Here is a 72089-nt window from a genome sequence, read left to right on the forward strand (position 1 = left end):
GATTTCAATATTGAGTTCATGGTGATCTTAGCGATAGCATGCTTTCGGAAAAAGCAACTCAGGATATACACAATCCCCCTTTAAACCAGTTTAAAATGATATTTGACATAGACAGACTAACCTTTAATCGTTTAGTTTATTCCTAGACAGACTTGTTTGTGCTCTATCCGTAGTTTTCTTCAGTTTTCGCAAGTCCTAATCGTACGAACGGAATTAAACTTGAGAGAGAAAAAACATGGGCTTGATGTAGAAATGTCGAGAATAAAGACAACATGTCGACTTTAATCTCGACATTTATTTTTATTTTTTTTTCCTCAGTGTCCATATTTTATTTTATTTTTTTAACCTGGCCCTAATACGCATCCGTAATAGAACAGTAACAGCTTAATGTAAGAGTCCTATTAAAAGAAGAATTAGGGGCGGATAAAAATCTGCAGCCACAGGGGCCGCCAGAGCGGGACCTGAAAACTGCCGGCCTGAAGAACGCGAGTCATCAGAGTCGTACAGCACAGCCACCGAGAGACAGCAGTAAAGACGCCGTAAATCAGATATTTAACACTCACAGCAGGAACACAAATGAATACTCATGCATTGCCAGGTTTTCTTGAAGGTGCTAAATCATATCGCAGAGAACTAAGACAAGAGATTTATGTCAATCACGATGGCTCCTCTAAAAACTGAATCCCAAAGATGAGCCATTGGGTCACTTTAAAAGGCTGTAGACTGCCAGGCCTGAGGCTTCACCTGCGCACCCCTGAGAACACTGGGGGTCTAAGGGCCTGAAACAGGGACAAAGAAATAGATAAATACTCTGAAAAGAAATACGTTTCTAAATAAGGAACTGCATTGTCTGTGGTAAAAATCTGAGTGATGACAACTAAGTTGAGGTGGCGATACACATTTTAAAAATCTGATGGAGTCCGGCTTTACTTAGTTCATTTCTTATACTGCAGTGCCATCTTCAGGGCGATGGAGGACAGTGCAACACTAACTCATTCTTAAAACGAGAGATCTGTTCCAGATACAGTATATATATATAATATATATAAAATGATTTGGATACAATGAGGAATTATGAAAAAATTTTATTGGCTAACTGAACAGATTACAATATTCAAGCTTTCAAGGCATCTCCTTCTGCAGAGTAACACTATAAAAATACGGAAAAGTACAATCTTTAAGTTGATGATTTGCATATATTTAAAGAAAATCACGAGCATATATGACAATAAGCATCATATTCTGGTGCACATTAAAATAGTGAGGGTTAAATCACAGAAAGGCCCGTGTCTGTATATTTTTAATTTTTTCTTAGCAAGCTGGAAACCACCAATACTTCATAAGTCAAGGTCAGGTATGCAGGGAGGGGGCTGACAGGCAACCCCCCCAAACCCCCCTTCTATTTGGTGAATATGAGCTGAGGACTGGAAATAATGATGTCAGGTACTGGATGGGTGTAAGGTGGGGAGAGGGCCTGTCAAGTGGCCATGATGGACAGAACAGAGTGCTGCATTCATTAGGCTGAGAAATATTGGTGGAGCCAATCAGAGGCAGGACAAGACAGTGGAATGCTGGGAGTCAGATGAGGGGGCGGGTTGACAAAAAGTCCTGGGCCAGCTGAGTGCAGAAGGCTGCAGAAGGGGGGTGTGGTGCTTGAGAGAAAGTGTGTCAGGGGAGGTGTGCTGAAACTTTATTGTGCTGAGACCCCTCTGTGCTGCGTCCATTGAAGTTCATCAGTGAAAGAATTGACTCCAAGTGTAAGACCTGCCATTACTGCCTCAGATTAAAGACAGGGCTTTGAAAGCACAGGCAAAATTCCTGTAGGACATCACTGTCATTGAATCATTAGTAGTGCAGTCTGGAGAGGGGGAATCGAGGAGGTGGTGTGAGTGAGCAGATACAGGGAACAATAGATTAGTGTACAGCTAACTACACACACACACACACACACACACACATATATATATATATATAATATATATATATACACATATACAGTGGTGTGAAAAACTATTTGCCCCCTTCCTGATTTCTTATTCTTTTGCATGTTTGTCACACAAAATGTTTCTGATCATCAAACACATTTAACCATTAGTCAAATATAACACAAGTAAACACAAAATGCAGTTTTTAAATGATGGTCTTTATTATTTAGGGAGAAAAAAAATCCAAACCTACATGGCCCTGTGTGAAAAAGTAATTGCCCCTTGTTCAAAAATCACCTAACTGTGGTGTATCACACCTGAGTTCAATTTCTGTAGCCACCCCCAGGCCTGATTACTGCCACACCTGTTTCAATCAAGAAATCACTTAAATAGGAGCTGCCTGACACAGAGAAGTAGCCCAAAAGCACCTCAAAAGCTAGACATCATGCCAAGATCCAAAGAAACTCAGGAACAAATGAGAACAGAAGTAATTGAGATCTATCAGTCTGGTAAAGGTTATAAAGCCATTTCTAAAGCTTTGGGACTCCAGCGAACCACAGTGAGAGTCATTATCCACAAATGGCAAAAACATGGAACAGTGGTGAATCTTCCCAGGAGTGGCCGGCCGACCAAAATTACCCCAAGAGCGCAGAGACGACTCATCCGAGAGGTCACAAAAGACCCCAGGACAACGTCTAAAGAACTGCAGGCCTCACTTGCCTCAATTAAGGTCAGTGTTCACGACTCCACCATAAGAAAGAGACTGGCCTGCAAAAACGGCCTGCATGGCAGATTTCCAAGACGCAAACCACTGTTAAGCCAAAAGAACATTAGGGCTTGTCTCAATTTTGCTAAGAAACATCTCAATGATTGCCAAGACATTTGGGAAAATACCTTGTGGACTGATAAGACAAAAGTTGAACTTTTTGGAAGGCAAATGTCCCGTTACATCTGGCGTAAAAGGAACACAGCATTTCAGAAAAAGAACATCATACCAACAGTAAAATATGGTGGTGGTAGTGTGATGGTCTGGGGTTGTTTTGCTGCTTCAGGACCTGGAAGGCTTGCTGTGATAGATGGAACCATGAATTCTACTGTCTACCAAAAAATCCTGAAGGAGAATGTCCGGCCATCTGTTCGTCAACTCAAGCTGAAGCGATCTTGGGTGCTGCAACAGAACAATGATTCAAAACACACCAGCAAATCCACCTCTGAATGGCTGAAGAAAAACAAAATGAAGACTTTGAAGTGGCCTAGTCAAAGTCCTGACCTGAATCCAATTGAGATGCTATGGCATGACCTTAAAAAGGCGGTTCATGCTAGAAAACCCTCAAATAAAGCTGAATTACAACAATTCTGCAAAGATGAGTGGGCCAAAATTCCTCCAGAGTGCTGTAAAAGACTCATTGCAAGTTATCATAACGCTTGATTGCAGTTATTGCTGCTAAGGGTGGCCCAACCAGTTATTAGGTTCAGGGGGCAATTACTTTTTCACACAGGGCCATGTAGGTTTGGATTTTTTCTCCTAAATAATAAAAACCATCATTTAAAAACTGCATTTTGTGTTTACTTGTGTTATATTTGACTAATGGTTAAATGTGTTTGATGATCAGAAACATTTTGTGTGACAAACATGCAAAAGAATAAGAAATCAGGAAGGGGCAAATAGTTTTTCACACCACTGTATATACAAAGAATTCCTCCTGGTCAGATAAAGAGCAGACTGAGAGAGGAGAAGAGATAAAGTACTGAACTCCTACACAATCTAAACACAAATGTAAAGTCACATAAAGCCTACAGTTCATATTCAAACACCATCAACGTGTCTACTCCACAGTCTACTGAACCAGCAGGGATGTCCTAGGAAAAGAAGGAGAGAAAATAAAAAGACACGTGAAAGTCAAACACTATGAGTGAATTACGAGTTTAACAGACTTTAACAGACATTTTATTTTACATTTTATTACTGTTTATATTGAATTAAATATTTATGGGGCCACCAAAATCTTTTAAGGGCTTAAATCCAGCAGCATCTCCATATTATTTTTTAATCCTTTCTTATGTGTAAATTTGCTTTGTTGTGTAATAAAAATTAGGAAAGTAATCTTCTTAATAAAGCCCTGAAGACACAGCCTATGATAAATCTCTGCAGAACAACAAAGTATTTCCATAATATTCTTATTATGGTCAACTAATGTGGAACTGAACTGACAATACAGCCCTGTCAGCCGTGGACCGGTATGCTCAGTTCAGATCTGGCCGTGTCGTAAAGTGGGGTTTATTTTATTTTCTTCATTAAGCACATGTGCAGTGCGTCACATCAGCTCAGATATGATATCACACACTCCATGAATTATTAACGCTTGTGTAAAACAGATTGGTCAGCACCGTAAACTGTGTAATGAAGTGGACTTTCAATACGCATGTGTGCAGATAAGACAGGCAGCGCAGATCGGGTAGTGACAATGGGTCCAGCTGAAGGGGTCTGCGATTGAGTAGTTCACTGGTCAGCCAAATGGATCGCAGTGTTTTGTCACCTGGTTTACTTGACTTGAGTCAGATAAATCCTCCCTCAACCCTGACCTTCACCATAATGTAACCGGGTGTCATCACTGATGTATAATATAAAGCAACACCCTCCTCAATGGAGTGGAGCTCTGGAGGTCCGCACTAAGAGTCTGTTGAAAAAGTTAAATGTAAGATTAGGATAAGAAGGGCTGGCATCAAGAAATGCATTCGGTGTTTTATCGATTCATCCTGCTTTATCAAACTGTACTGCTGTAGCACAAACTGACAGATCTGTAGTCTCCTACCACACACAGAGTAGGCAACTTTAACAACTGAAAGAAATCCCCACAAAATAAGGAAGAAACTAACTGTGTGCAAAGAAGAGACTTGTGTTATGATACACCACTAACGGCACGTGCAGTGAATACACTTGACTTGATTGTACTCCGTTGACCCTTCACCTTGACCTTCGTTGACCATATATGTGTACAAAATTGCAGGTGTGTAGGTCGAACGGTTTGGGAGCTGCAGGTGACTGTAAAGGCACATTTCACACAACCGTGATTTGACTTTATTTGGTTGACCTTTGACATTGGAGGTCAATCTCTCCAAAAGTGGACAGTAGAGGTCACATAATATAATATGTATACCAAATTTTAGTTAAATAGATCAAATGGTTTAGGAGCTACAGTGTTAAATGTAAACCCTCATGTGTCTTGGCGACAAACAACCTCGTGATAAGTGATGTTTCTAGTAAATACTCTCTCACTTCCCTCATTCAGCTTTCCCTGTGATGGTGAATTTAGGACTTTCACCTTTACATCTTGTGATCGTCATACTCTTGAAAAGGCAACAGGTCCAAAAATGGGTTCTGGTAAAAAAAAATTCCAACTCTATCGAGTGTCTGTCCCTGTGATTTGTTTATTTTCATAGCAAAAGCAAGTTTATAGGGAATTGTCTCAAGCTTCTCAGCTTAAATGGAAGATCGGTATCATTGCTAATCAAATCTCTCTTTGGTATAAGCACAACATCAGCTATACTTGAGCCAGTAATAATCTCCGCCTCAATTACATTGGGTTTTAGATCTCTAACAATAAGTCGTGTTCTAATGCACTAACCTCGTTTACTATTTGAATTCCACAGTAACATAATAATAGCTCCGATCTTTAATTTCAGGCTATTTGGAGCAAACCCAGACGGAGAAAGGGTATTCAAAAACTCATCAGGAAAGTTATCTCTTTCACCATCATCATCGGTTTGTATTGAGTCATCGCTCAATTACATTACAACTTTGCCTGACATTTTATTAAGAACATCCTCATTTAATTGATCAACATTGCAATTTTTAGGGCATAAAATTGCCTTTCCAGTCATATTCCTAACCATCTGTGGATTAATACTATCTCCAAAGATTTAATTGACTAACGAACCATGACATAAATACTCATTCGGTATTTCTATAATATCTTCACCTAAGTCACAATCATTGGTAAGATTTCCGTTTCCAAGCTTCATTAGCCATTCAGTAAACTGTGTATCAACTGATCTCATGTTATTTTTTAGAGTGAGCCTTTTGAAGTCTTTTTAAAACTTATTGTCATGCAGACTTGCTTGTAGGTTTGCTTATTTTGTTCCGTGTTTAACTATAGTGAGGCACTGGCGAAAATCGCCTCCCATCAACAAAACCTTTCCTCCAAATAGAATTTTATTTTTCATTACAGTTTCCTGTAACATTCTTTCAATCGCATTTAGAGCAAGTCCTGACATCATTGAGCATTCATCTACTGTTTAATCAAAAGCTTGGCCTGTCTAAATAAATTTGCAGCTACACTATTCTCGGTTATAGTTGTATTTTCATCAATATTCTGACCAAGTCCATACTGAGAATGGGAAGTTCTCCCTCCAATTAATAAATTAGCTGCAATTCCGGTTGAGGCAGCAGGAAGAACAATTTTGTGTCTTCCTCTAATGTAATGCATCAGCGTCTTATACAAATAAGTCTTTCCACATCCCCCAGGACCATCCAGATAATAGAAATTTGCATTGTTCTCGTCAGACATGGCTCTGACTATTTCGTCAAATGCTAATCTTTGCTCTTGATTTAAAGTTTGTATCATTTGCTCTGCTGTTGTTTGTTCAATTGCACCATTAAATACAACCCTAGTCAAGGCGGGAAGACTTATAGGAGGATCGGGCGAATTAAAATTCAAATTACTCTATTGGCCATGACTTCGAGAAATAGCATGCAGCTCCTTAAGGGCATACATTTCACACTTTAACGTCTAATAACAAGTAGTTCTCGTATATGTGAGTGTGCCATGATAGCTCCGTTTCAGGTTATTAATATTAATCACTGATAACATTGAAGGGAAATACGCTGCACTTTATTTGCTCTCGGACGCTTATTTCGATTTGTTTCAACTTTACAGATTTGTATATAAACGTAAGACATTTCACTTTCAGTAAACGAACCCCGTCCTGAGCCTCACGGAGTGGCCGCATTGGGAAATTGGAGTAGCAGTGCCATCTACTGGTCACCTTAACAAACAGCAGTTTAGGTTTAAAAAACTGAACATGTGGTGGTTGTGATTCGTCTGCCTGGGTAATCTATAACGGATCAGTGTTGCCATTTTGATCGTTTATGTTTTATGCGCAGCTCATTTGTGTTTATTAAACTTAAGTAGTTCTTTCCTTCTTTATTTGTTTCTGTTTAGATATCCCCCTAGACACACACATTTATCTATTATCTTTGCTGCAGAGTCCGTTTTGGTATTCAAACTACTCTCTGGTGTGGCTGCTGCTCTTTGTCTCTGAAGAGTTAGTCCAGCTGGGGTTCGATCAGCCCAGTAACGTCTAGCGGTCCCTCACAACGGGAGTGTATGAATATACCGAGGCATGTTTAGCATACAGCTGATGACGTGTTCATCTAATATAAATAAGGCCATATATGGACATCCTGTATTAAGTTAAACAGAGAGATACCTGATACTTCAAGTCCGGAGTGACCTTGAGGGGCTGCATACTTGAATGAACTCATCCTACTTACAGCAGTCAGACAAAAATAAAAAAAAAAAGGTTTTCTTCTACAGCCGCCACTACCTACTGTGAAAACTTTATTTCTATTCTTGCGAATACTTCCCCTCTTTGAAGGCAACTCAGCTTACACCCTATTTGTTTATAGTGGCCCAACATTATTTTTGTTTACATTCTTTCACTTCTTTTTTGTAAAAATATATGTATAAAAAAAGTAAAAAAAAAAAAAAAGTCACAGTCAGGAATTGACCTTTGCACACCTAAAGTATCAGGTCCATCTCCCATACCAGTGAGCCACCAAAGCCAAACTGACCAATCAGATTGCTCGGCGGGACAACAATCTCACAGACAGGCACACTCACAGACAATCAGACAGACAGTAGCTTTTTATTATTTTAGCTATTAGCTAAAGAAGTGACCTTGATGGATTTAATTTTCCGTTCTCGTCTGGTAAATGTCTTCTGTTCCTGTGACACAATCTGATGTTCCTCAGGTACCACACTCTGTGGTTTGCTGCCCTCCTGTTCATGTAGGGGTATCTCTGGGCACAAGACACTCTCGTTCACATCAGGCCCTGGTACCACAGCCTGTTTGTGGCCTTCTGCTTCATGCAGGGGGTGTCTGGACATCATACACTGTTATGTGTTTCACATCTGGTTCTGGTCTTATTGGAGACCATGAAGATGTTGATGGTGTACCATCCTCTGGATTATGGAGGAGCACAGCAGCCCACTCACCTTTCTGCAGTAAGAAACTGTCCTTCACGCTGTAGGGGCAGCCACTCCAAGTAATCATCCTTGTGAAGTTCACCACCCCTCTTCATAAAGTGGTGACATCAGAGGCCTGAGGTTCCCGCTTTCACACAGGAGCTTAGCATGTCACCCAGCTTCTTACCTTAGGGACGTGATGTCATCCTCTGCTCTGTGTGACCTGTGAAGTGTCATTTCTAGCTTTCCCTTCTTTGACTACCGGACCCCAGTTATCTCAGACTGCTTCATTTTAATGGAGTCACCGTTCTGTAACATAATGTCAGTCCTTTCCATCTCTTCACTGGTGTGTTTGAGGCAGGCAGGTCATTCTTTCAAACCTTAGGTCTGTCTCATTGTCACTGCAGTATCTTCATCAGCTCTTCTTCCTCAGTCCACATGTGAGCTGAGATCTCACAAAGCTGTCACACAGCCTGTCCATTAAGTGCCAGGACCAGATGGACTGCCGACTCTCCGAGGACCATTGCTTTAGTTGTGTCACCACCTTAAACGTCACCTGATGAACCTCCCATGCTGAACTACCGTTGTGCTGTGGAAGCTCAGTCTGCACCACAACATTAATAGAGAGGAAATGAAAACCTTCATTAGAAATTGGACAATTTATCTGTAATGGTGACAGAATGACATAAACGACAATGTGAAGGCTCACAGTGAAAGATACTTCAGGACATTTGAAAAATAAATTCAAACAAAACAGGAATAAGGGTGACAATTGGGAGACATTTTTATGTTTACAAGAAAAACTTAAAGAACCAAAAGTTACCTTGAAAGCCACAATTGTTCCTTACAGCTACTCACTTGAAGACTTGTGGCACAGTAAATGTGACGAGTTGATGTCCACCTCATTTATCACCTGAGTGCCCTGCGATTCTAAGCTGAGCAGTTGGTGGGCACATCACTAGCTTAACGTTAAGATTGGCACTACCACATTTGTCCAGATGATGAGGTGACAGGGGATGTGAGGGGGCTCAATGTAAGAGCAGACGGTGATGGACTCGGACACACACACACACACACACACACACACACACACACACAGAGCACTCCCACCTTCTCAACTCCCAGCTCCCCCTCGATCTGCTCAGGTGGTCCTTTTAAGCTCAGGAGGATGTGTAGAAGCTGTGGTGCCCTCTAGTGGCCTGACGTAGGCCTTCCTTCCTCAGTGAAGCACACAAATTCTCAGTATAACATGCTTGTCCTCATCCTGTGAGTATTTGGTACACTTTATTAATCTGTGAGCGGAAATTGTCTATTGGTGTGACCTTTGGAGTAACATGGCCTGTCTCAGCTCCCAGTAGACTTGGCTTACATGTTTCTAAACAGATACCACCCAGAATGCACCAGGGCCGAGAATAATGAAGTCAAAGAGCTGCTTTGCTGTGTCATGTCTCCTACTTGGACCTTAATGGAGGAAACTCTCCCCTGTTTACCCACCTTGCATTCACAGTAATCTATTATATAGCGCCTGTCTTATCGAGCTGTTGCTTATATAGCACCTTTCATGTCTGTCTCTTCTCAACACGTATGTCATAACTGTCATTATTACTGCTTGTGTACCCTGAGATTTTTCAGGTCAGGCAGTCAGACTTACTGATCAGAGTGCTGGAGAGTGGAGATCAGCACTGGCCAGAAGAAGGCCAACATAAGGGGACTACAAACATACAGAGAGATAAGAAAGACACGAGATAAAGTAAGAAAATATGAAAGGCAATATGGAGCAGGATAGATAGATGGATGAAGAGATGGCAAAGGTGCTATAGAACAGATATTAAAGGCGCTATATAAAAGTGAGAGGGGACAATGTCTACCCCTGTTATCTGATGGCTCTCCCATATAGCAACATTCACGTCTTTCTCTGGGTGACATGTTGTATGTTGATTGACATATGCAAATGCAAATTTCACTGCACATGTGACAGTAAAGGGCCAATCCAGCTATCGTGTAAGATTTATAGTCAAACAAAACTATTTCTCTGGAATTTAAAGAACAAAGGACTGTGTCTAGAGAGACACTGGGCATCGTGCACTGGTTTTAATGGTTTGTCTGTCTGTTTGTTAAATGTCTTGGCTATCAGCTGGTGTTTTATTTCAAGTCATCCAGTCCATCACACCACTTGGTCACACATTTGACGTTCCTGTGGTCCACAGAGTGAGGAAAAATGTTCTAAAATTTGTATGAAATCAGTCCTTAAGTTTCTGTCGGTGTCCCCAGCAGAAATTCCAATGTGCAACACGCTCAGGAAAAATCATCCATGATGAACAACCCCTCAGAGGTGACCCCCACAAGCTGATGATGAAATCTTAGGTCAGGTTTAAGACGCTGAGGTTGACATCACTTCACTTCACTAAATGAAAAAAGCGATAACTCAAGAGTGCAGGTGCAGGAGAAGGAGCATCTGCGCATGACATGCACATTACCGACCGGCATATAGTTAGCACTATAAATGGGCTGATTGCTTAGAATGTTTGTAAGTTTTAAGGCTGCTGATGAATCAAAGAAGCGTTTTATAAAAATATGCTTCTCGTGAATGTTTTCTATCATTATTACTATATTAACTAGTAAAAGAAAATGGTCTGATAGACCAATACCAATGACCTACTTTACATCAACTTTTAACAGGTATTAAAGAAAATTAAGCACCCGCAGGAAAGACGGTTCTTTGTGTGAGAGACAGAGCAGGGCTATCATCCAGCAATGGAAGTGACCGACCCTAAAATGAAGTCATTCCCCCAACCGCCGCCGCCCCCGCTGCCCCGTTTGAATGGTTTAGCTACCCTACACGTGTCCCGCCTGATGGTGCACGCGCCTCACTTTACATCTTGGATTGTCGGGCGCGCGTGCCCGCTCACATCCATTCGAGCCGCCAGCCTATGAGGGGCCAAACAGGCCATAAATCATATATTTCTGTATGTAATCTATTGGTTTACGTGTGAACTCTATTGGTTTATGAATATTTACTATCGGTTTGCGTGCGAACAATACTGGTTTCATTCATATGAACTATACTGGTTCGTGTCCGTATATTATTGGTATGTGCGTGAACTATTTCCGTTTGTACGTGCATATAACTGGTTTGCATATGAACTATATTGATTTGCGTGTGTATATCACTGGTTCCAGTACGATTTTTTATTGGTTTGTGAGTGAACTGCATTGGTTTACGCTTGCATGTTATTGGTTTGCGTATGAACTATATTGGCTTCTGTTCTGTGACGGTCTAACAAAGGATTTGCGTATGGACTATATTAGTTTCATGCACGTCTTATACTGGTTTCATGTGGGTAAACTGTCAATTTTGTGCTTGAACTCTATTGGTTGTATGTGTGCACAATGTCGGTTTCGCGTACAAAACATATTGGTCTTGCGTGCGCAACCTATAGCAACTCTGTGTATGAACTATATCGGTTCTGCGTGTGAACTATATTGGTTGTTCACGTGATCTTCAAAGGAAATGGGCGGCGCAAGAAACAGGAACTCAAGGGCCGGTAGAGTCATGGAGAGTAAAGAGAAGTGTCTAGGAGACGCATCTGCGTTTAAACGGCACTATATATTTTTTCCGCACAATACGTTTGCGAAAGGACTTGGTGGTAATTATTACTATTTAACAGAATCTACCCTTGAGTCTGTAATGAACACAAGGCTGAAGTTAGGTACGATTTGGGCCGTCTTATTTGTTTCCAGGATCATGTTTGCTCGCACCCAGCCACAGTACTTTTTCACACAACTTTTGAAACCAGTTATTCATTCTGAAGGCAAAATATTCTACATTTACTGATGCCTTTATCCAACATACAATATTTAGATTAAGGTGACCATCCGTCCCCGTTTTCCGGGGACAGTCCCCTTTTTCGGACAATTGTCCTCACTCAGAAACATGTCCCCGGTTTAAGATTTCGTCCCCGGTTTCAGTTGGTTCCATTTTTTGAATGTATCTCATCATCACGATAATTTGAACTCTGCGCGCGTGCGCGGTGTTTTGACGAAGGTCATGTTTTACCGCATCCTGCAACTTTGGCGAGAAATCACGTGATAAGCTTTCGCTTTGTACTCTGTAGTATTAAAAGTCCCTACTTGTGATCTGCAGATTCTACCCTCCTCTAGCAACCCCCATGTCCCCGGATTGGCCCAAAAAATTCTGGTCACCTTATTTAGATACTACTGGTTAGATTCGCCCAGTGCCCCCTGCGCCGCACAGACAGGTGAAGTGACTTGTTTCTGGTCACATAGTGTCATTATCAGGACTTGAACCCACGAACTCAGTTTAAAAGTGCAGTCTTAAACACTACGCCACAATGCTTGCACATCTACAACTTGTATATTAATTGGCATAATATAAACTTGTCCAGAACAGATTCCATTGTTAAAGTTGAGTTTAACATTTTCAACCCGTTCAAGTTTTGGTTGAAACTCTGGAATATTTATTTTTTCAAATAATGGATCAGTTTGCGGATTAATGTACACACTGTAGAATATTTTGCCTTGCTGTTAATATAGAAGAAGAAGAAGCTGGTTTGTGAATAAGTAGCTGACTGTAAGCTTATACTGGATGTAGCTAGAAGTGAATAAAAAGGCAGCTGAATGCGCACCTAACTTAAAAATAATTACCACCAAACCATTTCACAAACATACTGTAGAGTGAAAAAGTATTCAATCCCCTTGAAAGTTGTCATAATTTTATGCAAGACAAAATATTTGTACACATATTTATTCATTCAGGAATTTTTTCGTATGCTGTAACAAAACATTTCCAAAGTCAAACTATTTTATGTAGACATTTAATTGAAGAAGAAAATCTCCAAAGTTAGTGTTTACATAAGTGTTTAAACTTCTGTGCTTTGGAAGCTCCAGGTTTACACCAATGACAAATTAATTACAAAGGTGGCAGACATTTGACAGTCATATTAAACATAATGAGCTGCTACTTTCTCTCTGGATATAAAAAGCCCCCTTCATAGCGCTGTAGTCTTTGGTGGACAATCACTGAAAAAATGAAGACAGAGGAGCATTCTGCTGATGTGAGAAACAAAGTTATTGAAATGCACAAGGTGGCAGGAAATAATTATAAAAATATCAAGAGTCTGATGTCCCATTGTGCACTGCTGGATCCATCATCAGAAAGTGGAAGGTTCATCACAACACCCTGACTCTCACTAGAACAGGCCGTCCCTCAAAAGTCAAAACTGAACATCAGAGTTAGACATCAACTGGTGAGAGAGGAGACTAGAAATCCAAACGTCACTCTCAGATGTTTGCAATGCTTTTTGGCTGAAACTGGAGTGAAGGTGCAGGGGTCCACAATTTCAAGAGCTCTCCATTAAACAGGCCTCTACAGGAGGGTGGCAAGAAAGAAGCCATTCCTTAAGATGGTCCACATAAAAGCACATATGGCGTTTTTCCAGTTAAATGTGGGGAGAAGGGTTTATGGTCAAATGAAACCAAAATAGAACTTTTTTCTCAGACTTCAAAGAGGTACAGAATGTGTGGCGTAAAACAAACACTGGCCATGCCACAAGAAACACCAGACCTACAGTGGAATATGGTGGTGGCAACATCTTGCTATGGGGATGTTTTTCATGTGCTGGGACTGAGAATCTTGTCAGAGTTGAAGGGACAATAGATGGGCCCAAATACCACACAATATTGCAGGAGAACTCGTTCCAGTCTGCTATGAATTTAAAGCTTTCAAGATGACAACGACCCTAAGCATTAGACCAAAGTGACACTGGGATGGCTCAAAAACAGACAGGCAAATGTTTCGGAATGGCCAAGTCAAAGCCCTGATCTTAACCCTGTTGAGAATCTGGGGCACTCTTTGAAAACTGGTGTTCAGAGATACCATCCCACCAACATAGAGGGTACCTAGAAATCATGCCAAGAAGAATAGGGAAGAATCACACCTGAGTAATGTGCAGAACTGGGGCGTATTTACGTACCCCAAAAGAATGAAGGCTGTTACTGCAGCAAAAAGGTTCTTCATGCTGGGCTTGAATGCTTAGGCAAACAATCACTTTGGAATTTTTCTTTAGTTATTTGGAGTTTGATAACATTTTGTTACAGCACAAGAGTTCACTTTAAAAATACCAAATGGATAAATATGTGGACAAATCTTCTGTCAAGCAGAAAATTAGGATGACTTTTAAAAGGATTGAATACTTTTGCACGTCATTTTATGTTTGTGAAAGGGCTTGGTGGTAATTCTTTTTACCAGAATTTTCCCTTAATTCTGAAATGATCACAGGACTGAAGTTAGGTACGCATTCAGCTGGCATTTTATTCACTCCCAGCTACTCCCAGTATAAGCTTGCAGTCAGCTACTTATTCACACAGCTTTTGCAAAGCAGCTTCTTATTCTATTATAACAGCAAGGCAAAATACTCTACAGCGTGTACATTAATCGGCATCATTACAGACTGATCCATTATTTGAAAAAATAAATATTCCACATTTTGGTCCTGTTCAGGTCACAATTGTTAAACTCTAATTTAACAAATGAATCTGTCATGGACAAGTTTATATATGTCAATGTAACAAAATGATGAAAATTAAGGTGGCCCAACGTCATTTAACGTCACAGTAAATCCCATTTATCTGATATTGAAGTGGGAATACTTTTGTCAGTTTCACCCTGATACGTAAAAAAAACGTATCTGTCTTTTCACAAAAGTGTGAAAGGTAAGGTAATATGATGTAACCGACCCATGCAGGTCCTAAACGTTAAATGTTTAGCTTTTCAAAGAATTGACACGTTTAGTCAATTAATATACACGTTATAGATGTGCAAGCATTGCGGTTAGGGCTTTACACTTTCAACCCTTTGTTCGTGGGTTCAGGTCCTGGGACTGACACTGTGTGACTCTGAGCAAGTCACTTCACCTGTCTGTGCGGCGCGGTGCGGGGTCGCCAGGCATAATACATCTAAGTAGTAGTAACTAAATCTTATGTTGCATAAAGACGTCACTCGTAAATGTTGAATATTTTGCCTTTAGAATAAGTAACAGTTTTGCAAATACTGTGTGAACAAGTACAGCTGCGGGTTGCAAGCAAGCAGGGGCGGATCTACCGAGGTGGCACGGGGTGGCAATTGCCACCCTGAGAAAAAGATTTGCCACCCCAGCACTAGTATCTCAGTGTTCTAAAAATAAAAGAGTTTCCTCGACCGATTTACAGCAGCAACGCTCTATTATGATGACATAAAAATAGCATATACCCGTAAATAATAGAACAAAATCGTCTTTCTATTAAAGCGTAGTCCAACAAACGACTCTTATGAGCTGCTTCGTTTTAGTGAATCAAAGACATTTAGTGCAACCAGCGGGATCATCACAGACAAATTCCGGCATTTTTAACAAACCGAAGCAGTTAATTTTTATATCTTCGCGTATATCAATGACTAACAGTTTAACTGTAAACTATTTTCAAAAGTATGTTGTTCAGTAGCTTGCATCTTCAAGTCCAAACCTTTGATAAGTGGCGTCACGTGACAACAACGCCGTGTCCAGTCCATCGATATGCTGGAGTTGAGAAACAAAACCAGGTACTGAATTACTTTCATACTTAACAAATGAATGTTTAATTAAACATGTCTTAGTGTTGCCTGAGGTAGATGCTTGCTAGTTATATGACAACTAAACAGCAAGTATGTCTAATCAGTTCTATTTAACGTTAACCTGTATTACCTTGTTAGCTAGTGCAGCAATCAAAATATTCCATAGGAGCACATGAATTTACTGAGTTATTGTATAGCTTAATGTTTTCATATGTATTCATTAGGGAGGTGAAATTGTTCAGTGTAGTGTATGTTTAGAAAGCTATAAAGTCTAAACTTCATACTTGTTGCATCTCCCAGGATACTATGAAAAGAAAGGCTGACATCCAGAGTTTTTTTAAACCAAAAAGAAAAGGAAAATCAGAATCAGATACTGTGTGAGTGGAAGGTGAAGATAAGATAGAAATGGGTACAAAAGAAGTTGTGGAAGACAGAGGAGGTGATAGAGTGTTGGACGAAAGAAATATAGAAATGGATGACAAAGAGCTAGAAAGAAGTGAAGAAGCAGAAGATATCCAGCATGAAGTGAGTGAAGAGGTGGAAGAAAGAGGGTTAAGAGAGGAAGAGAGCTCAGACATTGAAAGAGAGGAGAGAGAGCTTGAAACGCCAGCACCCTGTTTGTCAGGTGGGGCCCATTCAGTTGTCCAAACGAGAATAAAAGCAGTGGCCAAGCATGCATTTTATGTGCATTGCAGTGCACACAGTCTCAACCTGGTCATAGTAGATGCCGTCAAAAATGTGCCAGACGCTGGGAATTTCTTTTCTTTGTTGAAAAGACTTTGTGTTCTTGTCTGGATCTTATGTCCATCAAAAATGGCTTGAAGTACAGCGGAACATGTATGATGGTGTATCAAGGGAGCTCCAGCGACTCAGTGATACACGCTGGGCTTGCAGACATGTAGCATGTCGCAATGTCATGGATAGATTGCCTGTTATTTTGCAAGTGCTTGAAGAGCTCTCGGATGAGAACAATCCTCAAAGAGCCGTTGAAGCAAAAGGCATATTGGCCAAATTGATGTCAGTTTTGTTGGATGTCTTGTGCTCTTTCGAAAGGTGTTGAGTGACTCTAATATTTTGTCTGAGATGCTCCAATCTAAATCTGTTGACCACTCTAAGGCTGTTGAACTCATTGACGCACTAAAAGAAACACTGACAAATTATCGCAGTGAGGCTTTTTTTGAAGACCTATGGTCAGAAATACTTAATACGTGTGAAAAGAGTCACATTTCAACAACATTTCACACCAAAGCGGTCAAAACAGATGGCTACAAAATTTCAAGATTCCATCGTTACTTCCACACTTGGACAGCATGTAGAACCAGACAGCAAGGAGACTTTTCGAGTCAAAGTGTTCTACCCAGTCTTGGACACCATGATTGGGGAAATGGAAAGACGTTTTTCAGATACCGATTGCAACATCATGAAAGGCATTCAGGCTTTAAATCCGTCAAGCTGTAGTTTTTTAAGGGAGGAAGAGATTGTCTCTTTGGCTAATGCTTATGAGTCAAGTGTTGAAGATATTAAACATGAGCTTCACCAGGTAGGGAGAGTCCTAGATAGACTTAAGATGAATGGAAAAGAAAGTCCTACTACTCTGATGGAGTTTGCTCATTTTCTGGAACCATATAAGCTTGTTTTCTTTGAGCTGTTCAGGTTGTGCAAAATAGCTGTAGTGTTACCAGTTAGCAGCAACATGTGAAAGGAGTTTTTCAGCTCTGAAGATAATCAAAAATTACCTAAGGTCTACAATGGCAGAGAGTAGATTGTCGAGTTTGGCTATTCTCAGCATTGAATCAAAACGCACCAAGGCCTTGAATTTAGATGACTTTGTTAAAAGATTTGCTGAACAACATGGCAATCGTCGCATTTAGTTACAGTAGGTTCAGTTACTTGCATTCTTTAGATGTGAGTAGTAAATATGTCTGCAACTGTACACATATGCACCAAAGCTGTTTGTTGGATGGTTTAATAGACTGCTGGTCATAACCTTGTTACACCAAAATTTGTAATTTAGTTTTCGGTCCATCCAAATTTGTTGGTTTTGTTAAAAAAAGAAGAGATACTTGGATTTAAAGGGACTTTTGTTGCTTTACTTGCACTAAAATTATTGAATTTGTTTTTATGTCTCATCCAAGATATTTGAATACTTTAAAATGTCATTTTGTTGCTCTTGTTGCACTGAATACTGTGATTTATTTTATTCATTTTGAAGACATATGTTGGTGATTTAAATGTGGTTTCTGTATATTTATTATGTGTTTTGACTTAACGATCCATTGAGATTTTGTATCAATGTGCAGTCTGCATTGTTTGTCATGCTTAGTAAATTAAACTTGGCATAGACTTTGCGTAAAACGCATAGGTTTGCGTAAAACACAATAAAGAGAAGTTAAATATACCGTACCATCTCATTTAATTTATCTGACTTTCCAATCCAGATATCAGATTCAAGTCAATCACAAATCAGCCTTTATTTCATTTTTATAGAACAATGTAAAAATGTGCAGCCTAGTGTATACACCGAATAAGAATAGCATTCCTTGAATCCACAAAAACCATGCAAGGATGCTTGCTTCAGTGTTGCCACCCCTCATAATTTTAATGCCACCCCCTTGCCACCCCATGAATAATTTTCTAGATCCGCCCCTGCAAGCAAGCATGTAGATGGGACCGAATAAGAAGACGGGCGAATACATACCTAACTTCAGCCTTGCGTTCATTACAGACTCAAGGGTAGATTATGTTAAATAGTAATAATTACCACCAAGTCCTTTTGCAAACGTATGGAGCGGAAAAAATATATAGTGCCGTTTAAACGCAGATGCGTCTCCTAGACACTTCTCTTTACACTCCATGACTCTACCGGCCCTTGAGTTCCTGTTTCTTGCCCCGCCCATTTCCTCTGAAGATCACGTGCACAACCAATATAGTTCACATGCAGAACCGATATAGTTCATACACAGAGTTGCGATAGCGCGCACGCATAACCAATATGTTTCGTACGCGAAACCGACATGGTGCACACATACAACCAATAGAGTTCAAGCGCAAAATCGACAGGTTACTCACATGAAACCAGTATAAGACCTGCATGAAACCAATATAGTGCATACGGAAATCCATTGTTAGACCGTCACAGAACGCAAGCTAATATAGTTCATACGCAAACCGATAACATTCAACCAAAAATCAATGCAGTTCACTCACAAACCAATAACAAACGTACTGGAACCAATGATATACACACGCAAATCAATATAGTTCACACACAAACCGATAATATACGGACATGAACCAATATAGTTCATATGAATGAAACCAGTATTGTACGCAGGCAAACCAATTAAGCATGCACGCAAGGTGCTTCCAGCCTATTGTGCAGATGCAGCTTTAGGAAAGTTTATGAACACGTTGATAATACCCAGATTTCAGTAAGTAGCGCCATAGCAGACGAAACCGATTTCGTTGCGGTTAAATGCTATTATTAAAAGACGTCTAGTTTTAATTAAGCAACATGTGTACACTATTATTTGGTTCAGTTTTTATTGTAATAATGTATTAATAGTGGATGTCCTCCACTCAATTCTGTCAACTAGACCCGCCCACCTGTGCTTGCAGGTCGCAGACTCGGCCTTCCGCGCCCCTGACTGTCCACAGTCTGTAGAAAGAGAAGGAGAAGAGCTGCTGTACAGTTTTTACAATTCGAAAAAGAAAAGGAGCTGAAAACTTTTTCCGACACGGAACAATGGCACAACAGAACCAGGTATGGACTCACAGAATAAAAAGCTCAGTATATTTAAAGAAATTTTAGATTCATTAAATAAAACTAATGAGATGTACGATTATATACTATATAGCGAATCCAAGTGTTCTCTGTTTATCGTCATTACTGACATATCCTATTTTTAAGCATATCATTTTAATTATTGTTTACCTCTTGTATTATTTCTTTTTAATATTATCTGTATTAACTTTTAACATATTTATGAGATGTTATGTAGCGAATCTGTAATGTTAGTGTACAATATGAAAGGTATTTATGTTTATCGTCGTCATTAACGTTTGTTAAATATCTTATTTAACTTGATTGTTCTGTAGTGAGGTTAGCTATTTATAAAAGCACGATAGCGCTTTCTGCCAAATTAGTATTGCATATTATTTTTTTCTTGATATACACAGTTACATTTTTCCATAAAGGCAGAAAATATAAAAACAACTTTGATTACATTGATTAAATAACAAAACGAGTCCAAGTGTCCTCTTTGTAAAAATCCAGAGACTACAGCATTCTGAGTCATGAAGGCCACATTGTGTAACAATACTGACGTTTAGATTTCTGAACTGGAACTTTTGAAAATATAGTTTAAGAAGTCAGAGCTAATCCTGCATTTTCCACTATTTACAGATGTTACACAGGGTGTGTCACCAGTGGCCATTTCCATTGTTGTTTTTTTTTAAAAGTCATTGTCACTTTAGAGGGGTCCTTTCATCGGATTGGCTGGCCCAGCGCTGTCTCAGCCATGAAATGACCAAATGGGGGAGGCAGCTTGATGGATGAGGTCTCCGGGACTCTAAAAATATCCAAATCTTATTATGTGATATCATCTACTGTTAAATTCTGCTCCGTACTTCTAAAATTTGTATTTTTATACCGTATTGAGGATTTGTTCTGTTCTGTGTATTGTATTGACCCCCTTCTTTTGACACCCACTGCACACCCAGCCCACCTGGAAAGGGGTCTCTCTTTGAACTGCCTTTCCTAAGGTTTCTTTCATTTTTCCCAACAAGGTTTTTTTGGGAGTTTTTCCTTGTCTTCTTAGAGAGTCAAGGCTGGGGGGATTTCAAGAGGCAGGGCCTGTTAAAGCCCATTGCGGCACTTCCTGTGTGATTTTGGGCTTAAAAAATAAATTGTATTGTCAACAGTTTACTGTATGTCAGTATTTTATATTTGTCTTTGATTAATTTTTTTACCCCTTGTATTAGGGCCTTCCAAGTCAGATGAATAGCCATGACTGTGGAATTGTCATGTTGATGATGTTACCATTTCATATTGTAACTATCTTTCTGTGTATGTCTGTATTTAATGTTGTGTCCAGGTTTCCAAAGGACCATTTTGTGGTGTCTCTGTATTTCATCCTCGAGGCCCCCTTCACTTTTAATGAGGTGTGTCTCAACTTTAGTCCTCTCTTCTTTCATTGTAGTATTTGTAGAGGGAGGATTACATCTGGTTGTTGTTTCCCATTTTTGTCACCTTCTACAAGTTGCGTTGGATATTTGTGTTATGTTGATTTTATTATATTTGTATTTTTTTTTATTTCAGCATACTGTCTATAGTAGTTTTGATGTTCCAGTAATGCCTACCTTTCAAAATCCAGATATTTTAAATGTATGTTTATAATGGTTTGTATAAATATTTTTGTAACATTAAACTCCTTTTAACAACGTGACTCTGCTCAGTTCTCTTTAGAATGACATGCCGGCTTTGAGGAAGTGCTGGTCTAGAATGTTACTTGAGAACTCCAGCCCAAGGGGTAAAAGAAATTTAAATTTCCTTTAATAACTTTCATTTAGTTCTGGGTAATGTGGCAAATATACTTAGCCATATTGTAAATCAAAGACAAATAGTCAAAATGCTTACCATTATAAACTTAGTGTTTCTTTTACAAATCACTGAAGTAACTGCTCACATCGGACTGAGCGAGCAAACGCCTTTCTAAATGAAGGCCAAGAACCAAAGAAAAAATGAGAAGGTACAGAAATAATGGACAGCCAGGACAGGGTCATTTTTTGTGCTTATTCTTTTGGTTCTTGTTTAACATTTCCTTAAGTAAATATTATTTTCTGTTTTCAGGTTTAGACTTTATTGAGCCATTAATGAAAAGACAGGGTAAAGACTTGCACTACACCTGAAATGAAAAAAATGTCTTGCTATTCTGTTCCATAGCACTGCGTTCAGCAGATTTCAGATCTTTACTTTTAGAAGAAACATCAGCCTCCCTTCTCCAACATCCAGCACAGGGCACTGATGAGCAGGTACAGACACCTCACTTTATAAACTTCAATAAGAAAGATGAATTACATGTTGTTGATGCTGGCTTACAATGCCTATGGTATAGTGAATAAAATGTATAAAAAGACTTAATGCTTGTCTCAGATGCTGACTGTTAATCATTAAGCATTAGGAGTCAAAGCCCAAAAGACTAAAAGCCTGTTTGACGTCTTCTGACAAACTGGAGTACTAGTACAACTGTTAACGGCCTTAAAACATTTGAAATGCATTGTGTGCTTTTTAATAATAGTGTATGGTAAGAAACATTGAAGACTTGTAGAATTTGCGATCGAAAGCAGTAATGTTGATAATGTATAACAAATTCAGAATATTTTGTACATTATTTTTTAACTTTTCTTACATTCCTTGTAAATGTGGAGGAAAAGGCTATAAGCTTTTTAATGACCACTTTCTTTTTTTATAAATAAAACATATTACAGCAACACAAAATCCTTCAGCATCTTACCAAGGCAGAGAAGTGGTGTGCTGAGAACATCTCTGTGTTCAGAGGGCACATCTCACTCCCTTCATTACTGTCAATGGACAACGACGACATTGAGGAGGCCCTTCAGAAATCTGATATGCTATCTGAATTTCCAGAAGAAGACGAGAGGGAATATGTCTTTAGACCCTTCATCATCCTTTTTTTCACATATGAAAGATATGCATCTGTGTTTAGATAACGTGAGAGGAAAAAGGAAAATTACTGTGTTTTGTGAGAAAATGTAACAAACATACGTGTCCGTCATTGTTCAGTTACAACCTACAATTCTTGTTTAATATTTTAAATATTCTTTTAACTTTTTTGTAATAAATGTTGCAAACCAACTTCATCTTTACAGTCCATTGTCTCAGATCTGCACTTCTTAGTGTTATGTATTAAAATAATATTTTATAAGATAGGGGAAGGCAATTTTTATTTTTAAATCACATTGACAACAGCAGCCAAAACTGAACCAAAGTGCTATACAAGGAAGGGTAAAGAAGCAGTTCAAATATACTGTATGTACACAGCACAAAACTGAAAGAATAAACAACCATTACATAAAAGATAAACCCACACCCTTATATACACATTGATAATCATGAATGTACGTGAGCCAACATTTACACACAATGTCAACTTCTTTTAGGGTCAAATGGCAGCAAGAAGAAATAAGACTTTGATGATGACTTAAAAATGGCTGGGGCTGGAGCAGATCAAATATAATAAGTTGAGCCATTCCAAAGAAAAGCAGCAGCCACCACAAACACCCGATTCCTTCTCTGCTTCATCCTCGTCCTCGGCACAACTAAGAACCTCTGGCTAGTAGACTGCAGGGCTCTTGTTGGCACATACAAGTGAAGAAGTTCCGAGAGGCAAGATGGGGCTGATTCATTCAAACATTTGAAAACAAAAAATAGAATTTTAAAATCAATTCTGAAATGGACCAGAAGCCAATAAAGCGAGGTCAGTATTGGTGAAATATGGCCACACTTACAAGAGCCTTCAATAAGTGAACAGCAAAGTTGTGGAAAAGTTGTAGGTGTCGTAAGATGGCCTCATCAACACTTACATACAAAGAACTGCGATAGTCCAAATGAGATGTTGTAAAAGCTCAGATGGCCTTTTCAAGATCACTGAAAGAAAGAAAAGCTTTTACTTTAAAGTCTCAGCTGGTAAAAGCTTCATTTAACTTCACAATTTATCTGTTTGTCGAGTTTGAATGAGCAGTCACAGATCACACCTGGGCTCTTAACTGAATCTTTATGATACATACTGTATATGGCAAGGGGTCCAAGAACAACATCAGAGACACTCAGACATTCTTAACATTTGAACATCATGATCACAGTTTTACTGTCATTTAGTTTAAGAAGATCCATTGCCATCCAGGTTTTAATATCATTCAAGCACGTATGGAGGGTCTGTAGTTTCTCACTGTGATTTTAATGGCAAATATATTTGAGTGTCATCAGCATAGAGAAGCCATACTTGTTCACAATGGAGCCTAAAGGTAACATGCCTATCAAAAAGAGAACTGGTCCAAGGATGGAACCCACAAGTAAGAGGAGCTACAGAGGATGAGAACTCACCCAAATGAATAGAAACGCTCTTATTTCTTAGATAAGATTTAAACCATTTCAGGGCATTACCGTGGATGACTACAAACTATTCAAGGCAGGATATAAGAATCATAAGATCCACGGCATCAAAAGCTGAGGTAAGATCTAGCAGTACAAGAATGGCAGAATCACCAGCATTAGTAGATGAGATGAGGAGGTCATCATAAACCTTTAACAAGGCTCTTTCAGTGCTGTAAGAACATCTGTATCTGGGTTGGAATTTTTCCAGAATATTATTTTCATCCAGAAATGTTTGTGTTAGGAGAACTTTTTCTAAGACTTTACATAAAAAGGCAGTTTAGAAATTTGCCTGAAATTTGACACATTAGGGGGTCTTTATTTTGTTTTTTATAATACGTTTCTGCACCACAGTGTGTTTCAAGGCAGCAGGAACACAACCAGAAATCAAGCTAGCATTAATTAAGGTAACAATACTTGGTCTGACAGAATAAAAAAAAAAACTCCTTAACTAATTGACACTGCTGTCCAGGGGGCTTATTTTGTAGGATTCAGGCGTTGCACCAAATCAGACAACAGAGACGATGACACACACAGGCACAAAGTGGTCAAAGACAGCTGAACACACTGTGGGAAGAGATGAACCTGAGCAGGCAGTGAGACTGATGACCTAATAACGGTAATCTTATTTACAAAAAAGTATATCTCCGTTTGGAGAGTAAGTTGGGGTATGCGACAAATGACAAATTCCTAATACAAGAAATGGTATATGGCGATTAAAGGATTTAAAATCACTAAAACATGGATTTGTAATTATTGCATCTACCCAAACAAAACATTTTTAAAGTTAAGTTTAAAATCTGTTAGTTCAGTTCCAAAATAAATTAAAAAAGACGATTTATGGAAGTGCAACTTTCAATAATGCAATTTTTACATTTCTTTAGAAAAACAAACAATATAATATCTATTAAGCAATTTAAGAGATTTGCTTCACTTTTTTTGATAAGTACATACTTATAAGTTAGGGTACCAGGGAGAATAATTATGCATTAAAATTAAAAACCAGGTAAACGTTTGAAAGTTTAATAACTCCACTTGAAATGTATCAACATTATAGCAGCAGCGTAGAACAAAATTAAGAAAACACAATTCAAGACAGACAATGGAAATGAAGGTATGAACTGTACAGTAAGCTGAATCATTTAAAAAAGTGTTCAATACAAATAATTTTAAAAGTTTATTTTACTGAGAACTCGAAAGTTTAGACCTTCTTTGTCATGCCTGTTGGTTACTTTGTTGTGTTATTTAACATCATTTCATTTGTAACATAATAAATTAATGTCATTAACGGAATTTTCCTTTATTGAACCAGGTTTCAGAAATAATGTCCGACATGCCGTTTAGTACACAAGTACCATAAAATAATTTCAAATATTTTGAATGATAGAATTCACTATAATAGCAGTTAGAGCGACCACATTCATATTTAGTATGGTGGTTCCTTAATCTAAAATATGTTATGCCTTCTTTCTTTTAACTAAATCGAATCCTGAAAATGTTTTTGTTTCTAAAAGTAAATACGACAGTAATACCATTAAGAAAAACTCGGATTCTTGCCTGGTGATTGGAGGAAGTCATATCACATATTTATTCGTGTACCACGCGCCCTCGTGTAAGACGCGCACCCTAATTTTTACAAAGAAAATCGCGCAAATCGTTTTGCCCCGTGTACGACGTGCGTTGTGATTGTATAGGAAGCGTTTAGAGAGAGAGAGTGAGAGAGAAAGAGAGTGAGAGAGGGAGCGAGCCCTAGCAGAAGAACATTTCCTCGTGTATGACGCGCACCTGGAAAAAATGTGCGCGTGGTACACGTATAGTCTTTTAGGGTTACAGGGTAAATCGACGTTACTAGTTTTTCAACGAAAGCGATGTGACAGAAGATTGACGCGATTACTGGGGGCGTGGTGTGGAAGGCCGAGTCTGCGACCTGCAGCCGGATACAATTGCATATTTCCGGGTGAGAGTTCAGGCTTCGTGCGTCATTCGTTCCTTTGCTTCTATTACTTGAGCGATTAATGCTGTGCGTCTTTGCGGAAAGGTAAGTCTATTATAGATAATTTGATTTAAAGAGGTTCAAATGTTTGTTAAACTTACAGGTGCAGAGTATTTTTAAAAGGTGTATTTGTATGTAACGTTGTGACTTAGTGTATGTATTTAATTTTGTTTACAAACCACAGTAACAGGAATTAAAGTACTTTCTGAATTCAGATTACGTTTGAAGTTAATCCTTACTTCGATATTTAGAAAGGAGAGTTTACAAAAGTAAAGTTGTACCACTGTGGAGTTAATAGCGGCGCCTCCCATGGCCAGACATCTGATCGTGTCTACTGTCGTTTGGATTTTATCTCACCTGTATTTCTTAAACCAGCCTGTCCTACCGAGGCCAGCCCTCATTTATAAGGACACCAGTGTCTTCAACTACTCGGATACAAACTTTATTAATACATTTTACCGTGAAACTCGAAATATGCATAATATACAATGTAAAATAAAAGAATATATCTTTTAAAAATAATTTTATTGTAACCATTTCATACAGATCGATCAATTTTTACAAAACATAGGATTGAGATTGAAAAACAAGTCGACCTCCCACCTCGAGAGAGAGAGAGAGAGAGAGAGAGAGAGCGAGCATGGCCGACGGGGTAAAACTTAAGGCTTGTAAACATACCTGAATTGAAGAGTTTAGTAGACCAATGGAGAAGAAAAAGAAATGTGGAGATAATTGCTCCCTCTGTGCTTTAAGAGCTTATTCTAAAATATTACTGATTAGAACCTGCCAGGTTTAGAAAAAAGTCTACACAGATCCTCTAACTGAATATCTGATTTTTTCCAATTTCAAATAGTATAAAACATCGGTTTCCCACTGACTTAAAAGAGGAGAGTTAGGATTGTGGCACGCAGACTTATTTTGCTAAACTGGAAGAAGTATAGTGAATGCAATTGCAGTTTGTTTGTCCTTCTCCACTTTAAACCCATCTGGAAGAACCCCAAACACAGCTGTTACGGGTTGGGTTGGGTTACGAGGGATTGTGACACCAAGGCTGTCTGAAAAGTAATTACAAATTTTGATCCAGAATGATGTAAATTTGGTGCAGGCCCAAAACATGTGACCCACTGAGGCTGGGACTTGGATCTTGCTCTAGAAACATTTTGGAGAGTTTTAGGTAAGACTGATGTGCTCAATATATAATTTTGATTTGACTAATTGTATGCTTTGCGCATATGGAGTTAAAATGAATTCTCTGCATTGCTACTTTCCACTCCTTTTCTGATATATTGATTAAGAGATCTTGTTCCCATTGTCCTCTTGGATATTTGAAAGGAAGGGACTGTAAAATCATTTTATATATTGCAGAGATGTTGTCTATGTCCTTGAAATTGAGCAATATTTTTTCCAGCATGGATGAGAGTGTAAGATGAGGCAGGTTCTGTTTAACAAAGTTCCTAATTTGAAGACAGTGAAAGAAATGTATAGCTGGAAAGTTAAATTTGGAGTGTCATTTTTCATAGGATGCAAAAATGTTGTCTATATAAAGGTCTCTAAGAAGTTTAATCCCAAATCTTTTCCAAATATTAAAAACTGTATATGTTTGCGAGGGTCGAAATAGGTGGTTCTCATGCAGAGATGCAACAGATAAAAGCTTCTCCATCTTAAAATGCTTTCTACATTGGTTCTATATTCTGAGTGAGTGAACCACAATTGGGTTGTTACTATATTGCCGATAACTTGCATTTATTGGGACACAAAGCAGGGAATATAAAGAAGTACTGCAGGATTTTACTTCTAATGCGGACCAGGGGCCTCATGTGTAAACGGCACATACGCACAGAAATGTTGTGTAAGAATGTTTCCACATTCAAATCGCGATGTATAAAACCTAAACTTGGCGTAAAGCCATGCACATTTCCACGGTACCTCCTACCTTGTCGTACGCAAGTTCTCCGCTTAGTTTTGCAGACTGGCGGCATCCAGCGTTAAAGCAATGCTACTGTTCTTGTGTGGTTATCCTTTCTTTTCCTGATGCGGCTTTATAAATACACTGAAATTAACCGCATATTGCTTATTAGTTTATTGCATCTGATTTTAATTAAGCTGTAACAATATATTGGTCCACAGAATGGTCAAACTATTCTAAATACCATAGCTGATTTAGCATTGTTACTCTCACAGCACTTTCTTCTTCTTCCTTTAGCTGTTCCCGTTAGGGGTTGCCACAGTGGATCATCTTTTTCCATATTACTCTCACTGCACCACTCGGAGCAGCTGATCGGAAATAGAATTATCGGTATACAGCATCAAGCACATGCTGTCTATTGAACTGCTTCTCACACTGCAAACGCTTCAAAACCTTTACTGTACGGACCTCGCGGTTCAGAAACAGTTTCAACCCAAGAACTCTAAACATACTCAATCAGTTCATCAACTGCTCCTTGTAGAACTGTGTAGACTTATAACTACAATTACCTCACTGTACACTTGCGATACAGTTATAATATTGCACAACTGGAGCCACTTTATAAAGCGTGTATTTACATATGATGCTGATATCATTTTTAAGATGAAATGCAGCAGGTATATGTTTATTATATTATACAGATAAAACTTTAACTTTATTTAAATAATCTATATTGTTAATAATTAAAGGACACGGTGTCGCTACGCTAGCAAGGATCTGGTGCTCCGTTCACAGATTGTTCCTGCATGCCTCACACTGTATGCTTCACTGGGACTGGTGTGAAGGACAGAATAATTAAACATGTACTACGAAGATATTTCAGTGTTCCTTAAAAGTTCTGAAGAATTGACGTTATAAGCTTACAGATGGCTTAACGTCTATTACAGAGCTGATTGTGTGGCAATTGGGTATTTGGAGAAAGAAAAGGAAGGACAGGAATTGGAGGTTAGTACGTTTGAAAGAGACAGTACTGCTACAATAAATTATGTTCCCGTGTTTAATAATATGCTTTAACTCCTGTCATCATGAAAATGATATCACTTATACATCTCAGTATTTTAATTATTCAGAGTGCTGTAATGTCATGAATGTAATGGATTCTGTGCCCTGTTGGAGGTAGAGAAAGCCGGTTTAAAAAGTACATAGTGATTCACACACACAGAGCACATAGAACATCAAAAACAAAACAAGCATTTAACATACTACTTTAGTTACGATGGGATTTGAGAAACTAGTAAATTAAAAGATTTTAAAATTAAATTTATGATGTTATACTTTAATGACCAAATAAACTATGTGATTAAAGTGGACATTTCGAGATTAAAGTTGACATTTCCTGCTTTTTCCCCACTGTGTGCCTTTTTTTTTCTCTATACCCTAATAAGCTTTCATATGACAGTCAGACGGTGGGCTACGACTCTCCTTTTCAAGGTTACTTTGATATGTGACTCTTTTTATTTTGGGCACTGTGCGACTTTGTGAACTTGAGATTTTGAGTTTCTTCGACACGCAATGTCACTCGATTAGCTTCCTTTAAACCAACAAATGGTAAGTTTTTCCTTGCCTCCACTTGGTATGCACTGAAATTGTTCTATTTTTTCTTCATGGTTTTGCCATTGTCTTTTCACAGAACGCTCAGCTTAAGGGCTATTAATATTGATTTACATATTGAAAGAGGCATAATTCTGGGAGGAGATGGGGCAGGACAGCAGGCGCATGCACATACATTACTTTTCACGCTGCTCAAGATTTATGTAGCGGAAAAACTACAGAAGTTTGCGTACGCACAGATTTCTTCATCTGGATTTTACTGTGCGTACACACATTCCCACTTTTGTGCTTACGCCATGGTATAGTGTGAGTTCTATGCACGGCGTTATACATGAGACCTCAGGCATGTGTATGTTCATCTATTTGTGTCCAGGTTTTTATTGCTTGTATGTTTGCTGCCCAGTAATAAAGCTGAAAGTTAGGTAGAGCCATGTCACCTTCTACCTTAGGTCTTTGTAGGGTCGATCTTTGGATACGTGGATGTTTTGAGTTCGAAATAAATTAGGTTATTGTTGAATTTAATTGCTTTAAAAATGATTTATTGATATATATTGGAATGTTTTGAAATAAAAAAAGAAGCTTTGGAAGAATATTCATCTTAACAATGTTAATTCTTCTAGCTAGAGTGAGCTGAAGGGTTGACCATCTATGCAAGTCTTGCTTAATTTTTTCAATACAGACGGCAACATTTTCTTGATAAAGAGCTTTATGTTTACTTGTGATGTTTATCCCTAGGTTTTTAAACAGTTCTGCAATGATAAAAGGTAGATTGTCAATTTTAATATTATATGGTTGAGAATTCACTGGAAATAGTACACTTTTATTCAGATTAATTGTGAGACCAGAGATCTTTTGAAATTCTGTGAGTGCTGTTAAGACTGCAGGCACAGAATTGTGTGGGTCTTATGTATACAGTACCATATCATCTGCATATAGAGACATTTTCTGTTCCAGTCCTACTCTGATAATCCCATTTATCTGATCAGCATTTTGACAGTGAACCGCTAGTGGTTCAATGGCGATTGCAAATAGCAATGGTGACAAGGGGCATGCTTGTCTTGTACCACGTTCTAGTTTAAAGTAGTCTGAACAAATGTTGTTAATACAAACTGAAGCATCTGGATTGGTATACAGTAGTTTGATCCATGCACAAATGTTCAGGCCAAACCCAAATTTTTCTTATGTAGTGAACCGGTATTTCAATTCAGTCATGTCAAATTCTTTTTCTCCATCCAATGATAATAATATTTCTGGGGTGTTTGACATTGTTGTTGAGTTTATTACATTAAACAGGCGTCGAAGATTGGAAGATAAATGTCGTCCCTTGATAAATCCAGTTTGATCTTGTGATATTAGCGAAAGCATCACTTTCTCCATCCTTTTAGCTATGATTTTTGAGAGTATCTCAACATCATTATTCAGAAGTGAAATTGGTCTGTATGATGCACATTGTAATAAGTCCTTATTTTGTTTAGGAAACACGATGATTAATGCTTGACGAAAGGTTTGAGGGAAAGTTTGACTGTCTCTAGCTTCTGTAAATGATGCTAATAGGAGGGGAGCTACCTGAGTGGAGAATTTCTTATAAAATTCTGCAGGTTAGCCATCAGGGCCTTCTGCTTTCCCTCTTTGAAGTGACAGTCGAAAACTGGAGCGCAGATGGAGAACAACAAAGCTACATGTCTTTCAAATTGCATGGACAGAGAGTGTAAATAAATATAAAAAAGCCCTCTTTAAAGCTCGCTCAGAATACTATTCTACATTAATAGATAGCAATAATAAAAATCCTAGGGTACTTTTTAGAGCAGTGGCTAAATTAACAAATGGCAATTCAGATCAACTGTGCAAAATACCACCAGATATTAGCAGTACAGACTTTATGAACTTCTTCAATGCGAAAATTAAAAATATAAGATCTCAGCATCACAGTACAAACCAAATACTAGCTTAGCAGACCCTGTCGCACATTGCATTCAGCACTTTAGTAATTTTAATCCTGTAACTCACCAGGAAGTCTTAACTTTAATTACCAAAATGAAGCCCACTACTTGTTCCCTAGATCCAGTGCCAACAAAACTAGTAATAAGTGCAATGGATGTTCTTGCAGCGCCTATTCTAACTGTTATCAATAGTTCATTACTGCATGGCACCGTACCTGATGCACTAAAAGTGTCAGTCATTAAACCTTTACTTAAAAAGTCAGACCTAGACCCACACATACTAAATAACTATAGGCCTATTTCAAATTTACCATTTCTCTCTAAAATACTAGAGAAAGTAGTCGCCAGTCAGCTTCAGTCACACCTTACGCGTTACAATTTATTAGAGAAATTCCAGCCTGGCTTTCGCACTGGTCATAGTACAGAAACGGCACTAACACGGGTTGTAAATGACATTCTGATATACTCTGATGAAGGAAATTCCACTGTAATTATGTTGTTGGACTTAAGTGCAGCATTTGACACCATTGACCATTCTATTTTACTGCACAGGCTAGAAAACGATGTTGGGCTTACAGGCCCTGTGCTTGCTTGGTTCAGTTCTTATTTATCAAATCGATTCCAGTATGTACAGAAATGTGCAGACAGTACTCCATCATTATACACAGAAGTTCAATATGGTGTCCCGCAGGGCTCAGTACTGGGACCTTTACTGTTTTCACTTTACATGCTTCCACTGGGACCTCTCATTAGGAAACATAATGTTAATTTTCACTCGTATGCAGATGACACCCAGTTATACCTTTCATTTAAATCAAATGAAGTTTCTCCGATGTTGTCTTTAATTAGTTGTGTTAGTGAATTAAAGGAATTAAAGGAACTATTAATGGCAATTATTAAATAGTGATTATTATTATTATTTATTATTATTATTATTATTATTATTATTACTAATAATCAATAATTCCTCCCATATAAGTAACATTTCTCGGAATGCCTTCTTCCATCTCTCTGTAACATTTCTAGACTTCATCCAGTTCTTGCGCAACACAGTACTGAAGTATTGATTAATGCCCGAGTCACCTCACGTATAGATTACTGTAATGCTATTCTATCTGGCATCCCAAAAGAACGTATCCATTGGATACAACTTATTCAAAATTCTTCTGCCGGGATAATAACCTGCTGTTCTAAATCCACTGAACATATTACACCTCTTCTCTCTCAACTTCACTGGCTCCCTGTTCATTACTGAATACAATACTAAATACCGCTCTGAACATTTAAAGCTCTTCACCACCTCACTGATCTCCTACAGACTTACACTCCTCTCGCTCACTCAGTTCCTCATCTGCAGCTCGACTTTCTGTACCACACTTCAGACTCTGTGCTGTGGCCGCTCGAGCGTCTCTCATAGTGCTCCTCAACTCGGGAATTCTCTTCCTCTAATATTTGTCAGCTCGATTGAATAACACATTTTAAAACTGCCCTTAAACTTACCTTTTCAAACTGGCATACCAGTTGTGAATTTTGCAGCTCGTGCTGTCTTCTCCTTCCTTCTGTATCGTCTCCCATGAATTCCTTTTCCCTTCTTTAACCTCCTTGTGTTCTCTCTTTTCTTTTTTGCTTCCCCCTGTCCTGCCGGTCCATAAATATACGTCTCCATGGGCACAGCACCTTATTGAAAAGCCGCAGTAAGCTGATGAAGCAATTGAGAACGATCTGGTGCAACTCGCCCCAATCACCTCATCAGCTCCCCGCGGTCATGCAATCGAGTTTTGAAGTAATAGTATTATTACTGGAAGTTGCACTATTATTTATTTTATTATTATTTATTAGTTTAAATATTATGCAGTTTAATGATGGTAAAGTTGTTTAAAAAGTCACTTTAACGTGTCAGTGGACAGAGATTGTTAACATTAACAGAAAGTGTAGTTGGTTTACAAACCATATTTTCTCTTTATTCCTTTTCTAAGACATGCTCAGTGCAATACAACGTTTGACAAGCACCTCTGGATATTTTACTAAGTCTAAATGCCTCTTTGGATGGTTGACAATATGTTGTCAAAATTTTAGTTTAAGTTGTTTGCAAAATTTGTTCAATTAAAATATATTTTGACTGCAACTGCCATGCAATGTGATTCCTTCTCTTCATTAGTGCCCTTTTTCTTGAAAAATATCACTCTATGGGGCCATGCAAACCTGTATTAATACTTTTGTGCACAGTAAAATGTTTTTTTGTACAATGCTCATGACCGTGGAATAGGTTATTCTTGGCCAGTCTACTACAGGAATCGCAGTGGAAAATGTGGCTAACTTATGCATGGGGGAAAAAAAAAAAAACTTGAAAAATACTGTGATATAAAATTTTGGTCATAACGCCCAGCCATAACATAAACCGATAAGACAATTCTGGCACCCCAGCAGCACTTTGTTTAATTGAATTAGTGAATACTGCTGACCCAGAACTCTGTAAGATGGTCTTCTTGTTTCAGAGTCTGTTGGACCTTTACTCCATTCCCAAGATTCTGGTAATCTGAAATGAAGAGCATTGAGTTACTGTCAGCGTGCTACAAACTGTCTAACTTTACATTAACCATAACATAGAGCCTGTTCTAAAATGATATTCAAGTGTCTTTAGACATAAGTGATGAAGTTTAAATGAAGTTGATTCCTGTTCTTTTCGCAGAGAAAAAGGAAAAGCTGCTGTTTACTGGAACATCTCAATGGATGTGGACGCAAACATCATGGAGAAAACTGTGAATATTAAGGAGAAGGACTGTCAGTGGGAGTCCATCTACCTTAAACAGGAAAGTCTGAGCATCAAGGAGGAGGACAGTGAACTGCAGCCAGTGGGCATTAAAGAAGAACCTGAAGAGATGTCTGTCAGTATCGAGACACATAACCATACAAATATGGACAGTGTAGAAGAAGACAACCTTCATGATGGGTGTCAAAATGGAGTGGTCACCAGGTTAGACTCTTCTCATAGCAAACACTGTTCATCTCCAGAGTCTGAATTCTTAGAGTCTGGACCAAAGAGGGCTGAGGAATCTACATCTGTTAGAGCTCAGAAAAATAAGCGACCACCTTCACAGAAGTCTGGAGAAAGTAAGTGTAAAATAAAAATATGTAAGATTTAGGGTTGGGGTTTATGTTGGGTCTTGTGATTTTTATGAGAAATTTGGAAATGGAGTGAAAATACTTTATTTAATTGTGTGTTTGAATTTAATGTGAGATTTCATCAATTGTAATGTAAGGTTTAGCAATTTGCTATTCTTCCATTATAGGGACTTTATGCAAAAGTCCTCAGCCTATCCTGGATAAAGAGTGCTATACAAATGTCTAAGAGCAAGACAAAGGTATCGATCCCTCTGGAATTTCCTGGGTATCCATATTAATTCCTCTTAACAATGTAGTTCGATCTTCAGCTAAGCTCCAATTATAGATAGCCTCAGTTGTCCTAAACTACTGTAATAACACAAACAATCGGACGGCTTCTTGTCAGTCCTGAACACATCTTTTAAACATTCACAGTCCACTACCTGACCCTCCCATCTTTACAGACTGGTTGGCCCTTCTTTAACAGTAATGACCTAAACAAAACTTTTTGTAGCTACTGATTAGCAATGAATTTTATCCCATTCCTTCATTCCAAATCTTTTCAAGTCCTTCAACCCTGAGAGCCCTTTTTTGATCAGTTCTCTTTATGTTAGGCCACAACATCTCGTGTCTCTTATGGCCATTCCAGAACACCAGTTACCGTATGTTAACCCTTTCTGTTTTAGATTTCTTCCTGTGTTCGGGCTCATTGTCCTGTAACATCACTTAACTTTTGTTAGGCCTCTATTATCCTAATATTTTTCTGTCAGATTTCTTGATGATAATTTCAATTCAGTGACCATTGATCATGTCAAGTGTTCCAGGCCATGAAGAAACATGCAGGCCAAACCATGTTGCTCCATTCACCTTGATAATTTAGTTTCGATGTGTGCTTTTGTATTACCTCCAAACTTGGTGTTGCATGTTTTGACCAAAGACTTCAACTTTTGTCTCATTCATTCATAGATCATTGTCTGTTCTGGAACATCATGATGATCTTTTGCAAGTTTTAAGATGTGCAATGATCGTTTTGCTAGATTGCATTGATTTCCTTGGTGTTGCCCTTCTGTAAACTACATTCTTAACGCTTTTCTCCGTAAGAACACATGGACAGAGACTTTCTCAAGTCCTGTAGCTTTCTGCAGGCCCTTTGCTCTGCCTGTCTAGGTTCCTATTCACCTCTGCTTTCATGCTGTGATCTTTGTGGGTTGCCCATTCCATTAGTGAGTTTCCTCCATTTTTGTAGACAGTATGACTTTCTATGCATTGACAGACACCCAGGTCTTCCAGAATTCTTTTATCACATTTGCCAGCTTTACACATTGTTTTATCTTGGTAGAGTAATATATATATTGCTCTACTGTCCCCTATTGTATTATTAATATGTAGCCTTAGAATACCTAATCTCACAGACTTACCACTGTATATAACTTATCCCCACCTTCCCTTCTATATCTATAACCTCAGGCAATTAGATGTAGTAAAAAGACAAGCAGGAGTTAAGTTACACATAAAATATTGTATTACTGATAATATTCATAAATAATAACAAAATGCAAAGTACATTTGAATATTGGCAACCATACAACCTGATAAAATGGTGATGTGTAATTCAGGTGGCACACAGACTTGTTAAGGCATCGTTGGTGCTCAGCTTTCAGCCACATGTCTGTTCAATATGGCTGCTGAGCTGTGCTCTTCAATGTGTTGTCTTCATCATCATATGTGGGTCAGTCAGAGAGATGCTTCTTCATCATATGTGAGTCAGTCAGAGAGAGAGCGAATGTGGTTGAGCAAGTACATTTATAGATGTTCTCTCCAATTCCTAGAACCAATAGGACATCATGGTACTTGAAGGCCTCTGAGACAAGCCAATTCCAAACAGCCATATCTCAGACCAATGGGAGAAATAGTACATTTAACACCTCAACCCCCCAAGACCATATGTTAAGCTAAACTGGCTTAGTGTGGGAGATCAAACTGGTTTAAGACACATCCCCCCAAATCCTGTCATAAAATTACAAAGAGACAGTCGTAAAAAGGGGGATGGGGGAAGGCAAACATGAATACCTCTCACCACTTGGTTTGCCTAAATTATAAATAAAGACATACAAAACATTTATCAAGTTATATGCAAAATCCTACATCACAACACACATCTCTTCAGTTCTTCTAAGGTTCTTGTGACATCCTTGAAGTATTTGGATGAAACATCAAACCTTTGGATTACACATTGAAGCGGTGGATTGGAGAAACAACTTAGACTGACATGCTGACATCATTCTTAAATCATAAAGTGACAAAGTCTGTGTGTTCTGTGCTAGTCTTTGCTCCTTCTGTGTGAGTGTGCATTAAATATGACTTTTGCTCCTAAACACTCTAACCTTTGGGTTGAAGTTGCCGGCAAGTCAGTGTCATAGCAATAAACAGGCAAGAGTAACTGTGATTTGTTTGGCAGAAAGAAGTTCAACATTTTACATGTGATGCAGGATGGATTCACAGTAATTCACTACTGAATTCTTTCTGTATTGTAGGAGTAAAATAACAGTCAAGGAGGAAGTGAAGTGCTGCATGAACAATAAAAGGGAATTACAATACACAGATAGTGAAATATAAAATGCTCTAAATTTCTGAAGATTTCATGTCTGAAAAAGTGGATAACCGCTCAGTTGTAACAGGGACTACTAAGGAGGTACTGAGGGATTTGGAAATTGTAGAGAGAGAGAAGTGCTGCTGAGATTGAATTGGTTGAAATCAAACAAATCTCCAAGAACAGATGCTATTTATCCTCAAATGCTTACAGAGTTTAGTGAATATATATATATATATATATACACTGCTCACAAAAATTAAAGGAACACTTTAAAGAAACACATTAGTTACATCAGATCTCAGTATGAAGTTGGATATCTATACAAATAACGACAGGGCAATGTCTTAGGAACAAAAGGATGCCAAGTCTTTTAATGGAAATAAAAGTTTTCTGCCTACAGAGGGCTCAATTGTGTAGACACCCTAAAATCAGAGTGAAATGAAGATGTGGCAGGCTAGTCCATTTTTTCAAAAACTTAATTTCTGCTACTCAAAATGCTTTTCAGTATCTTGTGTGGCCCCCATGACCTTGTATGCATGCTCCTAATGAGACGACGGATGGTGTCTTGTGGCATTTCCTCCCAGATCTGTATGAGGGCATCCCTGAGCTGTTGTATAGTCTGAGGAGCAACCTGGCGGCGCCTAATGGAACGAAACATAATGTCCCACAGATGTTCTATTGGGTTTAAGTCAGGGGATCGTGAAGGCCATTCAATTGTTTCAATTCCTTCATCCTCCAGGTACTGCCTGCATACTCTTGCCACATGAGGCCGGGCATTGTCGTGCATTAGGAGGAAACCAGGACCTACTGCACCAGCGTAGGGTCTGACAATGGGTCCAAGGATTTCATCCTGGTACCTAATGGCAGTCAAGATGCCGTTGTCTAGCCTGTAGAGGTCTGTGAGTCGCTCCATGGATATGCCTCCAAGATCATCACTGACCCACCACCAAACCAGTCATGCTAAACGATGTTACAGGCAGCATAATATTCTCCACGGCTTCTCCTGACCCTTTCACGTCTTTCACATATACTCAGGGTGAACCTGCTCTCATCTGTGAAAAGCACAGGACACCAGTGGTAGACCTGCCAATTCTGGTATTCTATGGCAAATGCCAATTGAGCTCCCCGGTGCTGTGCAGTGAGTACAGGGCACAGTAGACATTTGGGCCCTCAGGTAACCCTCATGAAGTCTGTTTCTGATTGTTTGGTCAGAGACATTCACACCAGTGGCCTGCTGGAGGTCATTTTGTAGGGCTCTGGCAGTGCTCATCCTGTTCCTCCTTGCCCAAAGGAGCAGATACTGGTCCTGCTGATGGGTTATGGACCTTCTATGGCCCTCTCCAGCTCTCCTAGAGTAACTGCTTGTCTCCTAGAATCTCCTCCATGCCCTTGAGACTGTGCAGGGAGACACAGCAAACCTTCTGGCAATGACACGTATTGATGTGCCATCCTGGAGAAGTTGGACTACCTGTGCAACCTCTGTAGGGTCCAGGTATCGCCTCATGCTACCAGTAGTGACACTGACTGTAGCCAAATGCAAAACTAGTGAAGAAAAGATGAGGAGGGAAAAATGTCAGTGGCCTCCACCTGTTAAACCATTCCTGTTTTGGGGGTCATCTCATTGTTGCCCCTCTAGTGCATCTGTTGTTAATTTCATGAACACCACAGCAGCTGAAACTGATTAACAACCCCTCTGCTACTTAACTGACCATATTAATATCCCATAAGTTTAATTGACTTTATGTTATACTCTGATTAAAAAGTGTTCCTTTAATTCTTTTGAGCAGTATATAATCCTTTAATGGATATTTTTTAGTAGTCACTACACACTGGGACAATTTTTATGAACTGGAAAATGTAATCACATTATATAGAAAGGGGGATTGGGAAAATTGAAGTATCAAAAAGTCAGTAAGCTTAACTTGCATCACAGGAAAATAAATTAAAGGAATTATTAAGGAAAAGATTGAGTGACACAGGGCAAGAACAGGAGTTTTACAAAACAGTCACCATGGATTCAGATGATAGAGGTTGCGTTTTACTAACATGCTAGAAATCTATGAGGAACCAACCAAAGGATATGATCAGAGTGGACCCTTTTAATATTATTTATCTGGACTTTCACAAAGTATCTGATAAGGTGCCACTAAACTAATAAAAGTGAAAGTTGAGGGTGTGATGTGCAGATGGGTGCAGAATTGGCTAAACACAGGAAGCAGAGGGTTATGGTGCGAGCAACCCTATCAGAACTGGGTGGTTGTAAGAGTGTTGTCCTATAAGGGCCACTGTTGGGGCCACTGCTATATAAATATATTGTCACACATGTGTGATTGGGAGACAGCTGAATGGCCTAAATGATAGAAATACCACACCAGACCAAGGGGCAGCAGGATGCACTGTCTCTCTCAATCTCTCTGCATGGAATATCCTGCAGGGTTCTGGCACCAATAATGACATCACTTTCGGTCCCAACAATGTCACTTCCGGGTGTGATGACGTCATTTCACTTACCGGCCTTTAAAGCTGCCATCTTACCTCCATAATATCTGAACTATTTTGGACTCAAACCTGAGAACATCTCTTTTCAATTGACCTCAATTTTGCAGCCGGGAAACAATATACGGGTGGCTGTCCCAAACCTTTATGATGTCTGTGACTCATCTTTGTGACAGTGGCTTTTTAATATCGGTCGAATTTTCTCAAATCTATTGTGTAACTGTGTAATATATTCTAATATATTGTTATATCCTTCTTTTAAAATATCCAATATTACCCAAGGTTGTGGTCCTTATAACAATTCAAAAGGAGAGAACATTGTCCCTGCTGACCACCATGCGGAGCATTTATTTGAGTCTGATTAAATCTCTCTACTCGACCATCGGTTTGTGGATGATACACCTCAGACTTTAAATGCTTTATTTTAAGTAACTTGTCCATTTCCCTAAATGTTTTCTGACATGAAAGGCATCTCTTGGTCTGTAAGGGCTTCTTTAGGGCTGCCTACACATGCAAAGACCCCTACAATTTCCCATGCGATAGCTTAAGACTTGGCTGAGCGCAAGGGGATGGTGCAAAAAGTACAAAGTGCTTTATTAAAACAACAATCACAATCAAAACAGTGTTCAAGTAAATAAGTGCAGCATTTCTCAAAAATCTTCAAATAAATTATCCAATAATTGCTGTGAATTGTGGAGGTTAAAAACAATAAATAAATTCTTAAAAACGAGGTTAAAACAATGCCTTTCTACTGGTGACTCCCCTGCTTCTCCCGTCCAGGCTATGTACCAGGGGAGCCACCCTACTTGCAGCTAACCTTCTTTCTCCCTTCTCCTGTTGGTCTGTTCACCTTGCTGATCCCTGGCTCCAGTGGGCTTCACCGGACTGTGACTTGGGCTCCCCAGCGACCAGGGCGATCACGCTTGGGCTTTCACATCCCAAGTCCCGACTCCCACTGCCTTCCCGGTCTTATGCGGCGAGACATCCTCCTTCCGGTCCCTCCCGCTCCTCAATAATGCTCAGCGGGAGAGACCACTACCGCCTGCTTCCGGGGTGCTGGCAACTACTCAGCTACCCAGGCTCACTACTCAGATGCAGGTGTTCTCTACTACGAGCACCTTCACTCATTCATGCACCGGCTTTCTCCTCCCTACTTCCTGCCTTCGCTCTCTCTCAACCTCCATCCATTTTTTTTTCTTCCCTTTCTAGTCACCTCATGTTTCTATTTATCACGGGGACGTGGAAATTGGCAGCTCCTGGCATCAATTACGGATGCAGATGCCTCTTCACTTGTGCTCTTAAGTGAAGACCATCTGCGTCACAAATCACGAGGGAACCGCTCCGGCAACACAAACCATGCCCCCTCGCTAAGCTGCGAGTTCGGAGATTATTTATTTTAAAAAGTAGCCTTTTGACATGAGCTGTGGACCTGCTATACCACAGTTAGTAGAAAAGTTTAAGAATTCAAACTTTTCAGTTTAAGCAAATGGAGATTAAGAGGAGGCATGACTGAAGTATTTAAAATCACGAAGGTAATTAAAGCAGTCGAGCTCTACTTCACTGAAAATTTAAAAAGAGTTCAACAAGAACAGGAGGACACAGTTGGAAAGTTAAGGGAACATTTTACATAAACATCAGAGAGTTTCTTCACACAGAGAACCACAGACATGTGGAATTATCAGGTAGTGTGGAGAGGAGGACTTTAGGGACCTCCAAAACTCAAGTTGATGTTGTATTAAAGAAATTAGGTGGATCAGATTAGCAGATTGGGAGGACTTGCCAGTTCTCAGAAATTTGTTTGTAAAAATTTCCATTTTCTATTTACACAAAGGAAAGTAACTTTGCAAGGCTCTCTCTCTTTGTTTACCTTACTCCTCAGTATGAGAAGGGGGTCTCTGGCCATTAGACTCAAAGTACATCAAGGCAACTCATGTACTCTTAATTTAAGAAACGGAATAATACAATGTGTTGATAAACACAAGGATTATTTAAATTTGATAACTGATTATTTGTTGACAGTGAAGAAAGGACGCAGACAGATGAGACTTACAAGCATATCACAGAGATTGCTTCTTTACTTTCTGTTTAGGGTTCAAATTTATCTTGGCTCAGATAAGCAGTTTTATCATACCAGGGCCTTAAAGATGATTTCTGATGTCTTGTGGAGTTGTTGCTGCTGTTGTTCCATGTTCAAATGGTCCTTTTCCCTCTTCAGAGTTCACTCTTTGTCTATGCTATCTGTTCCTTTGTTTATTGTGCGCTGTGATTCTGTCTTTCTCATCTCATTATTAGGCACTTTACTATTCCCTCTGCACTTCCCGTCTTGTAATAATGGCTCTTTTTAAGTCTTGCCAGACTGCTGAGGGACTACAACAGAGGTTGGGAAGAGTGGCTCTTAGAGTCAGTTCAGGGCATCCCTGTCCAAGGCTCTATGGAGAGGAGCTTCCAGGTCAAAGAAAGTTTGTGAACCATTTTCTCTGCACAGTGTGGACGGCTTCTCACACAAAAAAGGGTGCAAATTGTTAGCTTTCAACCCACACAGAGAATGCACTGTCAGATTTTTGGCTCCCCAAAGAGAGCATATCCTCAGTCTTCATCCACCAAAACAGACAGAAGAGGTGAATGCAGCTACATTTAAAGGAGGGTGTAGCTCCTGGTGATTGAATTAAAGCCCCTTCTAGTTGCAGATCCAGGGCTTGCTTATAGGCTCATTATTTTTTCCATCACAAACAGGCAGGTTCAGTTCTCGGTTACAAGCCTAAGATGAAAGTCAATTTGGGTGTTGATTTGTTTGAAGGACACTGAAAAGTTGCAGCCTCAACTTTGATTTACACCTTTGTGTTTAGGTGAAGTACTGAGCTGATAACTGGTATGATCTGCGCTTCAGCCATTCATTCAGGATTACAGGGTGAGAGGGTGCAGCTGACTTTCTGCCTCCTTATTAAATCTTCCGTCTTAACAGGTCTTGAGTGTCACTAAAAATCCTATTAAAATGGCGAAGCCCACTTTGACCTGCACAGTCATAGAGTATCTAGTGATGTGACATAAACACTTGATGTGTGGCCCGTGCAGCTCCCCCTCCTAGGTCTGGTGTGGCAGGTGGTCTGTGTGCTTCTGTGATCCTAGTATGATGTCTGGAGATTTGTGCTGCTGACCAGAGCAATAAAGCGTAATTGTGACATTGGTAACCAGTATTTTGATTATTTAAATTGTGCTTATTTGTGATTTTTGTAGTTTTGTAGAAAAAAATGCTATTAATTAACTTCAGTCTCTTCTAACTTCTTCTAGTCTCTTATTTTAAAATACTAGCACGGTGAAATGTTCATTTAGTAAATTGTGCACGATGGTGAAATGTTAAGTCCTTGTGTTTTGATCACATCGTGTATTTTGGGCTCTCTGTTCACTGAATATGCTAGGCCTCACATCTGTCTTACTTTGTGCATCTTGTTGCCTTTGTTCATTGGACATTTCACCCGGGCATGGGTGCCACACATTTTATTGTTATATATGTATTTAGAATTGTTTGTCTAATTGTAAGTTTCTTTTTGAAGAATTTGAGAATTCTACAGCACATCTTCAACCTGAGCCTGGAACATTGGAGAGTCCCAAGGCTTTGGAAAACATCTTGTATCACCCCAGTCCCAAAGGTATCACGTCCTAGGGAGCTGAATGACTTCCGGCCTGTTGCTCTGACGTCTCATGTGATGAAGACCATGGAGCGGCTACTGCTTCACCACCTGAGGCCACAGGTCCGTCATGCCCTCGACCCTCTGCAGTTCGCATACCAAGAGAAGGTGGGATGCTACACCGATCCATCTCCCACTTGGACAGAGGCAGTGGTGCTGTAAGAATTATGTTTTTGGACTTCTAGTGCCTTCAACACCATCCAACCTCTGCTCCTTAGAGACAAGCTGACTGAGATGGGAGTAGACTCACACCTGGTGGCATGGATCGTGGACTATCTTACAGACAGACCTCAATATGTGCATCTTGGGAACTGCAGTTCTGACATTGTGGTCAGCAACACAGGAGCGCCGCAGTGGACTGTACTTTCTCTGATCCTGTTCAGTCTATATACATCAGACTTCCAATACGACTCGGAGTCCTGCCACGTGCAAAAGTTCGCTGATGACACTGCTACTGTGGGCTGCATTAGGAGTGGGCAGGAGGTGGAGTACAGGACGCTCATCAAAGACTTTGTTAAATGGTGCGACTCAAACCACTTACACCTTAACACCAGCAAGACCAAGACGCTTGTGGTGGATTTTAGGAGGCCCAGGGCCCTCATGGACCCCGTTATCATCAGAGGAGACTGTGTGCAGAGGGTACAGACCTATAAATACCTGGGAGTGCAGCTGGATTATAAATTGGACTGGACTGCCAATACTGAATATCTGTGCAAGAGAGGTCAGAGCCAACTATACTTTCTTAGAAGGTTGGTGTCCTTCAACAACTGCAATAAGATGCTGCAGATGTTCTACCAGACATGTGGTGAGTGCCCTCTTCTACGCGGTGGTGTGCTGGGGAGGCAGCATAAAGATTAAGGACGCCTCACGCCTGGACAGACTTGTTAAGAAGGCAGGCTCTATTGTAGGAGTAAAATTGGACAGTTTAACATCTGTGGCAGAGCGACGGGCATTAAGCAAACTCCTGTCAATCATGCAGAATCCACTGCATCCACTGAACAGTGTCATCTCCAGGCAGAGGAGTAGCTTCAGTGACGGACGTTTGTCACTGTCTTGCTCCACTAACAGACTGAGGAGGTTGTTCCTCCTCCACACTATGCGACTCTTCAATTCCACCCGGGGGAGTAAATGCTAACGTTACTCGAAGTTATTGTCTGCTTTTACATGCATTTTTATTATTATTTAATATTGTTTTTTGTATCACTATACTACTGCTGGATTATGTGAATTTCCCCTTGGGATTAGTAAAGTATCTATCTATCGATCTATCAATCCATCGATCAATCGCAATTTTGTTGTATATAACATTTTTTTTCTTTCTGAAGTTGCTGTATATAAATTTAATTAAATCCTTTTGCCCTTGTTAATTTCCTTAACAAGCAGTGGAGCAGTGAGATAACATTTTGTGTTGCCTGTGCAGTTTTACCACTCCTCAGATTGGCATGACTAGTCTGCCTCGGTGGTCCTCCCAGTGATGTTGTGTGGAGATTTGTGCTCATGACTGGCTGGGTGGGTCTAAAAGGAGGTGGCAGACAAAAAACAGAGCAGATTGACTCCAGGGGCCTCATGCATAACGGCGTGCGTAGAATTCACACTAAACATGCCATACGGACAAAAGCAGAAATGTGCGTACGCTCAAAAAAATCCAGATGCATAAACCTGTGCGTATGCCAACTTCCACATTCTTCTGCTCCATAAATCCCGGTCAGCGTGAAAAGTAACGCACGTGCACACACCTGCCACCACTCCCCAAACTCCTCCCAGAATTACGCCTCTTTCAATATGCAAATCAATATAAATAGCCCTTAAGCTTACTGATCTGTGAAAAGACGATGGCAGAAGCACTGGGGAAAATAAAAGAATTTCAGCGAATACCAAGTGGAGGCAAAGAAAAACTTACTATTTGTTGGTTTAAATAGTGGTATAAATAACAAAAGAAAGTTGATCGAGTGACAAAGAGTGGCAGAGAAATTCGAAAGTTCAAGTTCAAAAAGTCGCAAAGTGCCCGAAATTAAAAAGAAGTTGTCAGATATTAAAGTTGCTGTGAAAAGGCGGGTCGTAGCCCACCATCTGAGTGTCCTATGAAAGCTCATTAGGGTACAGAGAAAAGAAGAAAAAATAGGAACACAGTGGAGAAAAATAGCTTGAAATGTTAACTTTAATCGCAAAATTTCCACTTTAATCACGTAGGTTATTTTCTCATTAAAGTACAACATCATAAACTTCATCTTAAAATCGTTTAATGTGCTAGTTTCTCAAATCCCAACGTAACTAAAATAGCACGTTAAATGCTTTATATTGTATGTGGGCACTTTCAATTCAAGACTGTGTTCTATGTGTGTGAATTACTACGTGGTTCTCAAACGGGCTTTCTCTTCCTCCGACAGGATACGGAATCCATTACATTCATGATATTCCAGCTCTCTGTAGGGCACACACACACACACACACTAGGGACAATTTAGAATCGCCAATGCACTGAACCTGCATGTCTTTGGACTGTGGGAGGAAACCAAAGTAACCGGAGAAAATCCATGCAGACATGGGAAGAACATGCAAACTCCATGCAGGGCAGACCCGGGAAGCGAACCCGGGTCTCATAACTGCGAGGCAGCAGCGCTACCCACTGCGCCACCATGTTAAAATTTTATCTGTATAATGTCGTGTTCTTCTTTCGGCTGCTCCCTTTAGGGGTTGCCACAGCGGATCATCTTCTTCCATATCTTTCTGTCCACTGTATCTTGCTCTATTACACCCATTATCTGCATGTCCTCTCTCACCACATCCATAAACCTTCTTTTAGGCCTTCCTCTTTACCTCTTGCCTGGCAGCTCTATCCTTAACATCCTTCTCCCAATATACTCAACATTTTTCCTCTGCACATGTCCAAACCAGCGCAATCTCGCCTCTCTGAATTTGTCTCCCAACAGTCCAACTTGAGCTGACCCTTTAATATCCTCATTTCTAGTCCTGTCCATCCTTGTCACAATGTAAATCTTAGCATCTTCAACTCTGCTACCTCCAGCTCTGTCTCCTGCTTTCTGGTCAGTGCCACCATCTCCATCCCATATTACATAGCTGGTCTCACTACCGTCATGTAGACCTTCCCTTTCACTCTTGCTGATACACATTTGTCTCAAATTACTCCTGACAATCTTCTCTACCCACCCATTCCACCCTGCCTGCACTCTCTTTTTCACCTCTCTTCCACAATCCCCATTACTCTGTACTGTTCATCCCAATTTTTTAAACTCCTCCACCTTTCCCAACTCTACTCCCTGCATCTTCACTGTTCCACTGACCTCCCTCTCATTTACACACATGTATTCTGTGTTGTTCCTACTGACCTTCATTCCTCTCCTCTCTAGAGCATATCTCCACCTCTCCAGGATCTCCTCAACCTGCTCCCTACTATCGCTACAGATTACAATGTCATCAGCAAACATCATAGTCCACGGGGACTCCTGTCTAATCTCATCTGTCAACCAGTCCATCACCATTGCAAATAAGAATCCCTGATGTAATCCCACCGCCACTTTGAATGCATCTGTCAATCCTACCGCAGACCTCACCACTGTCACACTTCACTCGTACATATCCTGTACAACTGTTACACACTTCTCTGCCACTCCTGACTTCCTCATACAATGCTACAGCTCCTCTCGAGGCACCCTGTCATATATGCTTTGTTCAGCTCTACAAAGACACAATGCAGCTCCTTCTGGCCTTCTCTAAACTTCTCCATCAATGCCCTCAGAGCAAACATAGCATCTGTGGTGCTCTTTCTTGGCATGAAACCATACTGCTGCTTACTAATCATCACCTCACTTCTTAGCCTAGCTTCCACTGCTCTTTCCCATAACTTCACGCTGTGGCTCATCAATTTTATACCCCTTCAGTTACTACAGACCTGCACATCCCCCTTAATCTTAAATATCAGCACCAGTACACTTCTTCTCCACTCATCAGGCATCCTCTCATTTTCTAAGATTCCATTTAACAATCTGGTTAAAAACTCCACTACCATCTCTCCTAAATACTTCCATGCTTCCACAGCTATGTCATCTGGACCAACGCCTTTTCCATTCTTCATCCTCTTCATAGCTGTATAATGTAATAAACATATTTTGCTGCATTTCATCTTAAAAATGATATTGTCATCATATGTATATACATGTTTTATAAAGTGGCTCAGGTTGTGCAATATTATAATTGTATTGCAAGTTTACAGTGAGGTGATTGTACTTATAAGCACAAACAGTTCTACAAGGAGGACTTGATCTGATTGAGTGAGTTTTGAGCTCTTGGGATGAAACTGTTTTTGAACAGCAATGTCCCTACAGGAAAGGCTCTGAAGCGTTTGTCGTATGAGAGTAGTTCAAATAGACAGCATGGCTGAGGCAGTATGTGCTTGATGCTGTATTTCAATAATTCTCGTTCTGATCAGCTGCTGTAGAGCTGTGATTCCACACTCGTATGCAGTGGGATGATCACTTGGGATTAACAACTCTAAGGCTACTATGGTATTTGCAATAGTTTGGCCATTCCGTGAACCATTATGTTGTTACAGGTTAATTATTATCAGATGCCTTAAATTAATTAACAATATGTGGTTTATTTCAGTGTATTTGATAAAGCCGCGTCAGGGATGTGAATCTAAAAAAGAAAGGGAAACCACACTGGAACAAAAGCACTATATTGACGCAGGGTGCCGCCAGTTTGCAAAACCAAGCAGAGAACTTGCGGAAGCCAAGGAAGTAGCTGGCATGAAAATGTGCGAGGCTTTACGCTAAGTTTAGTTTTTATACATCACGGTGTGAGCGTGGAATCAGGACTATGCAACATTTTTGTGCGTACACATCATTTATACATGAGGCCCCAGGCATCCAGTGACCTTCTTCCTGCAGCACCTCCTGGTGTGGCTGAAGTGCTGCTAAACAGGGCCCAGTTAACATCCAGGTACCTCCTGGGGGTGGCAATGGGCCTCAACAAGGTTGAGCTTCCATGCTCCAAACCTGTGGCCCCGTTGCAAGCCAAGGGGGCTGCCCTCTATTGGTATGGGGGAGACAGTATCCAGAATAAGTTCTTTCCCCCTGTCTATCTATGCTGAAGGCCTCCCTGCTGGGAATGGGCCCAGGCAGTCTCTCACACCACAGATTGTCATTAATGTTCATATCAAGGAACTGAGAGAGCCATGACAAAACATTAAGCTTGGGCCTGTTGCAGCCTTTGAATTTTGTGGTGAGGAAATGTTTCTTTTGATGGCTCTATCTTGGAGGTCATATTTCTGCTGGTGTTGCTGCATCACCACTCCAGAGTCTGACTACAAAAGACCACCAGGAAGCTTTAAGACACAGGGGTTTAGATTTGCCATTCTAGCAATGCTATGAGCAGTTGTTTTGGAAAGTTATCTTGGTCTTCCTGACCTCAACCTGATTTCCACCATTGCTGCTAACTGCCATCTCTTAATAATGTTACCAACTGAGGAGGTGGCTACTTGAAAACTCTGACATCTTCTATAGTCTTTTCCTGCTTTGCGACTATAAATTATTTTATTCTTAAGAGTTGTAGACAGCTGCTTTAGAGGAGCCCATGGCTGCTGATGGCTGGGACAAGGTTTGAGGAGTCTGAGAATTTATACATCTTTGAATTTTGCATCACCTGGACATTCCTAATGATGACTGTAAACAAGCCAAAGCCCTAAGGAGCTATTTTGGGTCTGACGTCTTGGGGAAAAAAGATATCTGAGACCTCCGATCACTTGGGGTTCACAAACATTTCTGGGGTACTCCTTCCTTTTTTCACTCTGTAAATCAAAAGTAAGACACAAATCTTGTTTAAAATGCAGAAAAGAGTGTTTTCTCTAACTTTATGGCTTTTGGAGATAAATTAATTTGATATTGATTTAACTATTCATAGTATCAGTTATTTTCATCAGGGGGGTCCCCACACATTTGCATGTCACTGTGTATGAGATGTCATGAAAGTGTTCATCTTGGTAATTCTAAGTCTGAAAAGGATCATCTGCTTGGCAGAGTATATCGTGCATCCAAATGAAGAATCACGAAACACTTAAATTTCTACTATAGAAAACGGTGGTGTATCTAAAATGATAAATTGCAATTATTTTTGAGGGATACTCTGATTTTTTCATCCTGTCCTGATCATACGTCTGGTTCTTTTCAAACAGTGCCATTATTGACAGCTAAGACACATTTGTTTCCTTAGTTGTTTTTACTGCTTTCACTGCATTGTTGAAAGTCGATGTGTTCAGCTGTGTGTTGTACCTAAACGTTTCTTATCAAATTAGTTGCGGAAAATGTCTTTGCTTTAAATATACCACAACTAACAACTAACTTTTTCATTTTAAACTTTATATATTAAATTCCTATCAGTACCATTTCAGATACTTTAAGATATTTCTTTATTTTTTAAATTTTATTGATTTTATTGTAATCGTTCCATACAAATAGATCAATTTTTACAAAAAATAGGATAGAAAACAAATCAACCCCCACCCCCGAGAAAGAGAGCATGGCAAATGGAGTAAAACTTAAAGCTTGTAAAAATACATAAATTGATTAGTTTAATAGGCGGATACAGATACATGTAGAAGAAAAAAGAAATGGGAAGAGAATTACTTCCTCTAGTGCTTTAAGAGTTTATTCTAAAATATTATTGATTAGATCCTGCCTGGTTTTGAAAAAGTTCTGCACAGATTCTCTAACTGAGAATTTTATTTTTTTCTAATTTCAAATAATATACAACATCAGTTACCCACTGACCTAAAAGAGGAGAGTTAGGATTCTTCCAGTTTAGCAAAATAACTCTGCGTGCCAATAGTGTAGTGAAAGCAATCACAGTTTGTCCTTCTCCACTTTAAACCCCTCTGTGAGCCCACCAAACACAGCTATTAGTGAATTAGGAGGGATTGTGACACCAAGGCTGTCTGAAAGGCACTTACAAGTTTTTTGTCCAGAAGGATGTTAATTTGGTGCCGACCCAAAACATGTGACCAGGTGAGGCCGGGACTTGACTGTAGCATTCGCAGGTTGGATCTTGCCCTGGAAACATTTTGTACATTTTGACCATCATCATCATCAAGCCCTTCCGTGAGAACCCTAAATCCAAAGAGGACTGTTTCATTTATGTTAGTCTGGTCATAAATGTCATGGTCTGGAATCCCTCCGTCTGGAGTTTTTTTCTTTTTTCTGTCCCCCCTGGCCATTGAACCCTACTCTTATTCGATGTTAATTAATGTTGATTTATTTTGTTTTATAATTGTGTCTTTCATTTTTCTATTCTTTAATATGTAAAGCACTTTGAGCTACTGTTTGTATGAAAATGTGCTATAGAAATAAATGTTGTTGTTGTTGTTGTACAGTTTTAAACAAGACAGATGTGCTCGATATATAATTTTGAGTTGACTAATTGTATGCTTTGCGCATATAGAGCTCGAGTGGATTCTCTGCATTGCTACCTTCCACTCCTTTTCTGATATGATAAGTGATAGATCTTTTTCCATTGTCCTCTTGGATTTTTGAAAGGGAGGGACTGTAAAATAATTTTATAAATTGCAGAAATGCTGTCTGAGCCCTGTTAGTTGAGCAATATTTTTTCCAGCATAGAGGAGGGTGCGAGATGAGGAAAATCAGGCAGGTGCTGTTTAACAAAGTTTCTAATTTGAAGATAGTGAAAGAAATGTGTTGCTGGAAAGTTACATTTGGAATGTAATTGTTCATAGGATGCAAAGATGTTGTCTATATAAAGATCTCTAAGTGATTTAATCCCAAATGTTTTCCAGGTATTAAAAACTGCATTTGTTTGTGAGGGTTGAATAAGTTGGTTCTCATGCAGAGGTTCCACAGATAAAAGATTCTCCATCTTAAAATGCTTCCTACATTGGTTCCAAATTCTGAGTGAGTGAAGCACTAATTTGCATTTATTAGGACACAAAGCAGGAAATATAAAGAAGTACTGCAGGATTTTATTTCTATTGTGGGCCAAGCCTGTGTATGTTCATCCATTTGTGTCCATGTTCAGGTTTTAATAGCTTGTATGTTTGCTGCCCAGTAGTAAAACTAAAAGTTAGGTAGATCCATGCCACCTTCAGACTTAGGTCTTTGTAGGGTCACTCTTTGGATATGTGGATGTTTTGAGTTCCAAATAAATTAGGTTATGGTTGAATCTGATTGCTTAAAAATGATTTATTGATGTATATAGGAATATTTTGATATAAAAATAGAAGCTTAGGAAGTATATTCATCTTAACAACATTAACTCTTCCAGCTAGAGTGAGATGAAGGGTTGACCATCTATGCAAGTCTTGCTTATTTTTTTTCATACAGACGGCAAAATTTTGTTGATAAAGAGCTTTATGTTTACTTGTAATATTTACCCCTAGGTATTTAAACTGATCTGCAATGATAAAAGGGAAGGTGTCCAATCTAATATTGTATGCTTCAGAATTCACTGGAAATTTCCCTGGAATACACTTTTATTTAAATTAATTCTGAGACCAGATATCTTATGAAATTCTGTAAGTGCTGTTAAGACTGCAGGCACAGTATTTTGTGGGTCTGATATATACAGTACCATATCATCTGCATATAGAGAAATTTTCTGTTCTAGTCCTTCTCTGATAATCCCCTTTATCTGGTAAGCATTTCAACAGTGAACTGCCAGTGGCTCAATGGTGATTACAAATAGCAGTGGTGACAAGGGGCATCCTTATCTGGTACCATGTTCTAGACTAAAGTAGTCTGAACAAATGTTGTTAAAACAAACTGAAGCTTCTGGATTGTTATATAGTACAGGGTGGGCCATTTATATGGATACACCTCAATAAAATGGGAATGGTTGGTGATATTAACTTCCTGTTTGTGGCACATTAGTATATGTGAGGGGGGAAACTTTTCAAGATGGGTGGTGACCATGGTGGCCATTTTGAAGTCGGCCATTTTGGATCCAACTTTTGTTTTTTCAATAGGAAGAGGGTCATTTGACACATCAAACTTATTGGGAATTTCACAAGAAAAACAATAGTGTGCTTGGTTTTAACGTAACTTTATTCTTTCATGAGTTATTTACAAGTTTCTCTTTGTTTACAGCCATTGACATGTCGCAGAGGTTAACACGTGAGGAGCGTATAGAAATTGTGTTGATGTCTGGTGAATGCAGTAACCAGGTCATTGCAGCAGATTTCAATGCAAGACACCCTACGAGACCACCCATCTCCCATGCTACAGTTAGCAAACTGCTTGCTAAGTTTCGTGAAACTGGTTCAGTGTTGGATTTGCCAAAATGTGGACGCATGAAAACTGCCACTAATGAAGAAACATCAGTGGCTGTCCTAGCTTCATTCAGCAAGAGCCCACAGCGTAGCACTCACCGCATGTCACTGGAGAGTGGCATTAGTCGAACATCCCTTCGGCGGATATTAGCTACTCACAAATAGCACCCTTACAAACTCCAGCTACCTCAGCATCTCAACGAGGATGACCCAGATCGGCGCACTGAATTTGCAGAATGGGCAATACAAAAATTGGAACAGGACCCTCAGTTTACGCAGAAGATTTTGTTCAGGGATGAGGCAAACTTTTATGTGAATGGTGAATTTAACAAACAAAACCACCGCTATTGGTCTGACACATTGGATAAATCCCTCCAAGACTGTTGGAACAAAAAAATTGATGGTATGGTGTGGTATATGGGGTACAAAGATAGTGGGGCCATTCTTCATCAATGGAAACCTCAAGGCCACAGGATATGCGAAATTGCTACATGATGATGTGTTTCCCTCTTTATGCACTGAAGCTGGCCTGTTCCCTGAGTTTTTCCAGCAAGATGGTGAACCACCACATTATGGGTGTCAGGTCCAAGCATTCCTAGATGAACAGTTTCTTGGAAAGTGGATTGGTCATCGTGGGCCAGTTGAATGGCCCCCAAGGTCTCCCGATCTGACCCCCTTAGACTTTTATCTTTGGGGTCATCTGAAGGCAATTGTCTATGCTGTGAAGATACGAGATGTGCAGCACCTGAAACTACGGATACTGGAAGCCTCTGCTAGCATTTCTCCTGCGGTGTTGCTATCAGTGTGTGAAGAGTGGGAGAAGAGGGTTGCATTGACAATCCAACACAATGGGCAGCACATTGAACACATTTTATAAATGGTCAGAAACCTGTAAATAACTCATGGAAGAATAAAGTTACGTTAAAACCAAGCACACCATTGTTTTTCTTGTGAAATTGCCATTAAGTTTGATGTGTCACATGACCCTCTTCCTATTGAAAAAACAAAAGTTGGATCCAAAATGGCCACCATGGTCACCACCCATCTTGAAAAGTTTCCCCCCTCACATATACTAATGTGCCACAAACAGGGTTGATATCACCAACCATTTCCATTTTATTGAGGTGTATCCATATAAATGGTCCACCCTCTAGTTTGATCCATGCACAAATGTTGGGGCCAAACCCAAATATATCTAATGTTAGTTCAATTCAATCATGTCAAATGCTTTTTCTGCATCCAACGATAATATCATCTCTGGGGTGTTTGACTTTGCTGGTGAATATATTACATTAAGCAAGAGTCGAAGATTGGAAACTAAATGTCGACCTTTAATGAATCCAGTTTGTTCTTGTGATATTACCGAAGGTAGCACTTTCTCCATCCTTCTTGCTAGAATTTTTGAGAGTATTTTAACATCATTACTCATAAGTGAAATTGGCCTGTATGATGCACACTGTAGTAAGTCCTTATTTTGTTTAGGTAAGATGGTGATTAATGCTTGGTGAAACGTTTGAGGTAGAATTTGATTGTCTCTGGCTTCTGTAAATGTTGCTATTAAGAAGGGAGTTAGCTGATTGGAGAGTTTCTTATTAAATTCTATAGGGTAGCCATCAGGGCCTGCTGCTTTCCCGCTCTGAAGTGACTTTATAGCATCTAGTATTTCTGGTAGTGCCAGAGGTTTATCCAGTTCCTCTGCACTGAGAGTATCTATTTGTGGTATCGGTAATGTATCCAGAAATGCATTTGATTGTGTGTTGTCTTTTTTAAGATATTTCCAAACAGCAGTTATTTTCTGCATCTTTTTCCAATCTGTGCACTTTGTCAGTGCTGCGCATGTCCTCAGCTTAACATATTCCATGTTATGTTATCGGTAGACCAGTCAACCAACTACAATCCGATTTCACAATAAACAGCAAAAACTAGGCATTTTTAATTCAAGACTGATTAATTTGTGTAACACTACTGTTTAATTCAGTTGTATTTCTTCTTTATAGCACTCTTAATTGATTGCAGGCTTGGACTGCTTGATGTGTGCAGCCATAACAGAGATAATAATTACATACATGAACACACACATTGGATCAAATTGACAGTAAAACCTGGGAAATTTTAGCTTACTCAACATAAATAAGTCCTGACAGTAGATACCCTTTAACATTATAATGGTGAGTTAAAATGTCACCAGCGTGTCACAAAGGTTGTCAGTCCTGGTGTCACCTGTCACTCCCCTGTAGAGCTGAAACACCAAAAGCTGTACTCTTCCTCGGTTTTCTCATCTTCTGTTTTTTCTCCGATGTCACTGCAGCTTCTGTAGACCTGTGCACTGAGGCATCACTCATTCATTGCTCTTTTTTGCTTTGGTGAATGAAAGAAGACATTTTGTTGTTTGTTTTGGTGTCAAGTGGTTTTAGTTCAAGTGTGGATAAATGTCATTACACATTCTAATTATTGAAGGTGCACTTTTCATGCTTGGCATGGCATTCTGTTTTACATAGTAACCTTCACAATGGCTGAGACAATGAAACATTCTTCTTGCATTTGCTCCTTTAATCCACCATTTAAAATTACAAATTAAATAATTCTGATGTTAAGTACAAATTGCTGATTTTCATTTAAGGGGATTTGCAAACATTTCAGTTACACTTTGTAGAAATGATGGCACTTTTTCTGAATCGTCCTCCCATTTCAGGGCACCGTAATGTTTGGGACAGTTGGTGCCAGAGATGTTTGTGATTCCTCAGGTGTTTTTGATTGCTTTAGTCTTGCAGGCGTAAGACACCTCTGCTTATTCTTACCTACAGACTACCTTTGATCTCTGTAGTTGTCATTGTTCAACATGACGGCAAGAGCTGTGCCAATGAAAGTCAAAGAAGCTGGAAAATAATAATGAAATCATTAGAGACATTGGAAACCCTTAAGGTTACCCAATTCAACTGTCTGGGATATTGATAACAAGAGAGAACACACTGGTGAGCTCAGTTATTATAAAGGGACTTGTAGGCCAAGTAAGACCACCACTGCTGAAGACCGAAGACGTTGCTCCAGATTTCATTTTGGTCACGACTTGCACAGCCTGATGGTAACGATATTGCATGTATCTGTTATCATACACGTGCGCATGGTAGGCAGCTCAAAGGCTTGAGTAAGGGCAGCTCCGAGGCATGCCGGGATGTGGTAGAGTGCACTGACTCTTTCTCCCTTTCCTGTAGATCATTCACGGGAGATTCCACCTGGCTGTCTTGACATCACTTCCGGGACCAAGCCTATGGAAGGAGACCTTGCCAGCTCCGGCCCCTGTGATGTCACATCCGGGCTCGAACCAATGGCTGAACACCATGAGCCAGACCCCTATGATCTCACTTCCAGTTTTTCACTTTAAAAGCCTGTACCTTTTCCCTATTCCCTCAGTTCAGTCTTGGACTCAGTTATGTGCATATCAGTGCAGTATTCATTTAAAATGACTTTTGCAGTCACGAAATCAATTATACGGGTGGCTGCCCCAAGCCTTTCTATGACTCTGTGCTGACTTTGTGACACTCTCTACCATCTTAAGTATTCCATCCCATACAGATGGCATTACGTGGCCCAGGGTGAATGAGAGATTCCTCACCAGTCAGGCAGTTCACACTGAAAAGCCACCATCGCCGAATAACCCATAGCTGTTAAGACCTGTAAGAGAAAAGGGATTGTGTGATTTCTGTATGGTGGTCTCTGTAATGAAGGCTGCAGTTCAACACACACATCAAAGAGGATGACAGTAGGGAGTCTAAATCAGCTTACGTCATCATCATGATCCAAAATGTCATTGTGATACATCAAAACTCACTCCTTGTATAGCCTGTCAAACATCAGAATGTGAAATGTGTAATGAAATGAGATTTTCTATTCAGTTCTTCGTTTTTCCACCTGGAGTTGCTAAATTATCACCACAAATAAAGTCTGCATGGGACTTACAAATGCTCAAAACTTGAGGTAACTTTGAGCCAATTTAAATGGCAAGTTCTAGTTTTATAAATCCTAACTTTTGCATAAGAAACAGCTTTCATATATGTGGCCGAGCATAAGGAAGTTTTATACATGTGGCTTTACTGAGCAGTTGTAATAAAGGACGTAAAATTAACAAATTAAGTGTGTTTTCCAAGTACAACAAAAGTTTTATAATTGCTTATGCTGATCAAAGGTTGTTCCTAATTTCAGCCATCATGTATTAAATGTGAGTTAATGTTGATAAGAAGGCAGTGAATTGAAAATGAGCACATTTTTTTTTTTCATTTTTGTTTTAAATTTTACACAGGAAAGGAAGATCACTGCTGTGTGGAATGTGACAGAGAATTCCCTAAAAAGAGTGCTCTTCAGACACACACGAGAGTTCACACCGGAGAGAAGCCATATTGCTGTCATGAATGTGGTAAACAGTTTTCAGAGATGTACAGTCTACGGAACCACACTAGAGTTCACACCGGAGAGAAGCCATATTGCTGTAATGAATGTGGTAAACAGTTTTCACATATAAGCATCTGAAGAACCACACAAGAGTTCACACAGGAGAGAAGCCATATTGTTGTAATGAATGTGGTAAACAGTTTTCATTGATGGGCAGTCTACAGACACACATGAGAGTTCGCACCAGAAAGAAGCCATATTGCTGTAATGAATATGGTAAACAGTTTTCACAGAGCGTCAGACTTCAGAGACACACAAGAGTTCACAACAAAATAAAAACAGTAGCAGTTCAAAAATTAGTCCTTAATAAACAAGAACCCTTCAGGACTTAAGAATGAGGTTCAGTCCTGTCCTGAAAAGTAAGCAAACTAAACTATTGTTGAGAAATGAATCTCAAAGAGAAGCCATATCGCTGTTTGGAATGTGGTAAACAAATCTTTAAGAGCAGTACACTTCAGAGACGCACCAGAATTTCCACCGGAGAGAAGTACAACTGAACTGTCCTGACTAAAGAGTGAGGTTCACTCCTGCCTGGACAGTAAGCACATGTAACTGACACAAATCCATCCTACTTAGTGTTGTGTCAAAAACAAATCAACATGGAGGAGACAAAGCACTTTATATCCTTTATCCTTTTCCAGAAACAAAATAAAGAACAGGGCGTCATACAAACGGCTTCTCACCAAAGCCCCTACAGCCTCCACCATGCGCCTATTTTTGTTTTCATAACATACGTATTACATATAGAACTATTTACAATATATTATACACATTTCATCAGAAAAAAGAAAAAAAACACTTTACAATATATAGGGTGACACAGAAAAACGGGAACTTTTGAAATTCGTAGTGGCAGCCATGTACAGTTGGCAGCACTACGGAACAGGGACCTTGAGCTGTAAACAGTCTCGCCATTTAGTAATCAATTGCAAGGCAATCAATGGCAGCTGTGCGAGGATTGTTCGGTAACCGTGTCATCTCAAGATTCAGTGACATTCCCTGCCCTCAAGATCACCGGATTTGTCCATTTGTGAATTTTTCTTGTCGGGCTACCTAAAGAGTCAGGTCTACACGAGTCGGCCAAGGACACTGAATGAATTGAAATAAAGAATTCAAGATGAAATTCGTGGTATCCCAGCTGAGATGTTGCAGCGATCAGTGGGGAACCTCAACAGCAGATTGGAAGAATGCATACGTACAGGAGGATGCCATCTACAGGACGGAATTTTTAGACATTGATAATTTGGATTACTGTCTCTTAAAAGGCAAGTTGTATTGGTTTAATTGCTGTCAATAAATTTTTTTTGTTGGATTTCTTCTATTAATATTGGGTTTTTCAAAAGTTCCTGTTTTTCTGTGTCACCCTGTACATAGTCTCACACAATAAATAATAGTTCAGCTTTATAATATTATATTTTTTGCTATTTTAATGTAACAAAAAATAAAAAACATACCTTGACAAAAAAAACAAACAGCTTCTCGCCAGTGCTTATTAAATAATAAATCTAATCAATTACTAATAATTATAAACACAAACTATTAATACAAAATCAATAAAAAAAATGTAAAATAAAAATTAAATTCCAAAATATACACATGATCATGCTGTACACCATGCCGAATTATGTTTTAATACTGTGGCAGCACACTAAAAGAACAAATGCTTTTTTTTAATTTAATTTTGTTTTTGTTTGCTTGCTTTTGATAATAAAAACATACAAAACTGTATATAAGAACTTGGGGTGGGAGGAGGTGGCACATAACTTAACACTTGAGAATTACCAAATAATATACATGTCAAATAAATAGAATAAAATTAGAAAAGGTTTTTAGAGAGCAGACTTACCTGTACATCATCCTCCATCGCGTGAGGGTGCCTGGCATCTGTGGGGCGTCACATTAATTAGCATCGATACTCCAAATATGACACTAAGTTTACACAAACAATTGCTTTTTGGAAAATTCATAACTGAAAGATACAAAAGAATTAAAAAGACAGAATACACTTCGCTACACAAATTGCAGTACTGGATGTGGCCAACAATTCTCACAAATCAGAATCTTCTGGGCCACAAAGAATTCAGACTGGGTGCCACCTCCAGAAGTGGACTTCGTTGGAGAAGATCTACACCGGGGGCTATCAACTCTTTGTCATGGTATACCACCCAAAAAATATAATTGTTATAAAATACCTGCATTTTATTTATTAAATTAATGTTAATTACTGAATTGTTGTTATGTTAAACTAAAGGTGGGATTTCTTTTTTCACCCAGAAAATGTTCTTTCAGAGAGCTTTAATAAGGTGCTAGCAATGTTAACGTGTCAAAGACATGTTTTAGAATGAATTTCAAAAGGATTTGATATGTTAGGACTGATAGGCACTGGCAGTGTGTCACCATGAGGAGGTCACTTCAGCTGTCTGTGCTAATACTGGAAAAGCAAAAGAAATGTCAGCAATTGTGTCTCAAATGTTGTAAGTCTCCACAGCATCAGAAATTATTATTATTATTATTATTATTATTATTATTGTCAAAAAGTTTAGTAAAGTCATGTCTTTGGACCAGAAGGGGTTTCCTGTTCCCAAAAGACTTTGCATTCCACTATCTTGGTGTACCTACAGTGTGCTTACTTTATTGTTGTATATTATTTGCTCCATTGAATAAATTACAGTCACCGGTCTGTCATCTCCTGTCATCTGACGGTGACTCCTGCACTCTGCTTTCTGTTGGCCAAACCCTGCGAATTAGCACATTTTCCAGAGTTACATGAAACCCCTCTTTTACATGGTCTTTTGAGCCGAAAGCTAAACTGACCAACCCAAGAGCAAAATTGACAAGGCAGTGTGTGTGGTGGAGCCTAACCTCATCTCTAGTGCACTGGGCATCGATGTAGAAGAGAACATCTGAGCTGATGTCTCCACATTCAGCCAAACCCCCAACTCGCGTACTGCAGACAACCCATCTGTTGGCACCGCTACGGCCTTTCAGACAACGGGCTCAGTGCGCTAAGCTTGAAGTACTCGGCCGAGGCTGCTGAGAGACGAGGATTCCATCTCACCTTTTGGAATGGGATGTGAGATACTGTCCTTCCAGAGGTAACGTGTTGTCCATTACGAGCTCCAAGCAAAGCGCAGATAGGAAACTGAGAAATGCAGTTAAGTAAACCGATCAAACCTCTTAACGCGCACACGTACCGGTCCCGGGACATAACAGCGGTTCAAAAACGTTACAGTAATGTGTGCATGCCCATCTGCCATGCATCTCGACACCCTACCCATCAAATGAAACTTCAAAGTCTCGTCTTTCCGATGATATAAACCATTTTGACACACAACAACCACAGCACTGACACTAAAGCCTTTTTTACAGAGAAGTACATACTTTTAAGAGTTGACTGTGCCTACCTTTGAAGACCCCCTGCAAGTCAAACATCAATATTTCCAAGCAGTATTGATCCCATTCTGTCCGTAAGGCTCCAGCGAATATAATCCAGTAAAACGATTAGGTCCAAAACACACGATATATTCTCAAAGGGACAAAACTCCAGAAAACGTTTCATAACTTGAGACCACCTAAGTAATTTTTTTTCACTTATATTGCTCATATTAGACGTAATTTGTTTCTGTCGGCGATAACCATGCTACCGCATGAAACACGGAAGTGTTAGCTTCCGAAAGACACCTAAGTTGGCCAATTATGATGGGTCTGGGGTTGACTGGCACCTCGTATAGCCAACCAGTGTCACAGAAAGCTTGCAGGGTGACGTATAGCTCTGAACTCTGGTAGAATCTACCAGTTTGATTGGACACTGTGACTGACACTCAAAACTTACAGCCAATGAGCAGCCGAGCATTTTGATATGTAACTTGCCATACTAACTTGTAAACAAAACGATCGGAGCTGCGTGAAGGTGGCATTTGTGCCAGTCTGCAGAGTTGGTGCGTGGTTGTTTATTGTGATTTCCAAGTTTTTCGCAGTTTAAATATGAATAAAAGTAGAAGTTTAAACGTAAATAAACGCTCGATGAAATAATAGATGCATGTACGCGTTGCGAAAGTATTCAACCGGCATACGGGACGTGTAATGGGAGAGAGCGACGTGCCACGCCCTTGTGCTTTCTGCTTGCTAGTGATTGCTGCCATCAAGTGGCACATGGAAAAACGCTGAGCTGTGTTGTAACAGTTTGTAAAAAATGTATATAATTTGTGTGCATTTTATTAAAAAAAAGTAAAAAATAAAATATATATATATATTTTTTTTTGGCCCATAAGACTTGTTTTGACTATTTTTACATAGAAATGTGTATTTTTTATTGTTTTTATTATTTTTATAACTAATAGAGTGACACTGTGTGTAGATATAGATTCCTTTAGGTGTAAGCTTTCAGTAGAGCCCTCATTGATATCTGTGGGTTGAAGCATTCAAAAGTTATTACACTTTTAACATGCGTTCCAAAATGTGGATAATGGTCCCTCTAAAAAGCCCCTGGGCATGCCCACATAAAAACTGGTGTAAAAAATGTCATTTTTACAGGTATTCTTTTCAAATTTGAAATGTGAGTAGTCAACAAGTTATTCTGTTGGTACATAGTGTGTTTCTGTCCCCATCTACCTACTGCAGCTTTATTTTCCTTTATTTTCATAAAAAAACTTAGGCGAGAACAAAAAAATTCGTTTTTTTGTGAGTTCTAATGTGCATAACTTTTGATCAGTCACACCTACAGTGATTCTGACTACTAAGGGTGAAACTAGAGAATGTTACCTTTACAAAGAGACCAAACATGTGTTTATACTCCAGATAGTTCAATAACAGCAATGATTCTAATTTGGAGAGGTCGAATTACAAGCGATTTAGCAAAAATGACCCCGAATGATAAGTGGTTTAAATCACATCATGGCAGCAACACATGCGTACAACTTTACTCCGACCCTTTGTTTTTTCCCCCATCGAGACAAGTGGAGAAAAGAAATGCGCTGAACTGGAGGAGATTAGGATTTTGTAAGTAATGAGCAATGTAATGAATTTAATATAAGTAGCGTATCCCAGCACTGGTCGTTTGTGAACGTTTGTTTTTGTATCTGGGATATCAACACTTAAACAATTGATGGAAATAAACCGAAGTCTGCTTATGTGACTGGCTAAATAAATAGAAATGCAATGATGTTTTATTTTTCATCTTCATAGCATATTAAAGACAGAATTATTGACATAACCAATCAAAGTTCCAACTAATTTACATTATGTGGCTCAGAAGTATTAATTAATTAATCCGACTTTGAGCCATTCACTAATTAGTGTTGTTCTGTTTGTTCATTTGTTTCTGTTACACAAAACTGTTCAATAAAGAAAAGAAACCAAAATTTAATATACATAGGCAACTGATTATTAAAACTGTTTTGTATTAGAAAGTAATCCCCAAGTTATTTCTGTTTTAAAGAAAAATATTAATTTGCTTGAAGGAAATATGACAAATTACAATTAATACATAGTGACTTTCGATTACAAATTTGAACTGAGAGATTAATTGCAATTCAATTTTTAATCAGTTGTCCTCATGCAGACACATACTTTAGAACCATTACAAATGATGAAAATCATAAAAATTGTGTACAATATACAGCGCCATTTCTTGCTCTATGAAGTCTCTACAGAAGCAGAGGGCCATTGAAGCCACTAAGGGCCCCCCAAGCTGCAAGTTCAGCCTCAGTATATTTGGGGAGTGTGAACATCACCTGTCTGTTTGTAGCCAGCTAAGCCCCATCATGTGTTTAATGAAGCACTTACAGTATATGCTTAAAAATTAAACATTTGATTTAAACAAAACTCAGCTGCAGTAGCAGTAAAGATTTGGCTTGTGTTTGTGGGGTAATCAATTCAAAATCAATGATTATCACCATAGACATATATAGATAGACGCCGCATTCACTGTGTTTCCCAGTCGACACGATACGTCAGCGCGTCCGCCCTATCACAAGTGTCAAAAGTGACTTTTAAACTACTACAGGTATACGTAGAAAACGGGTTTTCTGATGAAAAAACAACGGGTAAAACAGTATTGTTTACATGCAAGAGATTTTGGCGAATTTATACACTAATATTGCAAATTTTAAATAATAATAATAATTATTATATAATTCCTCCCGTATATTTCTCGGACTGCCATCTTCTATCTCTGAGACATTTCTAAACTTTGTCCTATTCTTACGCAACACAGTACTAAAGTATTGGTTAATGCCCAAGTCACGTCACGTATAGATTACTGTAATGCTATTCTATCTGGCATCCCACAAAAACGTATCCATCGCTTACAACTTCTTCAACATTCTGCTGCCAGGATAATAACCTGCTGTTCTAAATCCACTGAACATATCACACCTCTTCTCTCTCAACTTCACTGGCTCCTTGTTAACTACAGAATACAATACTAAATACCGCTCTTAACATTTCAAGCTCTCCACAACCTCACTGATCTCCTACAAACTGACACTCCTCTCGCTCACTCAGATCCTCCTCTGCAGCTCAACTTTCTGTACCACACGTCAGACTCAGTGATATGTGAGCTTGAGCGTCTCTCATAGTGCTCCTCAACTCGGGAATTCTCTTCCATCTCATATTCTTCAGCTCAATTCAATAACACATTTTCAAACTGCCCTCAAATCTTATCTTTTCAAACTGGCATACCAATTGTGAATTTTGCACTGTTACTACCAGTTCTCTTTGTTTGTTTGCTTATTATTACTTTTTAATTTATCATTCTCTTGTTTTAATTTTATTGTAAGGTGACCTTGAGTGCTAAGAAAGGCGCCTATTAAATAAAATGTAATATTATTATTGTTATTATTATTGAGACAAAAACTTGACCAATGTCTGAAAGTCAAAATAGTAAGGCTGCAACTGACAGTCTGTTCTTTCTTTTAACAGTGAAATGATAAACTCAATTGCAAAAATAAACAATTTTATTGTATACAAATTGGCTTAATAATTGCTGAAAACATTTCACTCATTCCTCCCTCAATCTGTCTCTCTCTCAAACACACACAAAATGTGGTTACTTAAATATATACAGGATAGGATCTAAAATCCTTGAAACAGAACTGTCCTACGTAGCTTTTTCCATGTGTTGCCGCTCTGTAATTTGAGAGTATTCAGTCTGGCAATATGGTGCAGCCTTAGTTTGTGGAAGACAGACACCACTAAAGACATGAGTATAAAATCAATTTCATACTGTGTTTCCTCGATGTGCTCCTTGAGAACACATCATCTGATCCAATCTCAGCCCAAACAAACTGATTGATCAAAGATACACTGACAGCTGTCCTAATGTTGACTGTCAGGTAACACGCTCAGCTACTTTGACCACCTTGACTGTACCCTCAGAAGGAATCATCAGACCTCCTTTGTTTTTTAATTATAGCGAGTGGTAGCTTTGATCATATGATGCCAGTACAGCATCCATCTGTTACCAAACTAGCACAGCACACATCACAGGACAGCTTTCTCAAAATCCCGTCTAAGGGCTACCTGACCTCCCACTGCTTCCTAACATGGATTTCTTTGGGAAACCTTCAAAGTTTGAGAAATGTTAACAGCTAACAACAATCTACATAGTTAGTGACTAAATACATTTAGCCAAAACATTGTTTGGATGCTCACTTGAACACATAAATGCATAGCTTTGTTAGCTTACCCTGGCGTAGCTAAAGTTAAGATTATGAAATGGGATTTTCTAACTCCAGATATAACCAAAACAATTGCTCAGCCTAATGTATGAAATGTAATCCCCCGGGATCTGGTTTGGTGCATACAGCAGTTTGTGCAATCCCAATCAGCACATTACTTCACTCCACAGCAGTGCCACTCGCAATATGGCGGCGACGTTGACATGCGATGCTGCTGGTCATGCGGCATCTAGTAATTCTATGTCTACGCGGACCAGGGGGCTGTTCCATGAAGTGAGCTTATAAAATCGAGGATTATTTGTAATAGCCTCGCTTGAGTTAGCCTAACAGTTCACTTCAGGCTCATTGAGTTCCACGAACAAAATTCAGGTGTATTTAATCTCCGCTAATTCAAGCCAAGCTTGATAAGCGAGGCTCGTGTGCGTCCACGCGATATAAAAGGCAGCCTTGTTAATCGATGCTGGATAAGTAAGAATGGAAACTAAGGAAAGAGCTGCGTTTTTTTCGCAGGCGGAGCAAGAATTATTATTACAAGCCTATGAGGACTACAAAGCTATAATAACTAGAAAGGGGAACACGAGCTGTATTATCAAAGCTAGTGAGGCTGCATGGCAGAAAATAGCTGACAAGTTAAATGCGTAAGAACATGATTTTAGTAACTTTTGTGTTAAGGATGTCAAACTATTTAACAACTAAATGAGAACAGTTTCAAGCCTTCAAAATGTAGTCATTAAAATTTCCTTTTACATATGCATTTTGTTACCAGTTGTAAGGTACTTTAAACTGCACAGGCTACTACAATGTCACACGCTCTGTCTGGTGTAACTCGGAGATGCCGCAGGCAGTTAAACCTGGATTTTAACTGTCCAAATGTCATTTCAATGCGTGTCCTTGTCTTACAATGGGCATGGTTGAAATGTCTTTCTGCTTGTGTTGCAGGATCTGTATATGGTGTGAGATGAAACGGTAGACATGGGTATCCTCTGTCACCAAGCAGCACACCAGGAAAAATTCCTATAATGGAAAGTAGACACATTAGACTGTAGTATAATAAACTATAGTATATTTGTGAATTTTAGTTGACTTGCCTTGTCTGAGGCTTTGAGCCAGTGAAGACTCGCGAAAAATTCTGGCATCATGTATTGATTCTGGCCATTTTGCCACAATGTTTGAAATTAGATGTTCAGCAGTGCATACCATCTGAAACATTTTAGGAAATGGTAATGACATACATTGCTAATGTTGGACGACTACACTTTCACCTCTTGTATATAAATGTGAGATATTATCAGTACTTACCTGTACATTAATACTGTGATATGATTTGCGGTTTATGTAATCAGGCTCTGTTGGACCTGCTGGAGCCTTTATCCTCACGTGTGTAACAGTCAATGGCTCCAATGACGTTAGGAAACCTGACAAATTAAATTCAGTTACTTATCAGGTAATGATTTATGTGCTGTAAATGAGTAGATGTTTAAAGATTAAGCACCATTAATTCCAAAGAAAGTTTCCTTAATGGCAAGAATTCCTCGGTGGCCAGGAAAGGTAATGAATATATTTAAAAAGGACTTTAATGCAACGCAAACCTTCCTGATTTCACGGCACACTGTAGCTTTGCTTAAATGTTCAGCATCCCCCACACTGTACAGAAATGAACCACTGGCAAAATAACGCAAAGCGACACACAAAGACTGTGCAACCGTAAGGGCTTTAGAGCGACGTGTGTTTTTAGAAATGTAAGGTTCCAATAACTGACACAAATATGCAATACTGTGTCTACTAAATCTATAGCGCAGATAAATAATCATCCATAAAATGCAACGGATCTATCCTGGGCCAAGTAATTGTGGAACCTGTTGCCTTAAAGCTCTACGAATGAGCCTCGCTCCCTCATCAACTGGATTATGAATAAATGGGCACGCCATGGTTATTCATGTAAAAGCCTTCAATGCACTCCTTGTCATTTTATACTTTCTAAGTAATTACAATCGCCTGCATGTAATCTGTAATAATTTTATATTGGAGGGTCGATGTGTGCGAAAAAGGGAGAGAACAGCAGCAGAATAATCCCAGCCCCGCAGAATGTCGTGCTGTGACATCACATGGCTTGTCCAATCATATTCATCAAGCTAAGATAAGCTTCACAACTAACCTGCCACGGAGCAGGCTTGTCCAAGAGCATAAGTTGGCATAGTAATTAAGCGGAGCTTCAGGTTAGCCTTGTTCATGGAACCGAATTTCGAGAAATTAAACCGGGATTATCGAAATAAGCCAGGATTTTGAGGTTAGCTCGCTTCATGGATCAGCCCTCTGGTAGTGACACACACTGCATGTGCTAAATAAAAAAAAACATTGAAAACAAAAAAAAAATCCACTTTTCGGGACAGCTCAATAGGAACTGTGCATGCAGTACAACTTGACATTTTGGTTTATTTTTTTTAGTTCCACATTAGTTGACCATAATGAAAATATTCATTCTGCAAAATAAACGAAGCAGCCTTTGTGGCGTAATGTTGATGTCCAAGGTTCGATCGCCATAAGATGAATCTTGTGTGCACACCTGATAAGCCCCAATTAGGGTGAAACACATGCGGTGTACTCTTTGTATTATTTGGCAGGTACTATATATATATATATATATGTAGCAAAATACCCATGCTTCACAGCGGAGAAGTCGTGTGTTAAAGAAGTTATGAAAAAGAAAAGGAAACATTTTAAAAATAACGTAACATGATTGTCAAAGTAACTGTTTTGTGTATTTGGCAGCAGCGTCACAAAGTTGTTTTCGTCTAGCTGCATCAGAAAATGTACCACGACGTCTGACACTCCTCCTTTTGTGTTTTCTCACAGCTTGGATTGCAGCTGTCATAATTGGTTTGAGTGTAAATATATACAGTGTGTGTGTGTATATATATATATATATATATATATATATATATATATACTGCTCACAAAAATTAAAGGAACACTTTAAAAAAACACATTAGATACATCAGATCTCAATATGAAGTTGGATATCTATACAAATAACGACAGGGCAATGTCTTAGGAACAAAAGGATGCCAAGTCTTTTAATGGAAATAAAAGTTTTCTGCCTACAGAGGGCTCAATTGTGTAGACACCCTAAAATCAGAGTGAAATGAAGATGTGGCAGGCTAGTCCATTTTTCAAAAACTTAATTTCTGCAACTCAAAATGCTTTTCAGTATCTTGTGTGGCCCCCACGAGCTTGTATGCATGCTTGGCAACGTCGGGGCATGCTCCTAATGAGACGACGGATGGTGTCTTGTGGCATTTCCTCCTAGATCTGTATGAAGGCATCCCTGAGCTGTTGTACAGTCTGAGGAGCAACCTGGCGGCGCCTAATGGACCAAAACATAATGTCCCACAGATGTTCTATTGGGTTTAAGTCAGGGGATCGTGAAGGCCATTCAATTGTTTCAATTCCTTCATCCTCCAGGTACTGCCTGCATACTCTTGCCACATGAGGCCGGGCATTGTCGTGCATTAGGAGGAAACCAGGACCTACTGCACCAGCGTAGGGTCTGACAATGGGTTCAAGGATTTCATCTCGATACCTTATGGCAGTCAAAGCACCATTTCCTACGCAGTAGATGTCTGTGCGTCCCTCCATGGATATGCCTCCCCAGAACATCACTGACCCACCACCAAACCTGTCATGTGGAACGACGTTGCAGGCAGCATATCGTTCTCCTTGTCTTCTCCAGACTCTTTCACATCTATCACAGCTTCTCAGGGTGAACCTGCTCTCGTCTGTAAAAAATACAGGGCGCCAGTGGCGGACTTGCCAATTCTGGTGTTCTTGAGCAAATGCCAGTTGAGCTCCACGGTGCTGGGCAGTGAGCACAGGGCCCACTACAGGACATCGGGCCCTCAGGCCATCTTCATGAAGTCTGTTCCTGATTGTTTGGGTAGAGACATTCACGCCAGTGGCTCTCTGGAGGTCATTCTGTAGGGCACGAGCAGTGCTCAGCCTGTTCCGCCTTGCACAAAGGAGCAGGTATCGGTCCTGCTGATGGGTTGAGGACCTTCTACGGCCCTGTCCAGCTCTCCGAGAATAACAGCCAGTCTCCTGAAATCTCCTCCATGTTCTGGAGATTGTGCTGGGAGACACATTAAACCTTCTTGCTGCAGCACGTGTGGATGTGCCATCCTGGAGAAGTTGGACAACCTGTACAACTTCTGTAGGGTTAAGGAATCGCTTCATACTGCCAGTAGAGATGATTACTCAAGCCAAAACTAGCACGAGTGGAAAACCAGCCAAAAAAGATCAAGAGGGAGAAACTTGAAATGACCTCCACATGTAAAACCAGTCCTGTTTTGACGGTTTTCTAATTGTTGCCACTTTAGTGCACCTGTTGTTAAGTCCATGAACACCAATAAAGCTGAAAGTGATTAACAATGACCTCAGCTGCTTAACCAACCAGAAAATTATCAGACAGGTTTAATTGATTTCATGCCAGGCCCAATAAAAAAAGTGTTCCTTTAATTTTTGTGAGCAGTATATATATATATATATATATATATATATATATATATATATATATATATATATATATCAAACCAAGACACCCGATCATGGTAGTAGCGAGGGGGTTGTGAACAAAGTGCAGGAGCATCTAAGAAGACGCATGTTTGTCGCGGATGCGAATTGCTGCATGTAGCGTGTAAAACAGTTTGCTATGGTGCATGCGGGCGTGCATCGTAACTGAAAACTCAGTTTTTAAAGACTGCCTACTTCAGTGTGTTTTAACCTCAGTTGTAAAGGAATGTTTTAAGGACCCCATGGGATACCCCTCGCAAACCGTTTCACACGCTGCATATGGCGATTCACCTCCGAGAAACATGCCTCTATGAACAGTCAACGTAGCTCGGAGGTGCATGACATTAACCTGACCTGCACTGCATGTGGCCTCTACGACAGACGAATATAAATGATTCCATTTTTTCTGTGTCGTCGCGTCCGAGGTGGTGGGCGTGGCCCTGCGAGTTGTTGTCGTATCCAATGGTCTTGGAGTTGGTGGGCGTGGCTCTTTCCTATGTGCGCCATAGGTGTCTCACTTGTCGGCGGCTTAGTGAATCCATGCCCCTTCCGGTGTGCTTTCCATGGTTGTCTCGCCTTAGTGAATTATATATATATAGATAGTGAGAGAAAACGGCAGTGCTGCCATGAAGTAACTCGCCTATAAATTATATGCTCCTCACACAATACAGTATCTGTATTTACACAGACGGCCTCAAATCTGCTTAACCCAATGCCGACATTTACCTGCATTGCTTGAATAGAAACTTCAATGTGTGTCTTTTTTTTTTTCACGTTTACCCTTTATCAAATACTAGCAGTAGCATACGGCGGTGTAAGAATAGGAACGGAAAACCGTGAGAAAGGAATTCAGAAATCAAGAAGAAATAAATACTTCTTGAAAGACGCAGTTGTGAATAGGTGTTTTGGTGGTGACAAAAGATAATGAGTCGAAAGATCTAACCCTAGAAAAAGCCACAAACAACTGACCGTGGCTGAAGACTGGTTGTTAGAATTATTGTGAAGAGTAAGCAACATGTGGGGTATCAGGTCTGTACTCCGGTCTTTGGGTATCAGACAGTGCATGTAGAATTTCCGGCCAAGCAGAATTACATGTGAAAGTGATAAATAAATGAGGCTGTCCGAATTTACGTAGTATGGCCATGTTATCCTGATAGTTTTGTTGCATGTATCTTGGACTTCCTGGAAATGTGGACGGCAATATGATAATTTTGCCTACATGTACGTTTTTATTTTCAGTGTTTGCTTGCAGTGCATCTGTATTCAAACATTGTATTATTCCACGCACAGATCTTGTTGATGTAATCTGAGATAGTTGAGACGCGCGCCCTCTGTTTTAACATACGCATCTACGATGTACTGTTGGAATAGTTCGCCGCTGGAGTGCAAAATACTAAATGTATTCCTCATTGCTAATCTGTACGCGTACAATTGGCATTGAGTAAGCCTGATTTGCTTGGCGGTTCTTTTATCTGGAACATGTTGTAAATGTTTGTGCCAGGCAATGACTTCATAAAGGAATAAAAGTGGGTAAACTATAGGATTGCAATTCATATTGAGCGTGGAAATCTGTTTACAGGAGTTGCCTATGGGACAAATGCAAATGTCCCTTTTGGCAGGCGGTTCGCCATTTTCTCCGACTAAAATTGCTGCAACATTGGTGTGACAAGTCGGGGCATTATAGTGTTGTACATTCTGCCTAGGGTTTTCCCCGAAAAGCTTTCGTACAGCTGCTGTTGGATTGGACTGAGCGATTTAAGCGTACTGGAGATGCTTGGTGAGAAATGGCGTGTGAACGGGACTGGTTTTGAGTGTGGACGCGGGAGGAGAATAGAGTTGGCGGGCGTGGCTCTGTCTTACTTGCGCTCACTGTCGTGTGTGCCCTTAGTGAATTATATATATAGATGACAAACTCCCATGTTTCAGTGCTAAAACCAAACCAGTAATGTCTGTTAGTGAGTACTAAGGAAAGTTAATAGAGATTTGTGGTTTGTGTTACTGCCTCAGTTCTGTCAGAATGAATTTGAATCTCAGCCTGTTTTTTAAGTCTCTATTCAGTTTCCATGTCTGCTCTTTTATTCTTATTTTCTCCACTTCTCTAAAGATGCTCAGGTTTAGTGGCCTGGCATATCTAACTTGTCTTGGTGTGGTTGTGGACTTGAATGTGAGTGTACCCTGTGGTGGTCTATAGCTGGCTCCTGCCCTGTACAGGTACTCTGGTTTTCTTCCTATACTCCAATAACTTCTTTTTGTTTGTTTTGCACTGGACCTCGGTGGTGAGGTGGAAGTTAAGGTCCATTTGTCTACTTATACATGTGACTTTATCATACTGACCCAATCAGGCTCTGTGGGTCACCCCATGTGCCACTCTTAAGTGAACACCACTGTCAAGACTGGCATCCATCTTCTGACGAAGACCCACTTTCATTTAATCAGAATATTCATGAAGGAAAATAATGAGCTGCTTTTACTCTGGACCCCCTTTTAGGGTTACCCATAGCAAACTGGTCCATCAGGGTGGAGCGTAAAGGAAGACTGAGGCACACAAGGCCTCAACGATGCCAATCTCACAATACTGGGTGGTTTTGCTGTTTAATAGGAGTTTATTAATGTGTTAATAAAATATTTCTAATGTGTGCAGAGTGTACTTAAAGAAGATGATGCTGATAAACTTGAAACTTGTTTTAAAGTTGTTGAAAGTGACAGTTGTTTTGAAGAACATTTTTCTTTCCGAGCATGTCAGATTTGCCAACCACAGTCGCTGATCTCATCACCTGACCAAGTTAATTTAAACAATTGTCACATTTAGTGATTGTGTGCCGACCAT

The 72089-nt window shown here is 39.5% G+C and overlaps 1 protein-coding gene across 1 annotated transcript; it reads left to right on the forward strand.

Annotated features, from left to right (window-relative positions):
• Positions 1-25940: 25940 nt before the first annotated feature.
• On the forward strand, positions 25941-57349 carry LOC120534752 (zinc finger protein 287-like). The gene is made up of 4 exons (XM_039762333.1): positions 25941-25990; positions 34092-34513; positions 56869-57001; positions 57175-57349. Exons 1-4 carry the CDS (start codon positions 25968-25970, stop codon positions 57347-57349), a joined length of 753 nt encoding a protein of 250 aa, XP_039618267.1. The 5' UTR covers positions 25941-25967.
• Positions 57350-72089: the final 14740 nt, after the last annotated feature.

The sequence above is a fragment of the Polypterus senegalus genome, chromosome 8 (genome assembly GCF_016835505.1).
Source record: "Polypterus senegalus isolate Bchr_013 chromosome 8, ASM1683550v1, whole genome shotgun sequence".
NCBI lineage: Eukaryota > Metazoa > Chordata > Cladistia > Polypteriformes > Polypteridae > Polypterus > Polypterus senegalus.

Excerpts from the sequence above, each read along its gene's own strand:
- LOC120534752 (XM_039762333.1), top strand. The coding sequence starts at position 25,968 with ATGCTGTGCGTCTTTGCGGAAAG. Across the intron at positions 25,991-34,091 it reads CTGTGCGTCTTTGCGGAAAG|AGAAAAAGGAAAAGCTGCTG; the intron begins GTAAGTCTATTA and ends TTCTTTTCGCAG. Across the intron at positions 34,514-56,868 it reads TTCACAGAAGTCTGGAGAAA|GAAAGGAAGATCACTGCTGT; the intron begins GTAAGTGTAAAA and ends AATTTTACACAG.